The sequence below is a fragment of the Balaenoptera borealis genome (assembly GCF_965194805.1).
Source record: "Balaenoptera borealis genome assembly, chromosome: 16".
Classification (NCBI taxonomy): domain Eukaryota; kingdom Metazoa; phylum Chordata; class Mammalia; order Artiodactyla; family Balaenopteridae; genus Balaenoptera; species Balaenoptera borealis.
The window spans coordinates 28,357,850-28,428,213 of NC_138872.1; the positions used below are offsets into that span (position 1 = coordinate 28,357,850).

Sequence of the window (70,364 nt, forward strand, 5' to 3'; positions counted from 1 at the left end):
TAAATAAAAAGTAAAAATAAATAAATAAATAAAATCAGGGGTTCTATGACTATGAAAGAGACAGGAGAATGGACATTGTAGCAACTAGCAGTGCTATTTGTTGCTTATCTTTGTTCTCTTAATAATAGTATCTTTCCTATCAAGAGAGAAAGCTATGTATCTTACAGTCTAACCACTGAGCCCTGTGAGAAGACACGGGTCTGGGCCAAATTGCAAGTTGTAATAGAGCAGCCTTTCTTTCTTAAGGCACACCCAGAAGCCAGCTGATCACCCACCAGTTTCCAAATGAAAGGCAGAGTCCTGGAAACACCAAAAATTGTCATGGCACTTCCCCCAGGTTTTACCTCTATAAACATCATGAAGTGAATCAGGAAAGGCCATGCAATGGCAAAATCAGAATTTCAAGGCGTTGTATATGACAAAACTCTGGCAACTTCTAGCGCCTCTGCCACTCATTCTTAAAGGGATACCACTAGTCTCTGCATGTGTAAATCACATCCTGCCTACAAAAGCACTAATTTCTTCTTCTCACTTCCAGAGGAGTTGGAGTGTGCGTGTGTGTGTGTGTGTGTGTGTGTGTTGGATGGTGATGAAGTTGGGGCCAGGTGGATTGGAGTTTTCTGTTTCTATTTCAAACCAGATGACCATGAACCCGGGAGGGGCTGTATCTCTCTGTGGCCCAGTTTCCTCGTCTGAAGCCAAGGTTTTCCTGACGAGTTCACGTGCTTTGAGACTCATGTCGCTGACACAGAAAGATCATGTAATACAGAGCCTAGGCATTCTGGGTCCTGGTTCTGCCACTCACTGGCTGTGTGACCTCATGTAACTTAACCTTTCTGTGCCTCAGTTTCTTCATGTGCAAAATAGGACTGATAATAATAGAAAGTATTTCATAGTGCTTCTGTGAGATTTAAATCAGTAAAGGCTCAGGAGGAGCCCAGGTCATATGGAGGCCCTTGGCAATGGCCCTGTGCCCTGGCATCTGGCCCACCAGGAAGGGCAGCAGTGGGAAGCTCTTTATAGCCACTAAGTTAATGGTCACCATGGTGGACATGAGTGGGGGTAGACATGGTGGATGCTTCTTTTTTGGGGATTCCAGTGCTGACCAACCCCGAGGAAGCATGTTGGAATGCCTCTCAATTCCCTTTCCGATGACTCTGTGGGTCTCTCCTCAGAGCAGTCCTGATTTTATGCTTCCAAGTTCTTGGGACCACCTTTCTCCAGGATAAAGCTGACGTGTGATACCTCAGTATTTATGCCAACAGCTCATTAGAAAGAACCCTAGATTCAGAGCCAGTGTCTGTGCCCTGTCTCTGCAGCCCATTTTCTGGGGCACTCTGGCTCGGTCACTCCCCATCTGGACCTCTGCTTCCACATCTGCAGTGTGATGTCGAACTCTGAGGGTGACTGTCATAATGCACGTGAATGTATCTTACAAGCTTAAAGGTGCTGTGAGAACAAGAGAGGGAACACCATTGTATCCGTTTTCTGTTGCTGCTGTAACAAATTGCCTCAAACAGCAGCTTAAAACGATGCCAATTTATTATCTCACAATTCTTAAGTTAGAAGTCGGAAACGGGTCTCACAGGGCTAAAATCAAGGTGTCCACAGGGGGAGAATCTGCTTCCGTGCCATTCAGGTCACTGGCAGAATCAAGTTCCTTGCAGTTGCAGGTTCCTGCTTCCTCGATGGCTGTCAGCCAGGGCTGCGCTTGGCTCCTCAGGGCCTCTCTTGGTCTTTCCATGTGGGTTTTTCCTGAATCTCAGAGCCAGGACACCTGGCATCTCTCTGACTTCTGCCAAGTCTTTGTTTTTTCCTTCCTCCCTTCCTTCCTTTCTTCCTTCCTTCTTTCCTTCCTCCTCCTCCTTTTTCTCCCTCTTCTTTCTCTCTTTCCTTTTTTCTTTTTCTTCCTCTCTTTCTTTCTTTTCTCCTTTCTCTTCCTTGCTTCCTTCCTTCCCTCCCTCCCTCTCTCCCTCCTTCCCACTCTCCCTTTCTCTCCCTTTCTCCCTTCCTTCCTTCCTCTCTCCCTCTCTCTTTCTCTCTCTCTTTCTCTTTCTTTCTTTCTCCGTTCCTCTCTTTCTTTCTCTCTTCAGCTTTATTGAGATATAATTGACATATAACACTGTGTAAGTTTAAGGTGTATATTCTGATGATCTGATACATGTATAATATACGGTTACCACAATGAGGTTACTTAACACATTCATCACCTCAAATAGTTACTATTTTGTGTGTGGTGAGAATATTTAACATCTACTCTCTTAGTGACTTTCAAGCATATAATACAGTTTTTTTAAAAAAATAAATTTATTTATTTATTTTTGGCTGCATTGGGTCTTCGTCATTGGGTCTTCGTTGCTGCGCACCGGCTTTCTCTAGTTGCGGCGAGCGGGGGCTACTCTTCGTTGCGGTGCGCGGACTTCTCACTGCAGTGGCTTTTCTTTTGCAGAACTCGGGCTCTAGTCGCGCGGGCTTCAGTAGTTGTGGCACGCGAGCTCTAGAGTGCAGGCTCAGTAGTTGTGGTGCATGGGCTTAGTTGCTCCGCGGCATGAGGGATCTTCGCGGAGCAGGGATTGAACCCATGTCCCTTGCATTGGCAGGCGGATTCTTATCCACTGTGCCACCAGGGAAGTCCCAATACAGTTTTTTTGGTTTGTTTGTTTGTTTGTTTTTGCTGCACCGCGTAGCGTTGGAAACATGGAGTCTTAACCGCTGGACTGCCAGAGAAGTCCTCAAGTATACAATACAGTATTATTGTTAACTATAGTCATCATGCTGTACATTACTTCCCCAGGACTTATTCATCTTGTAACTGGAAGTTTGTACTCTTTGACTAACATTTCCTCATTTCCTCCACCCCCCAGCCCCTGGTGAAACAGGAGGGAAGGGGGCAGGGCACAACCTTTAAAAGAACGACATAGCCATATGACAAGACATAAATGGTTAGAACCAACTAGGTCCAGGATGGCAGACAAGACTTCCACTAGACCTTAAGCCTCAGTATACGCTGAGGTTTATACACATCAGCATGCTAAATTACATACCCACAGGTGCCATGACGGTTCCAAGGCTGACCATAAAGGTCAAAAAGTGGGTGGTGGCCCAATTCCTGGAAATCCCTACCCCTTCCCCCAAATATCTGGAATACTCCTCCCACTCATTAGCCTATGAAATTACCCACCCCTATAAAAACTGACAACCCCATACCCTGGGGCTGCTCTCGCCTTCTGAGATGGTCCACGCTCTGTCTATGGAGTGTGTTTCTCTCTAAATAAATCCACTTCTTACCTATCACTTTGTCTCTCACTGAATTCATTCTGTGATGAGACATCAAGAACTTGAGCTTCATTAAGTCCTGAGACCAGGTGTGTGATCACAGTTAAAAAGACCATGGGTTCAAGTCCCAATCTGGGTTTTGGCTGGGTTCGAGTCCTGGCATGTGGGTTCAAGTCCTAATCTGAGATGCATGGTTTCACTGGCAACCACCAACCTACTCTGTTTCTATCAGTTCAGTTTTTTTAAGATTTCACATATAAGTGAGAATATACAGTATTTGCCTTTCTCTGTCTGACTTACTGCACTTAACATAGTGTCCCTCAAGGTCCATCCATATTATCACAAATGGCAGGACTTCTTTATTTTTTATTTATTTTTAAATTTATTTATTTTATTTATTTATTTTTGGCTACATTGGGTCTTCGTTGCTGCGCTCGGGCTTTCTCTAGTTGCGGCGAGCGGGGGCTACTCTTCATGGCGGTGCGCGGGCTTCTCATTGAGGTGGCTTCTCTTGTTACGGAGCACGGGCTCTAGGCACTCGGGCTTCAGTAGTTGCAGCGTGTGGGCTCAGTAGTTGTGGCTCGTGGGCTCTAGAGTGCAGGCTCAGTAGTTGTGGCGCACGGGCCCAGCTGCTCTGCGGCATGTGGGATCCTCCCGGACCAGGGCTCGAACCCGTGTCCCCTGCACTGGCAGGCGGACTCCCAATCACTGCACCACCAGGGAAGCCCATGGATTTCTTTATTTTTTATAGCTGATTATTATTCCACTGTGTATAAAAATACATTTCTTTATCCAGTCATCTGTTGATGGACACTTAGGTTGTTTCCATGTCTTGGCTATTGTAAACAATGCTGCAATAAACATGAAGGTGCAGGTATCTCTTTGAGATAGTTATTTTATTTCCTTCAGTTATGTACCTAGAAGTGCGATTGCTGGATCATCTGGTAGTTCTATCTTTATTTTTTTGAGGAACCTCCATACTGTTCTCCATAGTGGCTGCATGAATTTACACTCCTGCCAACAGTGCACAAGGGTTGCCCTTTCTCCACATCCCCACCCACACTTAACTCTTGTCTTTTTGATAACAGTCATGTGGTAGACATCTCATTGTGGTTTTACTTTGCATTTCCCTGATGATTAGTGATGTTGAACACCTCTTCATGTACCTGTTGGTCATGTGTGTGTCTTTTTCGGAAAAACATATATTCAGGTCCTTTGTCCATTTTTAATAGGATTGTTTGGGTTTTTTGCTGTTGTAGTGTATGGTGCTGCATCTTTCTTCTCATTTCTTCAACTGAATCTCTTCTGATTCTCTGTTTTTTAAAGATTCATGTGATTAGATTGGGCCCACTCAAGAAATCCAAAATAACCTCGTTATTTTTAGGTCTGTAACCTTAATTCCAACAGTAAACTCCCTTTTGCCGTGTAATGTAACATATTTACAGGTTTCAGGAATTAGGGCATGCACAGCTTTGGAGAGGCCATTCTTCCCACCACTAAGTAATATTTGCTGAGCCCTACTCAGGGCAAGGCATGGTGCTGAGGCCTGTGGGTCCAGGATAAACAGTCCAGATGCAAGCCTTCCCTCATGGAGCTCGGAGCCCTGAAGAGCATGGACCACTGCTCGCACATGACCCCATTTGCAGGGCCTGGGACCCACTCAGAGGCCCATATGCCATCTGTCTAAAGCATTAGAAGGTATGAATCAAACCATAACGCCATGCCCCCTGCTCTCTGCGGTTTCTCTGGAAGGTGGTTTGCAGGGTGTCTCCACTGCAGAAAATGACAGGGTGGGGCGGAAGCTGGGTTCGGGTTCAGCGCTCTTGGACAGAGGCTGGCTGGACTTGCCTAAACCTAGGGCAGCTCTGACCAGGTCAATCTCCCCAGAGCACCGGGGCCTGTGAGACTCCTGCCCCCGGTGCCACTTTTCAGGCTCTGTTTTCCAGACAGTTCTAAACATTTCTCAGAGTATACTACCAGCAAAATGGTGGGAGGGAATGTCTCCTGGGGACCCCCACTCGGGAGTTTGGGTGGCCAGCTTCAAAGCAGAGCAGCCCCTCTTGCTCTGGTTTCTTGGGGCAGAGGCTGGGACCCTACATGCTCTCCGTACTCAGATCCCTTTAGCCCCCATCCATGGCCTGGGGTGGAAGGAGGGTCGTTCTGTCCTTTTTATTTAGAGTCCCTTTGCTCAATCAGTCATTGACTTCCAGGAAAATTTCTTAGGAGACCAAAAAGGACAAATCGTATATTTCAGTCTGTGTGATAAGCCGGCCTTTGCATGGCTCAACCAGTGCAGGGCCCTTTCTGCCCAGATGGCTGCAGTAGTTTCCAAGTCTGTTTGTATCTGCTGTGGTTCCCTGCAATATCACCACCTCCCCGCCAAAACCCACAGAGGCCAACACAACCCTCCACCCCTACACAACCTTGGCCCCTCAGGCCCTTGCCTTTGTGCCTGCCCCTGGCCTCCCTAACCTGGCCTCCTTTTAGGTGCTTGAATGCGGCCTGCTGCCTCCTGCCCCACCTCTTTTGCAAGTGCAGTTTCTGCTGCCCGGAAGGCCCCTTCCTTCTTGATTTACCTCCTTCCCTCCAACCACCTTGAGATACCAGCTTGGGAAGTGGGGTTGTCCTCAGGGATGCCCACCCGCTGCCAACCCTAGGCAGAGTCCAGAGTCCCGCTCTCATTCTTCAGGGAAACTTCCTTGGTTGGACTGTAGAGACATCACGTGACGTGGGTCAACTGGACTTAAGTTCAGGGAGGGGGTGGGTGGGGGTGGGGTGGAAGGGGCATCCAGGGTCCATAGCAGATATTCTCTCAAAGTGGAAGCTTTTTAATGACAGTTATTGAACACTCACTGTTTGCAGGTGTGGGGCTAATTAACCCTCACAACAACCCTGAGAGGGAGGGGCTTTTATTGTCTCCATTGTACAGAGGAGGAGATGGAGGACAGCTGACTTGTGCATGGTAACTAAAAGGTTGTCAAGGTCACAAAGACTTCCAAGGAGGAGGGCGAAAGCAAAACCATAGAGAGGGCTGTCAGATGGAGGTGCCTTTTCCAAACAGCAAGTCACCTGCCCTCCCACCTAGTGCTTGACAGAGTGTATTAGCATGGCTAGGACCGCACTCTACACGTTCTTCTGCATCTGCTTCCCGTGTGTGTAATTAATCTTGGAGCATCTTCCCACGTCAGTACAGAGAGATGGTCTTCTTGCTCATTACCTACTCCAATCTTTTCTGGGAGAGAACGACTGAAAACAACCCAAATGCCCTTGTAAGGGCAAATACAAATAAAAACATTTCTTTCTGGTGCCAAAAAGGGAAAGAGACATCCCCACTCCCTTTTCTTAAGAGCATTTACCTTAGAAAACATAAATTCTTTCTCTGCTCCTTTTTTGCATGTATGCGAGGCTTTTAAAAAAGCTGAATGAACCTCTTGCCAGTTTTACCACCCAGGAATGTTTTTCTCAAGGGAACCCTCTGCAATGTAAATATCAGGAAGCCACACCCCTATCACCCAGTCTCTGGAGTGTAGGAGCTTAACTCAGGGTTTGGCTCCAAGTTGCCAAGCCACCTCCTTTCATAAAGATATGAGTTCTTCTTTCCTGTGGTTAAGGACAATTAGCTAACACAGAGAGCCACCCCAATCACTAGCTGAGTTCAGGATGACAAACGGTGTTATCTACTTCTCTTGAGGTTATCATTTGAGAACCTGATGTAATAGGTTGTGTCTGCTGGATTATACAGAAGGGTAGAGTTTCTTTCCGCCTGTGCAATCTCTTTAGCAGACTGTCTGTGATGTGCACCACAATCAGGTTGAACATATATTCAATAGTAAAACTATTTTCTTTCTTTTCTACTTTTGTGGAGAGGTTTTTGGGGTTGGTGGGAGATTTAGTGTTTAATTTTGTCTCCAGCACCTTCAAATGTCTTTCTACGGAGGGCTGGTTGAACAAACCTGGCACCTCCACACAGTGGAATACTATGCAGTCACGACAAAGAAGAAGACGGCTCTCCGCATTTTCACTGTTGCTTGAAAGTGCAAAGTACACAGTAGTTTACTACTTTTTATGTAAAAAGGCTCTATATTTGAATTTGCTTACATTTGCATAATCTCTGGAAGAGTAAACAGGGAACAAATAAAAGTGCTCATGTATGTGTTAAGGGGAACTGGGCAGAGGGGGGAGTGGACAGGGATGGAATTTTTTTGCTGAACATCATTTTATATTTTCTGATTTTTGAAACATGTGACTATATTATCTATTCAAAATTAAAAAGGAAGGGTGGTGGCAAGCAAACAAAACAAACCTCTAAAGAAAAGAAGTCCCAGGACCAGACATTCTCTAAGCCCTTGATTCTGTTTATTTCTGAGCTCGGCCTTGACCTTAGAACCAACTGAAAGCTGATTATATTGAAACTTTTTTTTTAATGTTCATGCTGGACTTTTTCTTGGAAGGTTGACCTTAGTGTAAAAGCAGGGAATGTCTTTATTTAAAAAAAGAAAAACAAAAAGTAAAACCAAAAAACTATCAGGTAGCTAACATACTCTTCCCCACTCTCCTCCTCCCCCCAGTTCAGAGGACTGCCTCCCAGTTCAGTGTCGGCCAGTGAATGGGGTGGGGGGACTCACGTTCAGAGTCTTGCTGTGGCCCCTCCGCCCCAATCCTCTCTCTGCCTCTTAGGAGGTCACTTAATCTCCAAGGAGTGGGCCTTACTGGGTCAGCAGGGGGTGACAGGAAGGGGTGCATGGGGTGCAATGTTCCTCCATACTGGGAATTGGGAAGCCAAGGTGCCTGAGATTCTACTGTTAGCCATCTGTCTTCTAGAAGCTTCTCTGAAACGATAGGGGGAAAAAGGATATGGGGAAGGGGTCATCTCTCAACGCCTCTGGCCACTTCTAGGCTTTGTAGATTGTCACTCCTGTTATTACTGTTGGGCGTCAGATCAGGATGTGCTGGGTGCTTCTGCATTTTATCCCTGTGCCACACCTATGAAGTAGGTGCTATTTATTATAATCCCCATTTTATGGATGAAGAAACTGAGGGATAGAGCAATCAAGTGACTTCCCCAAGGTCACATAGCTTATAAAGGGCAGCTCAACCTCCCAGCTGTTCCGCTTCTAACATCCTCCAGCTGGGTGCTGCAGATCAGTTAAAAGCTCTGAAAAAAAAAAAAAAAAAAAAAAAGTTCTGCCTCCTAGCTCCCTACAACTGGCTCTGTGACCTTGGGCACACGCCTTGCCTCAAGGGGTCCCAGTTTCCGGGTGTTAGTAATGGGGGCGGGGCCTTATGATGAACCACGCCACTTCAGTTGGCCTAGGTGGAGCACTGCAGGCTGCAGAAGTCAGCGGATGAGAAGAGCCTCAACACGTTGACCAGTGGGAACATGATAAGCGCTCCGAGGAGCGAGCCCAGCTGCACCGCCGCCCCGCACCACAAGAGGGCGCTGCGGCTACGGTCACGCAGGATCACGCCCAGCATCACCTTGACATAGCTCAGACAGCCAATGAACAGCACCCACGAAGCCACCTGCGGGGATTGGTTGGGAGAGACTCAGCAGTGAAGGTAACTTTGGGGCGAGCCCCAGGGGCGAAGGGCGCTTCTAGGGTGACCTAACAGGGCTAAGGGGACCCCATGGAATAACCTCTAAGTTCAAGGAGAGCCTTTTGGGGGTGACTCTGCTGGACTAATGGGGCCCCCTGAGTTGACCTCCCCAAGGACAAAGGAGAGCCCAATAGCTTTTCTGTCTCATGGTCAAGTCAAGGGCAACTAAGAGAAGGCCACGCTGACATACACATAGTGGAAAGAGTGTGGCATTCAGGGGAGAAGCTGGACTGTCACCTTGGACCAGTCGGCTCACCTTCTTAAGCCTCTATTCCCAAATGAGAAGCATCCCTCCCCCTCCCCCCAACCTTGGGCTTCCTGAGTAACCACGAAGACTTTGGTCAATAGAAGGGGCTATACTCTCGACCTCCCAGGCCTTGGCTAGCTGTGGGGTGGGAGGTGGACAGCTCCACAGGCCAGATACTTACGATGAGGACTTCTCCACCCCAGTGGCCCTGCATGAGGGGGCAGGGGCTCATCACGGCCATGGCCATGTTGTAGGCCCCAAAGCCGGTCCCGAGCGCTGTAAGGACCCCCAGGAATGGCAGAGACCTAGGACAGAGCGGGGGAGGGGGGTGAATGGAGGAGGTGAGTAGCCTGACCTCTGTCCCTACCCCTCCACCCTGCCCAGCTCCAGGGGGCCACACGGAGGGGTCAGCGTCTCCAGGCTTAGAGGTTAGACCCACGTGGAAACTTCCAGGCTACCCAGTTCAAGTGGGTCAGCGACGTTCCTGGGGTCAAGGCTGGCCTAAGTCATCCTGAGTGTTAACGGCAGGGCCTAGCATCCCAGCAGGAAAAACAGAACAGACTCTAGTGCTACATGAGCCTGGTTCAAATCCCAGTTCCACCTGCAGGACTGGTCCTTAAGCCTCAGTTTCCTCACCTGCGTAATGAGTCTTGTGGGGCTGGGGAGCAGAGTGTGCAGGGCCTGGCCCTGGCTGTGGGCCCACCTGGTACCATCTGCTGCCACTTCCTCCTGCGATACTCCCCAGCCCAGCCAGGACGCCGCGCTGATGAGCGGGAGGCTTGGATCATGGCACTGGCACTGCAGGGTGCGCTGTGTGACCTCGGGTGACCCTTCTCCCTCCAGCCTCAGCTACCTTGTCTACAACGTGAGGTTTGCATGATCTGGGGGTCCTGGTGGCTGGCTTAGATGCACTACACTGGTGGCCTTCCACGTAGGCCCTCGGTCTGACCACTGAGGACACCATCCTTCATTTGAGGCCTTTTCCCTGGGGTCTCCCTGGCCACATTCTTCAGAACACTGACAGGTATGCACCCCTAGGTGAGAGTGGAGGGGCTGCCCTGCCTCTAAGGACTCGTTCTGCTCCAAGATTCTTGAATTCTGGGACTCTCAGACTCTGTATTTCTAACATTCTGGGCATCTCAGTGTCCACAGGTCTGTGGCCTCTGGTCCTGCTCCCTCAGAAATCTCCAGCTTCCCTCCACAGTTTTTAAACCTCAAGGGAGAAAAATCAGCTTTCTGGCAAAGTGACATCTTCTGTCCAGCTCTCCTGTCTTCATTACTCCTCCTTCCCGGGCTGGGGGTGTGAGGGGTGGGCAGGGCTGAGAGGCTGTGAGGCCAGGCAGGGCAGAGGAGCACGTGGGAGGCAGGGAGACCTAAAGTTTCATGACCCCAAGGTGGGTGTTTCTCCTGTGCGGATCCGAAGTCCCTACATCAGAACCACTTAGGTTGCTTATTAAAATTTGAAATTGGGACTTCCCTGATGGCACAGTGGTTAAGAATCTGCCTGCCAATGCAGGGGACACGGGTTCGAGCCCTGGTCCGGGAAGATCCCACATGCCACGGAGCAACTAAGCACGTGCGCCACAACTACTGAGCCTGCGCTCTAGAGCCCATGAGCCACAACTGCTGAGCCCGTGTGCCGCAACTACTGAAGCCCGCGCGCCTAGAGCCCGTGTTCCGCAACAAGAGAAGCCACTGCAATGAGAAGCCCGCGCACCGCAACGAAGAGCAGCCCCCGCTTCGCCGCAACTAGAGAAAGCCCGCGCACAGCAACGAAGACCCAACACAGCCATAAATAAATAAATATTTATATTAAAAAAAAATTGAAATCTAGCCTGGCTCAATCTGCATTTTATCAATTTGCCCAGCCATTCTTCTAGAACTGCAGCTGTAAGGGAGCTGACATGGGCCGGAGGCAGGAGGGCAGGGCTGAAATCCTGGGAATTAGACCACGGCAGACCCTTTCTCCAAGCCTCAGGGTTTCCATTTGTAAATGGGAAACTCAATTCCTGCTTGCTCCTCCACATGGGCCAATGGCGGTGACAGTGGACCTGACATGAGCCACTGCTCTAAAAGCTTTACGAAATTAGCTCGTCTTATGCTCCCAGCAACCTAGGAAGAAGATCTATTATTATCCCCATTTTTTAGATTCCTGAGGCACAGAGAGGTGGAGTGACTTGTCCAGTATCACAAAGCTAGTAAGTGGCAGAGCCAGGATTTGAACCCAGGCAGTTGAGCCCCAGAAACCATATTCTTAACCGCTACACATCCAGCCTGATAGGTGGGTGTGGGATTCTGGGTTCTGACATGAAGTGTGCCCCCAACCAGAGTTCTCCAGGGCAAGGTGAGGGTAGACCTGTTAGGCAGAAACATGGAGAGGAAGCAGGCGAGAGGGTTGGCCATGGAGCTGAGGGTGGCAGACAGGTGGTAGGCCACAGGCCCATAGGACAGGCAGGAGTAGGTCTGCACGGAGGGTAGCACGCCATTGGTGAGCGCGTTCACAAAGGCCACCAGGATGTAGATGAAGGTCAGGTGGGCCAGGTGCCGGGGGGCTGTCTTCTCCTCCAGAGGCTCCTGGCCCTTGCCGCTGTCCTCCGGGCCTGGGGGTCCCAGGTCCTTCCCTTCCTGCGGCCGGATGGAGTGGAGGGTGACCTGAGAGGTGAGGAGGTCTTCTATGGAAGCTTCCCAGCGCCTGGGTTGACGCTGGAGGAAAAAGAAAGCAATGAGGCAGCAGGCCATCATGAAGGAGAGCAGGAGGAAGAAGACCAAGGGCGAGAAGTTGGCGGGGAGGTAGTGGCTTTCCAGATGGACCACGGAGGGTGCCGTCCTAGCGAGCTCAGACACCAAAGTGCTGCTAGCTCCCTGGGAAAGACAAAACAAGGGTCAGTCGGATCCCTGGGTGATGTCAGGGTACAGGTAACACAATTAATGATGACAATACAGGCACACCTTGCTTTATTGTGCTTCACTTTGTTACACTTCACAGATATTGCATTTTTTGTGTGTGTATACAAACTGAAGTTTTGTGGCAACCCTACATCGAGCAAGTCTACTGGTGCCATTTTCCCAACAGCATTTGTTCACTTTGTATCTCTGGGTCACATTTTGGTAATTCTCGAAATATTTCAAACCCTCCACTAACAAAAAGATTATGACCTGCTGAAGGCTCAGATGATGGTTAGCATTTTTTAGCAATAAAGTATTTTTTAATTAAGGTATGTACATTGTTGTTTTAGACATAATGCTATTGTACATTTAATAGACTACATATAGTGTAAACATAACTTTTATATGCACTGGGAAACCAAAAAATATTTGTGTGACTCTCTTTATTGCAATATTGCTTTATTGCAGTGATCTGGAACCAAACCCTCAATTATCTCCAAGGTCTGCCGTATACAATAATATTAGGCATTATTATTAATAAGTAAGTGATGGATAATAAATGCTCACACTGACTGATTGCTCACTGGGCAGCAGCAGTGTGCATGTAGCAGCTTGTGTGCGCCTTCTGACGGCCCCGTGCAGTGGGGTCCATTACCCCTGGTTTTAGAGGGCACAGAGGTGTCAGGACGGTTTGTCTTACCTGAGGGTCCTGGGGAGTATGTGGTGAAGCCAGTGCACTTGGTTCTTTCTGACCCGGAAGCTACAGCTTCCCCCCCTTACTGCCCTCCAGCGCTGGTAACCACAACATACATGTTCAGAGGAGGGGCTGGCTGGAGATGGGAAAGCAGCCCCACCCAAAGGCGCCCTGTGGCGACTTCTTTCCAAGAGATATCATGCATCTAGATTTATGTGTGTGAAATCAAAAAATTTAAATGTTATCAACTAATTCAAACTCTTGAAAAAGAAAAATGCTTTCAGGCTATGGTGGCCCAGGCCACTGGTTTGCAACCATGGCTGTACTGCGGTGGTTTGGATAGTGTTAGATGTATATATTGTCCAATACCCAGTGAGGAAGTTTGATGTTGTAACAACACGAGGTATTGAAGCAATGTCTAAAGTCTATGGTTCTCAGCTCTGGCTGTACATTAGCGACACCTGGGGAATTTTGAATACATACAAGTTTACAATCCCTTATCTGCAATTCTGAAATCCAGAAAGCTCTAAAAGCCAGAATTTTTCTGTGACTCAGTTGACAGCAACACTTGAGCTGGATATGAGTCTGTTTACAGCCTTCATCTGCCTACTGGGCATGAATGCCCCGGGCTGTGGGCAGCGGGGGTCACTGTGCTGCACTGCTGAGTCACAGGCCCTGTCCCAGACTTGGGGTAAGTGTGTTCCAAAATCTGAAACTCCAGATTCCAAAACACATCTGACCCCAAGGATTTCAGAGATGGGGGTGAGGGGGGTGCCCGCTGGTAAGTCTCAGCAGCTCCCCCAGGTGATCTAAAGTGCGGCCAGGTCAAGAACACTGGTCTACCCAACATCTGGGAGACACCAGCCCTCCGTATGATCTTGCTTATGACCAAGAACAGAGCTGCAAGAGCTCTGGGTAATGCCAGGTACCTGTGGGCTGTCCATGTTCCTGGTGGTCTCAGGGATCAGGGTGGTGTCTGATGTCTCAGTGATGTTGACACAGGTGGTGAGACCCGAGCCCTGGGCAAGAGCCACCAGGGCAGGCAGGAGGCCGCTGAGTCCTTCACCCACAAAGAAGGTGGTGAGGTAGTGGGTGGGCAGCCTGCTCATGAAGGGCAGGAAGGTGACGGAGGAGGTGCAGTCCACCAGGGCCAGGAAGAAGGTGAGGACCAGGAAGGCGATGCTGTGGTGGCCACCCAGCACCCAGGAGGTGACGTTCCAGAGGAAGGCGAAGAGGGTGCAGGCGATGGTGCCCACCCCCAGCACAGTGAAGATGACAGGCACCTCAGAAAGGCAGCCGGGTTGGAAGTGATGGAGGAGGGTGACCAGCAGGGGGCCGATGTTGGCCAGCTGGATGATTACTGTGAGGTAGGAGGGCAGGTACCAGCCCTCGGGCAGCTCCGTTACCAGCAGGGGCAGCTCTACCCAGAGCCCGTTGATGGCCACCCAGGAGCCCATCCCGAAGGTACAGACCAGCAGGTGTATCAGGAAGGCCATGGTGACGTCTGCCCTGGGCCGGAGGCTGCTGCCTCCACAGATCAGCCTGCAGTGTTTGATGGAGAAAAATACTAGGTGAGCAACGTCAGGTTCACCATCTAGCGAAAGACTGTGCTTCTGGGCCCTCCCCATGAACAAGGTGGCTTTTTATTAGCAGAACACATGGACAAATTCCCTTATAAGTAAGCTTCCAGTGGGGAAGGCTTTCCTAATCATGACTTGTAAATCCAGAGACTACAAAAGAAAAATTTGATACATTCAACTGCATAAATATTAGAACACACAAAAGCAAGCAAGCAAACAAACAAACAAAACAGCCTCTGCAAAAAATGCCAAAAAATACCAACAACAAGATCAAAAGACAGATGACATCCTGGGTGAAAATACTGCAATGTAAATCACAGACAGAAGATTTATCTTCCTAATGTATAAAGAGTTTTATAGATTAAGAACAAAAAGACCCAATAGAGAAGTAGACAAAGGATATGAACAGTTCAGAGGAAAAAGTACAAATAAGTCTTAGACATATGAAAAGATTACCTTCATTCACCATGGGAAATGTCAATTAACAATGACTCCAAGGTGCCATTTCGCACTGTGAGATTGTCCCAAAGCCAATGTTTACCTGCCCTGGACAAAATGATGTATGTACGAGGTTATTATTTCTTGCGGCCTTGTTGGTAATAGCAAAATATGGGAGACAACCTCCCTGCTACCCACAGAAGAGGGGCTAGTGGAAGGGATGGCTGCCTCTTGGAATAGCACACACCTGTTACAAGGAGAGGGATGCAGGAGAGCTCACTGGCTGATAGGATAACGACAGGCCTCGAGGCCGAGCTGATAAGTGAACAACATCAAGGTAGGTAGACAGGAGAAAAGGAGGAAGAATATGTTCTCTTTGCTTGTATTTGTACCAAGCAGCCCTTGAAGGACACACAGAAACCGCTGGGATGTTTGCAGCACCTCAGTATAGATCTTTTTATATAACTTTGATTTGTGAACCATGTAAACATACTATCTGGGGACTTCCCTGGTGGTCCAGTGGTAAAGAATCCACCTTCCAACGCAGGGGATGTGGGTTCGATCCCTGGTCGAGGAACTAAGATCCCACATGCCGTGGGGCAACTAAACTCACGCGCTGCAACTACTGAGCCCGCACACCTCAACTAGAGAGAGAAAACCCGCACGCCACAACTAGAGAGAAGCCCACATGCTGCAACGAAGAAGCCGCATCCCATGACGAAGACCCGATGCAGCCAAAACAAAAAAATACAATAAATGTTAAAAAAAGTCAGGGGGCTTCCCTGGTGGCGCAGTGGTTGAGGATCTGCCTGCCAATGCAGGGGACACGGGTTCGAGCCCTGGTCTGGGAAGATCCCACATGCCGCGGAGCAACTAGGCCCGTGAGCCACAACTACTGAGCCTGCGCGTCTGGAGCCTGTGCTCCGCAACAAGAGAGGCCACGATAGTGAAAGGCCCGCGCACCGCGATGAAGAGTGGCCCCCGCTCGCCGCAACTAGAGGAAGCCCTCAGCACAGAAACGAAGACCCAACACAGCCAAAAAATAAAAAAATAAATAAATAATAATTAAAAAAAAAAAAAAAAAGTCAGGATCATTGTCAAAAAAACATTAAAAAAAACATACTATCTGTTACAAAAATGAGGTTATCTGATATAAAATTGCAGTCTGGAGTTTTTCTCCTCAAATTATAGAGCTCCCTCTCTGGACAGGCCCTGGGAGACCGCCTGACTGTAGCCCCCCTGGAACCATTCTGTGATCTGTTTACCACCTTCCCAGTTACCTGTGTCATACCACCTGTGCAGTTACCCTCAGTCTAAGGAAAAATATTGGAGAGGCTTTGTAAAGTGAAAAAAAAAAATCAGCACCGCACAACATAAGGGCAGTGAGTTCCAGTTTTTATTCAGGGGTCTTACTGAGGACTATAGCCTCTGAGGAACTGCTCCCGAGAGGTAGGGGAGGAGCCAGGATATGTAGGAATTTCTTGGCTGGGAAATACATGTAGTCATGCATACATCTTGGTAAAAGATTACTGCTAATCACACACACATAAACACACACAAACCCAGATAGCTCAAGTTAATGATTTTAGTGTTTTTCTATGTAAGGGAAGATGCAAGATTTCTGGGTCATTGAAATTCTTCCTTAGATATGCATCTTAACTGTCTAGGGGCTGTATATCCAAAACAGAATGCTTCATGCTGTTTTTCCATCCTGAATTCCCCCCAGGGAGCCCTGTCGGTGGTCAACTTCTGTGGGTTGCAACTAGATCCTTGTAGAGCTGGAATGTCAGACAACATTCTTTGTTTACAGCTTTGAGTGAGACTCCGGAGCCAGCTGCCTGGACTTGAACACAGCTCTGCCTCTTAACTAACTGGATGATTTGGGCAACTGAACTCATGCTTCTCTGCCTCAATTCCCCCCTCTGTAAATAGAGAGCAGTGATAGTATCAACCTCATGGTTTGTAATGAGATGCAATGTGTTAATGAGCATGTGTTGTCTCAGCGCCTGCCGCACAGAAAACGCTCACTAAGGGTTAGCTGTTATTGCTATGTATGGTGCAACGCCAGGTTTGGTGACAGTTATTTTTTTCTAATTTGCATGAAAATTAACATATGACTATTAAAATTAATAAAGGAAAAAAAGTTCCCCATGAGGTACCACCTGAAATACTGGTGGCACATGCACCATTTTGGAAAGAGATGTTGATTGGGCCAATTACCTCCTTTTACCGATGGGAAAAGGGGTAGGGTCTGCAGGGGTGTAGGGGCTCTCCTGAGGCTGGTGATGGGATTTGGAGCGGGTCCCCTGCAGCACTTGGCTCCGCCTACCTCTCCTCAAGACGCTAATCTCGGTTCTGCTCAATTCGCATGGTCAGCCTTTAACTCCTTGTCTCTCTTCTAGAACCCGCAGGGGCAGCCCTGTGGCTACGCCCCACCCAGGAAGCTCCTCTCCAGGTTCCCACATACAGAACTGACTCTCCAGTTCCAGACTTCCTCCTTCCTCCTTGGAGGGAGCCCAATCCTCGGGCTGCCACCTCTTCCTCTCTGGTGGGCAGAATGCAGAATGCAGCCCCACCTGCTTTCAGTCCCACTTCACCACCTCCTGTCTGGGAGCCTTAGGTGAGTCACTAAGCTCCGTTTCCTCACCTGCGAAGCTGGCCCACTAACAGCTCAGGACAGGCCTGGTTGTGGGCATGCCCAGAGGACCCATGGAGAGAGGGCAATATTCTGCCTTTGCCTGTGCAGTGCTCCTTGCCTGGGGCACCATCCCTCTCCCGTCCATATCCCAGATTTCTGCAGGACCCCACCCCCCAGGAAACCTCCTCTGGCTGCCCAGCCCTGGGACCCAGGACCCTCCATTTAGGGTTTTCCTGGTGTGGGTGTATGCTGGTACATTTCCCGGGGAGACTGAAGCCCCTGGAGGGCAGGGGCTGCTTTGGAATCTGGCATTTTGACCGCAGAAGAGCCTTTACAGATGACCTAGCTCCGGATTTGTAAACTGGTAACTCACTGGCCGCAGGCGAGCAGCAGATGTATTATTTTGATGTGTGGCGTGTTGTAAATAATTAGTTACTGAAATCCACAAGTCAGGAAGGACGTGGCATACAAAACTCAGGATTTCTGGCTTCTTGGGAATATTCTGGAAGACCGCACCAGGACAACGTGCCCACATGGCAACAATCACCCTTGGCCCTCTGTAACTTAGGGCACCTGCCTGGGCCCCTCCGGGCCCGGTAGACACTGCAACCCCTGATCAAGCCTAGCCCTTATTTCTGAGAGCAAGATGTGGCTTGCCCAGGCTCCCCAACTAGTTGGGGGCAAAGTGGGGGCTGGGATCCAACCTTGGGCCTCAGTCCTGGACTCCGGGCACTGACTCCAGCCACCTGGAGGCAGACGCCTGGGCTCAAACTGCAGCTTCAACCCTGCGCAAACAACTTAACCTCTGCTATCTGATTCCTCTTGTGCAAAATGGGAGGGTCCCAGTACCAACATCAGAATTGTTAGGACCATGAACTTGCAAAATGCTAGCATGATGCCTGACACATAGTAAGTGCTCAATAAACGTGAACGATCATGATTACGATTTCAGCAAACATGTCAGTTGCATTTAAAAACACACAATTTTCCTGAACACGCTTCTAGATACCACAACACACATAATTCCTGATGGCAAAATTTTGTCATCACTTCCCCCTTAACGATCAACCAGGGATTATCAGGCACCTACTTTGTGCCCAGTGCTGTGAGGGATGCAAGCAGAAAAGCCACAGGGGCTATGCCCAGAGAAAAGTGTAAGGAAGAGGTGTGTGGGCTGCAGGACCCAGATGCATCATGGGCCAAAGCAGGCAGAGTTGCAGGTAGAGGGGAGGGTGCAGTGGCTGGGACTGGTTGGAAAGGCAGGGTTTCCCACCTGCTGGGAAAACTGGTAAAGTAGTCTTGTTCAGGCTTCAGAGGCAGAAGGAGGCCTCTGACTGACTTGTGACCCTGTCTGGACTGCGCTGCGTGCCTGCTTACACACTTCACAATTGTTACTAACTAGTCAAGCAGCACTTACCATAAGAAAGGGAGTGGGTCTTGGAATTTCTTGAGCCCTGGGGACCTGGTCAGTCCCCTGCGGTCTGGAAAATTTTGTGACTCACATGGTAAAATCAACAGCATTGTTACAATTGAACCAGAGCTGCATTTTTGCGCGCAAACAGATGATACCAGTTTGCGGCCTGGAATTATAAACGGAAGCCCCCAGAACTACAATTTGAAGTCTCACCCGTGGGGTGGACGCACTGCCCAGGACCCTTCCCAACTGGGACTTCAGGTTGCTGTTACTCGGGACTTCCCAGCTGCTGTTTGAATCTGGATGAAAGTGTCGGCCCAATCTGGTGATGTATACTTGGTTATATCTCTCTAATACTTTTATTCATCCCCTTCTAATGACTGTATATTGAAATTATGTTAAATAATCTTCTATTAAAGAAATTAATTAAATCTGTTCAGTTGTGTGAGACGAGTGGTTATTTTGCCAGCGAATCCAATGAACCTTGAAACTGAAAGCAGGCTTCCGGCAATACACCACCTTACCTTGGCCAAGGCAGGTAACTCAATGGCTGCAAAACAGGGGCTGTCCCGCCCTGGAGGATCAGTGGAGTGGAAGAGGTAGAGGACCTTTTTCAAAAGCCAGCAATTCATTGCAGCTTCTCGGCTGCCCAAAGTGCTGTCCAAGTAGACCCAGAAATATGTGCTGCCTGCCCACTCCCACCTGAGACCAGGATCTGGTATAAAGCAGGCAGAATCCCACTGAAAAAAAGCTGACCCACGTCAGTTAAGGTAGAGTTCTGCCTAGGATTGGTGAAACAATACAGAAGGAAAGAAAAGGTAGAGCATTGTATGATATTCCAAGGCTGAGGCTACTAGCTGCTTCCCACTGGCCACTCTTCCTTCTTCCTTAGTTATTACTGAGACCAGATTTTTGGTTGGGCAAATGGCCACTGAGCTAAAGGACTACATTTCCCAGCTTCCCTTGCAGCTGGACATGACCATCCAATCAAGACCAGGCCAATGAAGTTGGAAGCGACTTGGCAAGTCTCCTTAAAGGGAGTGTGTCCTTCTGTTCTTCCTTATCCTGCTGTCTAGAATTCAGATGTGATAGCCAGAACGCCAGCAGCCATTTTGCACAATGGGAGATGACATGGGGGTTAGATGGCGACTAGACCCCCTCAGGACTTTGTGGCCCAGACCTGCCACACCAACCCTGTTCTGTCTACCATTGGACCATTTTGCTTGTTTAATGTTGTTAAGGTATAAATAAGTTTCTATCTTGCTTAAGCCACTCTTATTTTATAACTAGCAAAGCACTGGCTAAGTGTACGGAGATATATGTTCAAGGATGTATATTGACCAGTGATAGTGAAATGGAGCAGGACCCTACGGTCCTTGCCCCCCAGGTCCTCAGCCTACCTTTTGTCTGTGGAAAAACTTTAGCCAAAGAATAAGTTTAATCAGAGAAGTGAGAAAATGCAGAAACAAAGGAAAACAGTCCAACAAAACGAAATAATAATAGTTTAGCCATTAAGCATAGTCAAGGACCTTTATTTCCTTCTCAAAGGGCTATAGATAATATTCTGAGCCATATTCTATGAGCAGTCTTATAGATAGTGAAACCCCCACCAGGTGGAGAAGTTAACTGCACGATGATCAGGATGTAGCCCTGACATAAGCTGCCACAATTCCGAGAACTGGCCTCAAGAAATGGAAACAAACCAACCCTGGAACTAAAGATTAATTGTACTTAATCAGGATGACACTGGTCAGACCACTGATGATCAATTTCAAGATGACTGTCAGAGCTGACTATGCTGTTTCTGCATGTAGCCCCCTCCCTCTGTCTGTAAAAGCGCTTTTCCCCTGATTGTTGGGGTGGCGGGGGAGGGGGGGGGACGTCGGCCTTTGGACAGGCATCTGCCTGCCACCCCCACCACCCCGGTTGCTGGCATCCAAAATAAAGCAAACTTTCCTTTCCACCAACCTTGCCTCTTTATTGGCTTTTGAGCTGCGAGCAGCTGGACCCCACTTCTGGTTACAATAGTAGCCAAAAACTAATGAGTACATTTATCTCATTTACTATCAAAGCCCCGACTCAGAAACTCAGGTCCTGCCACAACTAGGATCTGATCAAAAACCAAAATCAAACAAAATTAGTTGTTGAGACACACCTTAAAGAGATACCAAAAGGAAAAGGTTAGGAGTAAATGTGGGGGCAAAGGTCTTCCAGAAAAATGCAGAGGGTGGGGGAGAGGGAGGGAGAGGTAGCTCTCAATATGGAATTTGATGGCAAAAGTCAAAAGTAGGAACTGAGACCCAGAGTCATTTCATATTGATAAAGACAAATTCATAATTCAGTCAAAACAGTAATGAATATCTATATTCTGAATAACATTCTCCAGAAGCCTCAGAAATGCTGGGAGAAAAGGACAGAAGCACAGTAAATGGTGGGGTTTTGACTCATTGTTCCAGGACTTGAGAGCAGAAGAAGGTAAAAAATAAACAAGAATATAGAAGAGGCAATAAATGATATGCCAATAAATATGATATGCAATAAATGATATGATAGGCATATGCCTACGTCTCTTAAGGAATAAGTAAATAATTAAAGGGAGGAAGCGAATTTGCAGAAGATGGTTACCTTTTATCACTTGAACAGCTATTCAACTATGAGGTCAGCAAGGTGGCCACTTACACATTTACAAATATGTAGTTTTCCTGAATAGAACCAGTTAGAAAATAAGACTTCTATTGGGTAGTCATTTAGGAAAAATAAATAAAGCTGGACCTCTTTCTTATCTCTTACTCAGCCCCCACCCCCACCAAAAAAAAATATCAATTTTAGCTGGATCAAATGTTTAAATATTTTTTAAATTAAAAAAAATCATAAAAATACCCCAAAGAACATATAGGCAGAGGGAACAGCTTGTGCAAAGGTCCTGGGGCAGGAATGAGCCTAGGCCAGTGTGGCTGGAACAGTGGGCTTAATGGGGAGAAGAGGGCAGACAGGGGAGGTAAGGAACCTGAATTTCATTTATGTGCAATGGGTCCCATGCACTGAGAGCCTAAATCCCCACGGCCCACAGAGCTTTCTCTGGGTCCTTAGGAAGGTGCCACCACAGCTGCAAGGGAACTGATTTGGCTCTGCAAGTCTCTGTTTCTTCATCTGGAAAAAAGTCACACTGGTGTATGGTCCAGCATGACCCATCCCCTTTATGGTTCCACTGCCTTGGCTTACTCCCAGCCAGCCACACCAAGTGCCATGTGCTCCTGGACCCTGGTGACACAGCCATCAATGGCAGTGGATGGGGGATGTCCTAGGCAGAGGGACTTGCCTGTGCAGAGGCCTCGTTTCTTCAGAGATCTAAGGAGTGGCTCAGAGTGTGTTGGGGATATTGTTTAAAAGTGCACATCTCTGTTATCTGTTTTTTCTACAGTGACCTTGCAATTCTTGTTCATTCATTTATCCAGTATTTATTGGATACTTGGTGTGTGCTGGACACAATCTCTGCTCTCAGGAAAGTGTGGGAAGAAACAATCACTAAGCAAAGTAGGAACACAGAGCAAGTCAGCTGGTGATAGGGCTGTGGAGGGAAGAAGCTGGCCGGGGGAGCAGGCAATCGGGAAGGGTAGCTGCAATCGTAAATGGGGTTGTCAGAGGGAACTTGAAGGAAGCCTGGGAGTGAGCCATGTCAGGGGAAAGAGTGGTGGTGGGGGAGGGCGCAGCAATTGCAAAGGCCCTGGGGCGGGGCCTCACCTGTCTTGTCCCAGCCAGACACAGGTATTGGTGTTGGAAGAACAGCCAGGAGGCCAGCGTGGCTACCGCAGTTCCCGTGGGGAGGAATGGGCAGGTCATGTAGGGCCCTGTAGGCAAGAGTCCGGGGGTTTTCTCTGAGCTAAAATCTCCATTGCTGGACAGAGGTGGGACCAGCTCTAATTTCGTTTTTAACAGAATCATACTGGCTGTTGTGAGGAGAATAATGGGGGGCCAGGGTAGAAGCAGGAGTGAAACCTATTAATCCATTAGGAAGCTGGTGCAGTTCTCCAGGCAGAAAAGATAAAAACAATAACAGTAACAACAACTACAACAATGGCTGCTATTTCTTGCTGCTTGTCTTGCAGGCCTGGCGCTAAGCACTTCATACACACTATCCATCAAATCCTCTCAACAATCCTGGGACAAGCATTATAATTGTCTCCATTTAAGAGATGAGGAAACTGAGGCTCAGAGAGGGAAAGTCACTTGCCCGAGGTCACACAGCTGGTCATCTGGGAGCTGAGGTTTGAGCCCAGGCATATCTGACTGTGGACCCAGCCCCATTAACCAGCCTGAGCAGGGCCCTGTGGGTGAGGGGGTTAGGAAGCTGCTGCAGGGGCCAAGCTGAGCAGGACCCCTCTCCACTCACCTCCAGCCTCCCCAGCACTTGGGCTGGGAAAGGGAGAAATGGGGTTCAGGCCCTGGAGAACCTGGGAGAGGCTCCAAGACATATCTGTTTCCCGGGCCCCTTCAGTGACTGTGGGAGACCAGAAACCTAAGGCTTTGAGTGAGACACTTGAGATGCTCCCACAACAGATAGGCAAACACACAGGGAAGCCAGAAGGACAGCCTCAGGCAAAGGTGTCTCTTTCCTTCACATTCTTGCATGGAAAGCTGAGTCCCAGGCCCAAGGGAGTGAAGGGAGTAGGGGGTGAGGGGCCAGCACACTCTCCGTGTGTGGGCTGGGCCATCTCCTCCCCAACCAGGCAGGAAGGGCCTTGTCCAGCCTTGCCCATCAGAGCCCGAGCCTCCAACCCTGCACTCTGTCCCGCTCTCTGCTTTCTCCCTTTACAGCATCACTGGGCATCAGCTTGGGGATGGCAGTTTATGTGTCTATCTGTCGAGTGCTGCTCTCTCCCACGAGTGCTGCTCTCTCCCACGTGAGCCCGGCCCTGTCCTCTCTCCCAGTGTCCAGATGGCCACCTGGTTTGCTAAGGGCTGGACCACCTGATCGAGCCTGCCTCAACCATGTGGGTTAAGTCGGCCAGGGCAGCCCGGGAAGTGCCAGGTGACGGCATGGGCACTGGCCACACACTGCTCCCAGACAAGGGTCTGAGTCAATGTTGTCCCAGGTTCCAGACTCCTAGTAAGACTAGAGGGGTGGGGATGTGGTCCAGGCAGGAGCAAGATGGCTTTGAGTGGACAGAACAGGGAGACAGCGAGGGGCAAAAACAAAAAACCTAGAAGAAGAGATGGGGAGATATAGACAGAGACTGAGACACAGAGGGACACAAAGAACCAAAAGCTAGAATCAGAAATGGGCAGGAAGACAGAGGCACAGAGGCAGGGCAAAAGGACGGGCTGAGATGAACAGGAGGTAGAAGCAGAGGGGAGAGTCTGTGTGTGCTGGAGGCCCGGCCCAGGTAAGCCACCGTCCTCGTGGCTCACATCCACGTGTATCAAGAGGGCTTCACCTCTCCTCGCCATAAGCTTGGCGTTACCCTGGGCCTCATCCCATCTCAACGTTCCCATCTCACAGGTGTGGGGAAACCAGGCCCAGAGAGGAAGCAGTGCTTGCCCGCACCTTGTCCAACCCCTGGTCAACCAGGCCTGTGCTCGCTTGGCTGTGCATCCTCAAGCCAGATGCTTACCTTCTCTGGGTCTTTGTGTCTCCAAAGGGTCTGAGGATGCCCAGGCTTTTAGGGCTTGGCTGCCAGGGAGGAAGCAAGGAGATAACGGGAGCCCAGCCAGCCAGTGGGGACTGAGTTCCCTTTCTCCCCCTCGCCTCTCCCAGGGCCTGGAAGGGCTTCAGGCCTCCCAAGGGGCTGACCTTGGCTGGGTTCCTCTCCCCTCAGTGCCCATCCCTCGGTCTCCGTGCCAGGCTGGTGAGATTCCGGCCCCCACCTGGTAGGAACAGCTGTCCCATTGGCGTGGAGATGCAGCCGGGTAGAGGTGAGGGGGGGTGCAGTCTTTTGGCCTGGGGAGGAGGGGTCTGGAGTCCATCCAGCCGGCTCAGGGTGCCCCAACTCCAGCCGGACCTGCGGGCCAGCGGAGGAGGAGGCCCTTCTTCCCCGCTATCCCTCCGCCTCCAAACCGGCAGCTGAAATTTCCTTTCCCCACGGCCAGGGGAAAGGCCATGGGCCACCTGCTGTCCCCAGACTAGACTGGCCCCTGGTACTTGCAGCTGTGCACTTACAGGCCTGAGCCGCCCAGCTCGGCGGGCTTACCTGCTGGTCCTGTTCCCAAGTGGCTCTGCATGGGAGGGGCCAGAGGCAGCCGGTTAGTATTAACCTGTCCCCGCCCCAAGGAGGGGCAAAGGCGGGGGCAGGGTGGGCGGGGCTCACCGAGAGCCTAACTGTGTGTCTGAATCAGCCCAAGCAGCCCAGTCCAGAGGATCCTGATGATTCAACTTAACAATAAAGGGCTCATTACCCAGCGCTTTAACCCACAGAAGACAAAAGGGCTGCCCAGGCATTGGCTCCGGCCCCACCTTCGGGCCACCGTAATTCCCTTCGTGCAGGAATGGCGCCCCCTGGAGCAGAAACTCTTGGTTCAAATAGTGGTGCTTAAATAAGTCACTTGGAAAGTGGGGATAATAATAACGCCCTCCTTGTAGAGCAGAAGTCAAAACAGCCAGTGTGTGCTGAGCGGACCCGTGCCAGGCCCTGAGCTTGACGTGCATTAATACGTTTAATCTACCACAGGCTTTTTTAAAAAATTTATTATTTATTATTTATTTATTTTTGGCTGCGTTGGGTCCTCGTTGCTGCACGTGGGCTTTCTATAGTTGCGGTGCGCGGGCTTGTCATTGTGGTGACTTCTCTTGTTGTGCAGCACAGGCTCCTGGCGCGCGGGCTTCAGTAGTTGTGGCACGTGGGCTTAGTTGCTCCGCGGCATGTGGGATCTTCCCGGACCAGGGCTCGAACCTGTGTCCCCTGCATTGGCAGGAGGATTCTTAACCACTGTGCCACCAGGGAAGCCCTACCACAGGCTTTTGGGGGAGATACAGCTACTATCCCCATTTTACGAATGAGGAACCGGAGGCCCAGAGAAGTCAAGAGTCTGGCAGAGGTAGTCTCTGATATCCACTGACAAATACTACTCTGCCAAATAGTAATAGTTCATATCCAATTAAATCTGTCAATAATCCTAGGCAGGTGCTACTTTTATTCCCTACTTTGTAGATGGGGAAACCGAGGCTCAAAGAGGTTAAGTGACTCCCTCAAGGTGCTATAGCCGGTAAGTGCGGGTCAGGATTCGAACCCAGACTCAAACTTGTGCACACACGGTGTGAAATGAATCTCACAGGGCCTGGCTCACTGTGTGTTGAGGTCTACAAATAATTCTGGCTTGCTTTTTGTCTTATTCTCTGAGACAGACATTTACTTGATAAGCAATCACTCCCCTGGCAAATGCTTGGGGTGAGAGGTAAGCAGACCCCAGGGGAGGAGACCGGGCCCCTCTCTCAGCTGGCAGGGGCTCAGGAAGTGATGAACCCAACACTTTGGGTCGTAGGGACACAAGAATTTGCTCGTCCTCTACCAGGATGCAGCCGTGAGGCTGCTGCCCGCCCAAATCTCTCCTTCCCAGTGATGCCCCCTCCCGACTCTCAGGAAGTTCTGTCTTAGGTGTGACCCACATCCATCTCACGGGTGCTCCTTATGTCATTTTTATTTTTAACTTAAAAATATATCTTTGGGGAATTCCCTGGCGGTCCAGTGGTTAGGGCTCCGAGCTTCCACTGCAGGGGGTGCGTGTTCGATCCCTGGTTGGGGAACTAAGATCCCGCATGCCAGTGGCGCGGCCAAAAAAAAAAAAAAAAAAAAATCTATATATATCTATATATATATGTCTTTATTGTCAACCTTCAAAGACTCCCCCGTTGCTCACCAAACGAAGAGAAATGCCCAAGCCTCGCATTTACATCCTTTCTCAGCTGGGACCAATAAATCCTGACAACTTTATCACTTCCTCTTTCTTATATGTAGCCTTTGCTACTTACAACCAGAACTGCTCACAATTCTCCAAGTGTTTACAGTACTTTTAAGCCACCAAAATTTCCGTACTGATCCTTTTATTAGAATATCCGTTCTGCCCCATCTTTTTCTGCCACAATCCTACATATGTTTCAAAGCCAATCTCAAATACCACCTCCTCCAAAGAAACCTTTCTTGACATCTGTGTCTAATATAACCAGTATACCCTGGGAATTTAATGTTTGTTGCATATGTGAATGAATGAACCCCAGCCAAAATGTTCCCCCCTTCCTTGTCATCTCCAGATATTTTTATAGTCTTTGTTGTTTAATTAATAGACATTAATTAATTAATTAAAAGTTGTTAGCAGTTTTAGGTTTATGGGAAAACATTCTTTATACAGTGGGGCACATCATCCACGTCATTCTGAAGCTTGCTTTTACGGCTTAATATCTTAGAGATCTTTCTATATTCCCAGCATTGAGACCTTCATTCATTGGCTTCATTCATTCAACAAACTTTTATTAAGTGTCAGTTGTATGTCAGGCACTGTGAGAGAAGCTTAGGATATAAAACTGAACAAAATAGACAAAGCTGTTGTCCTTGGAGAGCTGATATTCTTTCTGGTGGAGCAAGATGGACAGTAAATGGTAAAGAATAAGGAAATTATTCAGTACGTTAGAGGATATGCTCTGTAGAAAAAAGAGAGAGCAGGGTGAGGGGGAGGTGGAGTGGGGAAGGACCTAGCAGGGGTAGGTTGCAGAGTGCAGGGAGCCTGTAGAGCCACTTTGAGGGAGTCTCAGGCCGGGAACGGCAGGACCTAGCAGTGTTCCATCACCCAAAAGCACAGGGATGAACTTAGCCTGCCCCTATTGCAGGGTGCCTGTCATTTGCCATCAAGAACAACGCTGCAACAAATACCGTGGCAATCTGTCTTTTTGCCCAGGTGTGAAATACCTGTAGAATCAATCCCTGGCCATGAACTAAAACATACTTGAGAGCGATCACCCAGTTGCTCTCCAAGGACGCTGCACCAGGACCACGAGTCCTCCACAAAGCGCTGCCCTGGGTGCTCTCAAACAGGTAGACTCTTCTGGCCGGTCAGGAGGTCACTCACATTCCACCAGGAGAGTTTCCAGGGCAAACATCAGCTGATTCGTGGCGGGTCCCCCAAGGCAGGCACCGGAGGTTCACTTGCAGTTGCGGAGGTGTGCAGCGCTTTCTGAATGGGTTGATGGGCGATTGGATTAGGGGCTGAAGGCGCCACTGCCGTTACTCAGAGAAGCCACCAGGGGGTGCAGGAAGCCCCAAACTCCGGGGAGATGGACCTTGCAAAGGGCATCTGGACGCTTAGAACCTTCTCACTGGGGTTGTGTGGGGCCTAGGTGCCAAGGTGAGAAAAAGGTGGAAGGTGGTAGGAAGGAGGAAAGAGAGCAGGGGAAAAGAAGACGCGGGAGAAGAGGATTAGGGAAAGGGGCTTCCAAGGGTGCCTCCAGACCAGTTTCAGGACTTGTTTGCTCCCTGATCAGGGCTCGCAGCATGGTGCAGACCCCACCAAAGGGAATACAATCTCATATCCATGAATTGAACTCAAGAGTCCAGAACAGACTGGAGAAAAAATTCACAAGATGAATATGTACAGTATGATGATTCCATTTGTGTAAAAAAATTATATTCTCCACAAATAAAAGCTACATATTCTTTAGGGCTGCGTGTGTGTTTACCACATATACGTCTATAGGAAAAAATCTGGAAAGATGAATTTCAAATTGACAACAGTGGTTACCTTTGGGACTGTGTGTGTGGAGGGGGTCAGGGAGTAGGAAGTGGAATGGGAAGTGATTGAAGAGGACTTTAGACTTAAATGAAATATTTTACTTTTCTAGGAGTCTATAACCCTGTTAGTTGTGTAACCTAAAATTAAAAATTGCTGAAAAAAAGAAAAAAATGAAGAAAAAGAAATAAAAGAAACATCAAATGCCATCCTAGTGTCGCATCAATAGAAGTCTTCCATGCAGCTCAAGGGGGGTGACAGCCTCCTCTGCTCTGCTGAGAGCATACCTAGGACCTCCTTCTCTCTCCTTGGCTCTGTCCTGTGTGAAGAACAATGACAGCTCAAGGCACGCCAAGAGTTGAAGTTGGGGGGAATTGTGGTGCCACCTGAATGGGGTGTGCAGATGGGGGAGCACGTCCCTTACCCAAGTTGAAAAAACTGGGCTGGAATGGGAACAACTTTCAGGTGTGTATGTGGCAAATGGGTCCCTGCTGACAGACCTCTGCTGGGCGCCCTGGGGCAGGATTCCAGGAGCGAATGATGGTGGAAATTCCAGCCCAGATGGGGTAGAGATTTCCCATCTAGCTAAGTAGGGAAGGTGTGGGCTAATTTGGGGATTTGGAATGTATGCAAGATGAGGCATCATGATGCTTCCTAGGAATGTAGGAATGCCAAGGATGGACTCCCAGCATCCTATGGGAGGTTGTGGGGGATTTCATGAAATGCCCACTCAGCTCTGGAAAACAACAGCTGGGAGCCCAGAAGGAGCAGCCATTGAGATGGAGATCAGACCTCAACCGTAGGTGGGCCTCAGTATCTTCATCTGTAAAATGGGTGAGGGCTGGGATATGGTCTCTGATTTTTTTCCAGCCAAGGATGTTCCAGGGTTCATACTCTTCCTTATGGCCCTCAACCTGAGGATTTGCAGTTCCAATCATTAGCCACCAGAGGTCGCCTATGACAGGCTTGAAAAAGAAAAAAGCCAGCCTGGTCTGAAGAGGAACCTGAGGCTGGGAATTTCTGTCTTCCTTTATCTCTCTTTTACGTGAATATTGATTGAGATTAACTCTGTCCCTGCACCGGGGATACAGCAAGGAACACGGTCTCTGCAATGGAGCTGCTCTCTCCTCTCCCAACGCCTGTTTTTCTCGCACACCCCACATCTAATCTCTTAGCAGATCCTTTGGGACCCAGAATCGGGCCACTCGGTACCCTTCCACTGCCACCACCCTGTCCAGCCTCCTTCATGTCCTGCCTGGACTTCTGCGGTCATCTCTTCACTGGCCATCCTACTTCTCCCCCTTCTGCCCTTCACAACACGGCTCAGAGCCTATCCTGCCTCTGCTCAGAACCCTCCCAGCCCTGCTCGGTTCCTCCCCATGGACCGGCCCTATGGGGTTCTGCTCCCATCATACTGAGCACGGCTTCCTCCCTCCTCCCTCACTCTCCACTCCAGCCACACTGGCCTCCCTGCTGTCTCTCATGTGGCAAACTCGTGCCCTGCCTCAGGACCTTTGCCCTTGCTGTTCCCTCTACCTGGGGCTCTTTCTCCAGGCAACCCCATGGCCCCTCCTTCACTTTATTAAGGTCTCTGCTCAAACTCACCCTTCAGAGGTGACCCCTTATTAAAATAGCCTGGTTGCCGACTCTGTCTCCCTGCACATGCCGCTCCCGTTTTCTTCACTGTGCCCTTGATGCTGTGTTACGTGTTCTCTCAGATACCTTGTTTGGTGTCTGACTCCCACCAGCATCAGCTCGGCAAGGGTGGGGACCATGTCTGATTTGTTCCTGGCTGAGGCCCTGGTACCTAGTTTGTGCCTGGCACACAGATAAGCTCAGGAAATATTTGTTGACTGATGAGTGACAGGGGAGACCTTGAGAAGGGACAGCTGGGCGTGAGGGTAAGAGTGACTTTCAGGTCCATGTGTGAGTGACAGGTGGAGGGGAGCTGGGCTGCACTGATGGAGGGGGGATCCTCTCCTGCTGGGGGGCACCGCACCCTCATCTCAACCTCCTCACACTTCTCTCCCCCACCCTCCCGCAATGCCCCTGACTTGCTGGGGGCCAGAGGCAGGCTTCTGACCCCTTTGGTGCCACAGGCCTTGTCTTCACCTCTTCCCTCTGCAGGACTGTGTGTCCTGGGTCCTCAGGAAGCACCCAGACCCTGGAGACAGGGCATCTGGGTCAGGCCTGGGCCTGTTTCCCCATCTGTCTAGTGAGGTAGCCAGTGAGAGGCAGATGCCCAGGCCCAGGTCCAAAGGGGGGGATGGGCTGATGAGAAGGGGCTGTGCCCTCTGCCCCTCCCCACTCCAGGCACTGGCAGTGTGGCCGGGCCCCTCGAGGACAGCTAAGCTGTTGGCTTCCTCCCTGGCTCCAAACCTGAGAGCAAATATACCGGGGAGGGAACAATCAGTGGCAAGGCCTGCGGAGCTGCTCAGAGCACCAGAAGCCAGCCCTGAGGGGAGAATCAGGGGGTCCCAGGGGAAGGAGCCCCAAGCTTCTGGTTTTCCCAACCCAGAACGTTCTTCCCACCTCGCCCAGGCTTCCTTCACTCTCATGGCATGTTCACAATTTTGGCCATGCCCAGAGTCTGCCATAATGATTGTTGCTTAACGTTTTTTCTTTAAATCAACTGGCTAAGATTGAATTCGAATAATTTTAGACACACAGAAAAATACAGAATGACACTATGAACTACATACCCAATACCCAAATTTAACATTGGAATTTTCCATATTTGCTTCATCTATTTCTTTATGAAGTATCTTAATGTGAATTATAGATAGCATCAATTTTTGTCCCCAGATACTTTAGTTTGCATGTCCAAAAAGTAAGGCTATTTCCAGGACCACTGTTTCACTTAATAATATCAACATTTCTCTGATATCTAATATTTAGTCCACAACTGACTTCCTTAATTTTCTCCAAAATGTGTTTTACAGTTGACCATGGATTCATTGTAAAAGGAAACTTGACACACGAAATGAAAAGCATGTATCTTCTGTCATGAATAGAATGTACCTCTGGAAATGGAGACAGTGTTTCAGGCTGATGCAGCGCCCAGGCTGCAGCTGAGGCCTGCTCTCTACTTGTTATGCAGGAGACTAGTGGGCACTGGTGTTAAACACAGAGCAGCAGAGAAGACTTTCTCACTGATGTAAGGAGACTTGAAAAGGACTCAGAAAGGGAATCACCTTTTCCACGTTGGGGTCAGAGTTATTTAATGCAGGACTGGTCTGCAGGGGTGGGGAGGTGTGGGCGGGCCAGGAAAGTGGCCCATTCCCAAGACTCCAGAAGGTCCTGGGGAAGGACTTGGGATTCCTGGAAGACCATGCTGCAGTGGGAAGAACACTGGAGGGGAGTTGGGAAGGGGTGGATCTGTCCCTGCTCTGATTTGGGCCTCTGTGTTTCTGTCTGTAAAGCTGGGGAAATAGTGATGCCAGGACAGGTCTTCCACCCCACCCCTGCCCCGCTCCTGCCAGGGATCCTGAGGACCTGCGTGACCTTCGTGCCCTGGCTTCCCATCTCTTCCAGCGCCATACCTCTTTCTCTGTTCCCCTCCTGTGCTCTGGCTGGGTCTTCCTGCTCACTCTCTGGGCTGCAGCCCAGACGTGACTTCCTTCTAGAAGCCTGCCCTGCCCCCTCGTCTGGACCCCACAGCTGCCCGTGATCACTCACAACTGTAATCCCTGTGCCTTCTCTGTCTCCCCCACTGGCTGTGGGCATGGAAAGCAGAGAGCTTCTGTCTTGTTCACCACTGTATCCCCAGGCCCTACCCCAGTGCCTGGCACATAGTAGGAGCTCATAAATTTGTTGAATGAACAAATGATTATTATTGCATTTCTCATCCCAATCTCTTTGCCTCTTCAGGGGTTTCAGAATGGGCATTTGGTCCTTCATTCACTCACATATATATATATATATATATATATATTTTTTTTTACATTTTCTTTCTCCATTCATCTGTTGATAGACACATTGTTTCCATGTTTTGGCTATTGTAAATAATGCTACAATGAATATGGGGGTGCAGAAATCTCCTTGAGATAGTGATTTCATTTCCTTTGGGGCTATACTTGGGAGTGGAATTGCTGGCATGGTAGTTCTATTTTTAATTTTTTGAGAAACTTCCATACTGTTTTCCAGAGTGGTTGTGCCAGTTTACCTTCTCACCAATAGTGCACAATGGTTTCCCTTTCTCCACATCCTCACCAACACTTGTTATCTCTTGTCTTTTTTTTTTTTTAAATCTCTTGTCTTTTTGATGACAATCATTCTAACAGGTGTGAGGTGATATCTCAGTGGTTTTGACTTGCATTTCCCTGATGATTAGTGATGGTGAGTACCTTTTCATGTACCTGTTGGCCATTTGTATGTCTTCCTTAGAGAAATGTCTATTCAAGGATCAATCCCTTGAAGCCCATGCACCGCAATGAAGAATGGCCCCCCTGCTCGACGCAACTAGAGAAAGCCTGTGCACAGCAACGAAGACCCAACACAGCCAAAAATAAATTAAAAAAAGAAAAAGTACTTTACAGGATCAATTCCTTATGAGATATATGATTTGCAAATATTTTCTCCCATCCTTTAGGTTGCCTTTTTATTTTGTTAATTGTTTCTTCTTTTTTAAAAAATAAATTTATTTATTTATTTAGTTTTTGGCTACATTGGGTCTTGGTTGCTGCACGCAGGCTTTCTCTAGTTGCAGCCAGCGGGGGCTTCTCTTGTTGCAGAGCATGGGCTCTAGGCACGCAGGCTTCAGTAGTTGTGGCATATGGGCTCAGTAGTTGTGGCTTGCAGGCTCTAGAGTGCAGGCTCAGTAGTTGTGGCACACGGGCTGAGTTGCTCTGTGGTATGTGGGATCTTCCCGGACCAGGGCTCAAACCCATGTTCCCTGCATTGGCAGGTGGATTCTTAACCACTGTGCCACGAGGAAGTCCTGTTAATTGTTTCTTCTGCTGTACAGAAGCTTTTTCATTTGATGTAGTCCTAGTTGTTGACTTTTGCTTTTGTTGCTTGTGCTTTTGGTGTCATATCTAAAATATTGCCAAAACCAATGTCGAGGCATTTTATACTCATGTTTTCTTGTAGGAATTTCACAGTTTCAAATCTTAGGTTTAAGCTTTTAATCCATTTCCAGTTAATATTTTGAGTGTTGTAAGATAGGGGTCCAATTGCATTTTTTGCATGTGGATATCCACTTTTCCAAGCACTATTTATTGAAGAGACTATCTTTTCCTCATTGAGCATTCTTGGTTCCTTTGTCAAATATTAGTTGACCATATATGCATGGGTTTATTTCTGGGCCCTCGATTGTTTTTATACCAGTAACATACTGTTTTGATTACTATAGTTTTGTAATATTGATTGATATTTTTAAAAGATCTGCCTGCACTGGGTGGAAGATGGATGTGGGGAGAGAGGGCAGGAGTGACCCAGAGTCTGAAGCAGGGTCCAGGCATAGATGGGACAGGTGAGCCCATTTTGTGCCCATCCCCAGGGTGAGGAGTCTGAGGAATCTGTGCTGAGAATGGGCCTGGGGCTTGCAGTGTCTGGACCTGCGGGTTGGGCCCCAGCAAGAGAGAAGGGGAGGTGGGGCTCCTGCAGCACTGCAGGCTCATTTGCATCTGATTTGCATATAGAATAGAGAGGTCAAGTTGAAAGCTGAAAAGGCCTGCTCCAGGCCCTTAGGTGGAGGGTCTTGGGTGTTAAATTTCCACAAAGATTCTGTCTCTGGGGCCATGACCTTCCAGTTCTAGAGGGGCTCTACTCCCCCCAGCTGCACTCTGGCCTGGCCCTGCCATCTGGGGTTGGAACACTAGGAGGACAAAGGCCCCTCACTCTCAGAACACTCTTCCCCTGCAAAATCCCATCTGTCAGGCCCAGCCTCTGACCTTCCAGGCTCACAGGCTGTAGGATTGGGGAGGGGAGACCCCCGAGCCCTGAGGAGACCCAAGCCTCCCCTCCCAGCCTCCACCATCTGTCCTGGTCTGCACAGGCGTCCTTTTGCTTCTGCCGCCTCATCAGCGTGATCCAGGCTAGTCACCTCCCCTTTCTGGGCCTTGGTTTCCCCATGTGTCACACGCAGAGGTGGGATTGGGTGGAGTATCATTTGTCACAATTAGAAAAATACTGGGGAAAATATAATGGAATAGGAACAAAACGGTGTTATTAAATTCTAGTCTACCTTCAAGTAAAAGAAGCCGGGCACATTTACTTCCTTGAGGTAACCAGACTTGGTGCAAGGGAGGAGAAGAGGAGTAACTTTGACTCTAGAGCTATACTATTGAGTACAATAGCCACTAACCTTGTGTGGTTATTTTCATTTAAATTAATTAAAATTCAATAAAATTTAAAATTCAGTTCCTCAGTTGTGCTTAATCACATTTCAAGGTCTCAATATCCATGTGTGGCTAGTGGCTACTCTACAGGACAAATATAGAACATTTCACCCACACAGAACATTCTAGCAGACAGTGCTGCCCTAGAGGATTTATTTGGTACATCTAATTAAAAATAGTTATCCCTCTTTTCTCCTACTGTGGGAAACACTGGGTTTGATTTTTAACCTCACAGTGAAAACCACCATCTCTTTCTTTCTTTCTTTTTTTTTAGGGTATTGTACTTTTAAAAAAATTTTTTATTGAAATATAGTTGATTTGCAATATTGTGTTGGTTTCAGGTGTAGCACAAAGTGATTGAGTTATATATATATATATATATATATATATATATTCTTTTTTAGACTCTTTCCTATTATAGGTTATTACACGATACTGAGTATAGTTCCCTGTGCTATACAGTAGGACCTTGACTATCATCTCTTTCCACTCTGACTTGCCCTGGTGTCAGGTGATGGCCTAAGGACCATTTCACTATCACAGTCTAAGGGATGAACATGATGGGCATCTAGGGTTTTAGACTGAAGGGATTCTAAGGATTTGATGACCTCAGGATTTAAAAATTCTGGGATTTTCAGGTTCAAAACTTGTCCCCACTCCTGAAACCTGAAGGATTTGGGAGTGGAGAGCTGATGGAGGTCAGCTGGGGCCAAATCCCCCATGATCCTCAGGCTTGTCTGCTCCCTCCCCTACTTCCCTCAGCGGCCCACCTGCCCCCTACCCCCAGAAGACTGTTGGACGCCCTAGTTGTTTGTGCTGGCACCTGGTGCAGCTGGCTTCCTGGCTCCAGGACCCAAGCCCGTGTGATCTCTGCCAGGATTTGAGGAGATCTATCAGGAGCCCCCGTGATTGTGCTGTATAATCTCTGACATTGTCATTAGCATAGCACCTTTTTTATTGAGCCACACTCTGGCCAGGTTTTGCTGGCATCATCTTGGGTACTCAAGGTAACACCTTACAATGTAGGTGAAATTATTCTTCTGATTACAGATGAGGAAATGGAAAGTTCAGAGTTTAAGGAACTTTCCCAAGTCAGGCAGCTAGTGGGTGGTAGAGCTGGATTGGAACCATGACTGGCTGACTCCAGAATTCCCAGTCTTGACCTTAAACTGCTTCTCTTTATGTTTAAAATCGAAACTCCCCTCTGTGGCCCACAGACTCTCAGCAATTTAACATCAGTCTCTTCCTCTGCCTCCATTCTAGCCACTGGCTTTTTGGCTCACATGTACTAAGCTCATTCTTACCCCAGGCCCTTTGCACATGCTGCTCCCTCTCATCCTTCCTCTTGATTTCCACGCGGCTGCCTCTTTCTTACCCTTCGTGTCTCACCTCAGAGGAGAGGCCTCCCTGACCATGCTATATAAAGCAGCCTCTTTTCTTTCATGCCTGTTTCTTTACTTTGCTTCATTTTTATTTAGAACATTTCTCATTTCTTGGTTCACTTGCTCATCTATTGTTCTGTCTCCCTCACTAGAATGTAACTCCTTGTGTTTTCATCTCTCTTCCTAGTAATTGGCACAGACCAGGGGCTCAGATAATATTTGTTGAATGAGTGAATACATCTTGAAATAAGACAAGAGGAAGTCAAGGAGGGAGGTCTGCAGGGGCCTCCAAACAAGTAGCTGCCATCTCCTAATTGTCCAGACAGAAAGCTGAGCCTCAGAAAGATGGAGAGACGGAGGCATGCTCAGCCCCAGCAGCAGCTCAGTGATAACAGTCCCACCTGGACAGCTCAGCCCTGTTTTTATACTTGCCAAGCCCTTTCTCAGATGCTATATCCTGGGAGCTCTCATCACCTCCATTTACCTGATAAAAGCCCGAAGCCTGCAAGGTCAGGAGACTCTCCCAGCTGGGAGGGTCACTGTAGTGTCAGAGCACGGGTCCCAGGTTTCCTGTCTCTGCAGGTGCTGGCTTCACTCTCAGCCCTTGCTGGGGCAAGGGGTTGAAAAGAACAGACTCTCAGTCCAATCTCCCTCCCCGACACAATAGAAAGGGGCCCACAGACCTGTCCACAGTGAGCTTTACTCACTGTTGGGTTTTACTCTGATGGAACAGCCCAGGATTCAAGCCAGAAACTTTTTAGTGGAACCAGAATTTCACTCTGACCCATAACAGTAATTCCAATAGTAGTAGTGGTAGTAATCATGAGGTTTGTTGATCACTTACCATATGTGACAAGTCCCGTGCAGAATGTTTGGTTCCCATTACCTCATTTGACTCTCATAACATCCTTGTGAAGCGATATCACCATTCCCAGTTTGTAGTGGCGGAGATGTAGCTCAGAGAGGTGGAGCCACTTTTCCAGGATCACACAGCCAAGAGAATGTGGAACCAGCATTTGAACACATGTCCATCAGGGCCCCCCCGACCTGCACCAGTCACCCCTCTGGAAGGCCCTTGGGAGGAGAGAAGCAGGGAGGATGGGGGATGTACAGGAGCAGTGGACAGGCTCTTTCTCAGTTCTGTTCTCAAATATTAATTGAGTGCCTGCTGTGTACACTGGGCTGGACCCTGGGGTGTGGGAGAGGAGCAGGCCAGTCCCTGCCACCCCTAGTGCTCACTGTTGCCTTCGTGGGGAGAGTGGACCTGTAAGTGGACATGCAACACAATCTGATACATCAGGAAAAATCCAGGAGACTCGGTAAAGGGTCTCCCAGCTCAGCCGGGGAGGGGGTCAGGAAAGGCTCCAGGAAGTGACTTCCACAGGACAAGGCGGAGTGAGCCAGGAAGAGCATGGCAGGCGGTGGGCACACAGGGGAACATCAGGGTGGCGGGTGGGCACAGCTCCAAGCAGCCGGATGTTGTAGGGTGGGCTGCACAGGGCTGGGGGTGGGAGAGTAGAGGCTGCGAGGGCTGGGCTCTCCGGGTGCTCCTCCTGAGCTGAGCTCTCCCCTGCTGCGTCTCCTGGCTGCTTCTTCCTGGGAATCCAGGGGGACTGGTGCCCCATGATCTCATGGCTCTGTGGTTGCTCTGATCCTGCCTAGTTTAGAATCAAATCCTTTCTAAGGACAGAAACCCAGAATCTCGCTTGGGTTGCGTATTCAGGGCACCTTTCTGAGTCCACTCAAGTTGAATGTTACTACCTCCATTGGACAGATGGAGCAGTTGAGGCTCAGAGATAGGAAGGGCCAGCAGGGCGTGTCCTGGAATATCCCCATTGGAAGCTGGGCCTGATTCTTTGGCAGGTGGAACCTGGCCCCCTGGAGGCACTGCGGTAGTTTGAGAGGCATGTGTGGTGGGGACTGGAGACTGAGGACAGTTCCTGGGTCTGGGAAATCTGGTCCCAGGGGAAGCAGCCTGTACTTTAAGCGAGGCACTGGCAGAGGAGGAAGGGTCCCTTGTCACATCCTGGAGACGCACCTTCTATACATGGTGTTTTCACTGTTCCTGTGGGCTGTTTAGGAAGTGTTCTGAGGACACAGGACTTCAGGGTTGAGTATGTTTGGGAAACAATGGAGGAAGCAAAGAGAAAGAGGAGTTTCTGCTCCAGGCCTTCTCAGAGTCTTTACTATGGTTAAGTGCATTGCCAATCTCTAACTGCAGGAAAAGTGGGCAAAGAAGTGTGGACCCTGCCTTCTGGGAGCTCACAGTTGGTAGAGGAGACCCAGACACAAGAACACACTGAATGTCAGGAGGCTGGAGAGCTATGAAAAGAAATGTGAATGATGAGGGGGAGGATGAGGGTTTTCCCTGGGAGGATGACACTGAGCAGAGACTGGAAGGACGTGAGGGAGGAGGTGAGGAGGCAGCTGTGTCTAGGGGAAGAGAGGCCCAGGCAGTGGGAATAGCATGTGCAAAGGCCCTGAGGCAGGAGGGTGCTTGGTGTATTTGAGAAACAACAGGCAGTTCGGTGGCTGGAGCAAGAAGGGCTGAGGGGGAAGGTGATAGGACATGGGGTTGACAGGGATCAGCTTCCAAAGGCCCCCGTATTCAAAGCTTGTTGGGGAGCCCTTGGAGGGTTTGGGCAGGGAGTGCCCGGGGACACGCTGCCTCAAGAGCTTGTACTATCAAACAACCTCATAAGAACGGTAGCAGAAACAACAGCCATAGGGTGTAGAGGGTCAGTCAGGGTATCATGCCTCTGATAAACCTGGGAGGTAGGCATGGTTAATACCTGTTTTCCAGGTGAGGAAACTTAGGCTTAGAAAGAAGTGCTTGCATCTACATAGTAGGTGCTCAAAAATATTTCTGGAACAAATAAATGAATTGAGAGAATATTTAAAAAATCTTTCCATATCACTTAATATTCTTCAAAAACATCATTTTTAATGGCTGTATGGTATTCTGTTCCAGTCCCATTCACCATGCATTGCCCTGTGGCCAGGAAATTAGGTTATGTTTTTTTGGGGGGGGGGAGGGGCATTAATAGCAATGTTATAGTAAATATTATTGTTGTTAAATCTTTCTGAATCTCTTTCATTATTTGGTTAGGGTCAGTTTCTTTTTAGAAACAGTTGCTAGATCAGAATACAGGACTATTGACACAGCACAAAATTTCTCAAAATTTTTTGAGAAAAGTGACTCTGTTGCCCTCCAGAAAGAACATCTCAATTGACTCTCTCAGCTGCCGTGTTGGGAGGGACATATTTGGGCTGAGTTTTCTTTTAATTCACTACCTTATTCTGTTCTCTCATAGAATATCCTTAAAAGTGTTGTTTACTTTTTTAAAATAGATAATATGTTTATAAGGTACAAAATCCAAAAGGTTTAAAAAATACTTTCTAAAAAGCTTTTCTCTTTCCCCTGTTCCCCAGTCAGCCCAGTAGCCACCACTAGGACCAGTTTCTGGTGAGTCCTTCCAGAGAAATTCAGATACAAGGAAATGTGTATGGAGAGGACACCCTTTGAATTAAATGAAACAAAACAAAATACAGCCATGGGGTGCACAGAAAATAGGGAACTGACATCTGAGGCTGATTTCATCTTGGTTTCAAGCTGAGTGAAGAAAACACTGCCAAGCATACACCCTGAGCAAACCATAATTCAAAAAGACACATGCACCACAGTTCATTGCAGCACTATTTACAATAGCCAGATCATGGAAGCAACCTAAATGTCCATCAACAGATGAATGGGTAAAGAAGATGGGGTACATATATACAATGGAATATTACTGAGCCATAAAAAGGAATGAAATTGGGTCATTTATAGAGACGTGGATGGACCTAGAGACTCTCATACACAGTGAAGTAAGGCAGAAAGAGAAAAACAAATATTGTATATTAACACATATATGTGAAATCTAGAAAAATGGTACAGATTTGCCATTTGCCTGTTTGCAAGGCAGAAATAGAGACACAGATGTAGAGAACAAACGTATGGACACCAAGAGGGGAAAAGGGGGCATGGAATGAGATTGGGAGACTGGGATTGACATATATACACTAACATGTATAAAATAGATAACTAATGAGAGCCTGCTGTATAGCACAGGGAACTCTACTCAGTGCTCTGTGGTGACCTAAATGGGGAGGAAAACCAAAAAAGAGGGGATGTATGTACACATATAGCTGATTCACTTCGCCGTACAGCAGAAACTAACACAACATTGTAAAGCAACTATACCCCAATTAAAAAAAAAAAAAAAGAAAACACTGCCAAGGTCAGGCTGCCGGAGGAGGCAGCGGAGCAGCCACAGGCCTGTGTACAGGGCGGGATGTTACTGTTGCTCATGTGCTGGGTCAAGATAAGGCATAAGGATCCTCCAGCTCCCTCCGCTCTGGACACACTAAGGACAGCTTGGCCACCTTCTTATTCTTACGGGCTCTCCCTCCCCACCCCACACAGTGGGGAAGGGGAAGGACTGGGACGCTTTCAATGACTCTCAACTGGCACCAGGTGCTTAACAAATCCTCGAAATAGAGGCCGTTCCCAGTATGTTGTTGGCACATGAAGATGCTCAGCGTCCTGGAATCTGAGTGTGTCCAAATAATCTCTCTTTGTGTGGCCTGATTTGGAGTCCGGGGGAAGTTCCTTCCGCCCTCCGTTTGCCTCACTTTCTTAATCTGGGAATGAGGCTCAGGGTTTGGTGGTGTTTGTTTTAAGCTCCAGGACGTGCAGGGCAGAGGCAAGCTTCGAAGATGCAAGGGTCAGCAGGGCCTTTATCCAGGCATCTCAAATATCTCCCAGCTCCTGATTAAGACTATACATTTCAGAGAAAAATTAGACCATGGCACCATTGTTGTCATTCCTATTTTAATGACAGGGAAGCCGAGGTCTGAGAGGCACTCTCGTAATGTGTTCATATGGTCATAGGCTTTTGTAAAATTTTCCAAAGTGAGGTAATTTAACCTCATTCTGTTAATACCACCATCTCCTTCCAGGCCGACTTCCCCTTGTGTCAGCTGAGGTTGGAGTGAGTGTGAGCATTTTGGGGATCTGGCTAAGAGGACCTTGACATTTAATTTGGGTTCAGTGGTTTTATTTATGTTGTTTCCAGTCACTTTTGTGAGTAGATAATTATTACCAACTGCCCTAGTATAGGAATGGCTTCCAGGAATACCCCTACCTGGCACACTGAGCTGACTCACCTGGCACTGTGACATGAAAGTGCAGAGTCAGAGGTCGCAGCTCCATATACATGGATGGTCTTACGGTGCCCAATACCACCAGTATGAGGTAGTAGAGGAGAGGTTTGGAATGTATACATGGAACCGGAAGCTTGTTTATGGAAAGTTTTATGGAGGTATGTCAAACAGGTAATTCATAAAAATAATGTTATTTTTCTGGACTTTGTAATTTTTCTTTGTAGAATTTGTCATTTGTTGAGGTTTCTTTTATCTTTCTAACCAAATCACCACTTTATTACCTAATTTTATATCTGTAATTATGTAGTCCTTTTCTTAAATAACACTCCCTAAATTGTTTAAGCCCCAGGAAGTACAAAGTCTGGACCTGCTCCTACTCAGTTTTCTCTCTGTCTTTTAGGATCACAGACCCTCCTTGCCTCTCCTCACTGCTACTGTCAAACTGCAGTTACACGGTAATATAACAGAATGGCTGAGAGGACTCCTGCTGGATCCAGACAAACCTTAGTTTTCTCATCTATAAAATAGGAATATTAATAGAATCTCTCTCCTCAGACAGTAATGAAGGCAAATGAGAAAATGTGGGTACATTTGAGCACCATCTAGCAGAGGGCACAGTTAGTGCCAGGTTTGATATTTAGCTGGTCCTCACAGACTCCCTGTTTATGATAGTATCTGTTCTGATATGGTTAGTTGGTGCCCATGCCAGAACATGCAGTCATTGTTAGCTGTTTATTATTAGGCCTCCTCCCACACCTGTCCAAGGCATGTACACAGTCAGTGCTCAGTCACTGACAATTCAATCAGAGAATGAAAAACACCACCTGGGATAGAAAGAGGCTGAGTCCAAACTGAGCAATGCCCTACACCCAAACAGTGACTCACAGCTAAAAAATTTGCTCATCTGGAAGGGGTGTTAGAGTTAATTTTTCTAATCCTCTTTAAAAAAATGTATTCTTTTTTTTCCCTTGACTGGTTTAACTATTGGAAATTTGGAAAATTCATACAAGCAGAAAGAAGAAATTAACTGCTGTTATTATAAATGTTTATACATAAATATAGTACATGTGATATTACCATTATGTATTTAATGCATATTTATGTTGTACATAGTGCTTTGAAACATACTTTTTAAAAATTTAATACTTTCTTAGTGTTTTCCCCATACTTTAAGTGTATTTTAACTGCATCATTTTTAATGACTGCCTAATATTCCTCATCAGAAAGTGGGGATAATTAAAGGTACCTATCTCAGAGGGTTATGCCATGAGCACTGACAAGAGTTTTGTCATGCAAAGCTAACTGGTATGTAAAAAACTCAGTTCTTCTGCAGGATGGATTTATATAACCAATCTCCTTTCACTGAGCACTGAAGTTATTTCCATTATTTTGCTATGATAAATAACGCTGGACTATATTAATCTTTGCTCACATCTTTGGTTATTTTCTTAGTAAATTTCTGGACTGCTGGGCATGCACATCTTAACGCTAACTCACTCATAATTGTGCAGTTAGGGGAACAGAGAGGGAAATGGGCTTGCACTGGCTCACACAGCGCGTTAGCTGAAGTCGGGACTAGCAAGGAAAAGAATTAGGTGCCTGAGCTAAAGAGGCTGCCGGAAGAACCTGAGGCCACTGTGGAGGTGAGCGGCGGGGAGGGGCTGCGGAGCCGGGGTGCTTCCTCGCCCGGCCGAAGCTAAGCGGTCGCCTGGCAACGCGGGCCGCGCGGCGTTCGAACGGAAGAGAGAAACCAATCAGGATTTCCAGGGCAAACCATTCCGGTGTCGGGGGTGGGAGTGGGGCGGCGCGCTCACTTCCCCTTCCCCTGCGTCCCAGGACCTTCGCTCTGTTGGGGGCCTTGGGACAGTCAGGTCCCCCGGCTTATCTCAGTTAAGGAGGACAGCTGCGAAGAGGCCCCGCGGGTCCTCACGTGGGGCTGAGGCCTCCCGAGCCGCGTTGGGTGCGGCCATTCCCCGCCTGGGTCCGAGCTGTCAGCCTCCTCAAGACCCGCACTGGAGGAGCCGGACTCGCCTAGCGTGGGCTCCAGGTGAGGGCACGGGTGGTCCGGGGCGCGAGCCCGGGTCAAGGGGCGGGGGGCTCCATTCACCGAGCGCGTGCGGTGCGCGTCCTCCCCGAGTCGTACCTGCCGAGAGGTTGTGGTACCCCATTTCACAGATGAGAACGCTGAGGCCCAGGAAGGCAAGTGTCTTGCTCAGGCGAAGTCTGGCAGAGAATCCGATTCAGGTCCTTCTGCTCCATCTCTCAGCCTCTAGTCTGGGTAGATCTAGATTTACCTTGAGAAACCCAGACGGGTAACCGGTGGTCACTTTCTTAGCCTCTTATCAACCGGAACATGGCCAGTAGAGCCCTGGCTGCATCCCCTCCCGGCTGCCTCTTCCCCGCAGCGTCCTGGGGTCTCCTCCAGGGCATCTGTCTTCACTTCTCCGGAAAGCCAGCGGGTGGATTTAGGGCTCACTTGGGATCCTTCCGCTCACGGGGCTCTGAATTACAGTGCTGTCCCCCTCAGAAAAAAGAGCTGGGGGGATCGGGAGGGACTGACATTCCTGAGCTAGGTGCCAGGTCAGCAGCTGATGGTTTGGTCCTGGACTCTTGGACCTTTGGCTGTAGGACTCTTGGGAATCTACCCCAGGTTGGGGGAAAGGGTAGAGGCACACCCTCAACGGAAGACACTAGTCACCAGAGACTTTGGAGTTGGGGGTGGGCCCGGGACCCCTCCTGGTAGAGCATCTGACCTGCACCAGTCCTTGCTTCCTGGGGAGCCCCCACCACAGGTTGCTATTGTTGTTTTCCTTTTGTAGGTGGGGAAACTGAGGTTCTAAGAGGTTAAGCCCCTTGCTCAAAGTCACATGGTCAGACTTGGCAACTCTGGGGCTGGTTCCCAGTCTATCTGGCTTCCATCTTAGAATCCTAGACACTCAGAATTGTAGCATCTGGGAGTCTTGAATCTCTTCAAGAGGAGTTACTTACCCTCTCTCCTCCAAACCCGTCTCCTGGCTTTGGGTAGAGGAGCTCTGGGAGATCAGAAAGAAAACAAGTCTTTCCTTCATTCTTTCAACAAATATTTACTGCCTTCCTATGCCCTGCCCTCCGCTTTGTCTATTTTGTTTTTCTCAGTCGCGTTTACCCCATCTGATGTCATATAATTTCACTTATTAGTGAGTTTATTATCTTCACTGACTGGAATGTGATACAGGGAGGGGCTAGGGTGAGACAAATGAGGTAGTTGCCTCCAGTGCAAAATTGAGGGGTACCCAAAGCCCCAGTAATCAAATGACTAAAGCTAACATTGATCATTTGCTCTGTGTTCTGCTGGTGGGAGACCAACTGGTATGGCCTCCATGGAGCACAGTCCCCCATCTCTGTCACAATTACACATGCATCCCCCTGACCTAGCTGTCCCACTTCTAGGCAGAATGACGTAGGCACAGTGAGGCTGCAGTGTGGTTTGTAATAGAGACTAGACACACACGCTCAATGGCCATCGGTAGGGGCTGATGGGCTCTTTATGTACTGATGTAGCACAACATATATTAAGTTTATTAATAACATTATAATTAATAATATGTTAATAACACGTATTATTAAGAACAACATATATTATTCAGTGAAAGAGCAAGACGAAAACAGTGCACAGAGCATGTTGCCACATGCATAAAAAATAGAAAGAATATATGTCCATCATTGCTTGTATGTGCCTAAAATCTCCGTGGAAGGACATACAACCGTTTGATCACACGATTCCTGCAGGGAGGGGAACTGGGTGGCTGGGGATAGGAATGGAGGGAGTTGTTTTTTTTTTTTAAACTTCATTCCCTTTATAGCTTTTGAATTTTGAGCCATGCACATGTATCATCTGGTTGAAAAAAGTATGTATGTATGTATTTTAGATTATTTATCTAATCATGAGACCACTGCCCTGTCTGTGATCTGTCATTAACTTGCTTGTGACTTTGGGCAAGTTTCTTCACTTCCTTGGGCCGAGAAAAGAAGCCATGATGGTGAGCTCAGGCCCGGGCAGAGGGCAATCTGGGCCAGGAAGTGGGCTAGGTTGTGGGTCTGTCCCAATCCCACCTTCCCTACCCTATCCTGCGTGCCAGGCCCTTCCCTAAGGCTTTGCATGTGATATCTCTCTTACTCAGTCTCCACTGCTAGTCCCTTTGTCCTCATTTTGCAAGCTCAGGTGCAAACCTGAGGCCCAGCGGATTGAGTTGGTGGACGTGTGAGGTCGTAGGCCAAACAGTAGATCGCTGTCTTAGGTGGCTGCACCCACACCCCTCCCACAGCCTGTTTGCCTCTCCCTTCCTAAGGTCTGTGCAAGGTTGCCCTGGGCAAGGCTGACTCCAGGCAAGCCAGGGCACGAGCATCTGGGAAAATTCCAGAAATAGTGTGGGGTTTGGTGTGGCCCTGGAGGATGCCCAGCTGGCTGTCTCTGACCCTGACAGCTGGGCTGAAATCGAGCAGGGCTGTCCTACTGGCTGGCTGTCTGCTGCCAGGAGCCTTCCTGAATCCCTCTGGGGCAGGAGAGGGCCTCCCTGTCTCCGCCCAAGTCTGGGCCGAGCTTCTGCTGAATAGAATGAGAAGCAGGTGGAAGGGAGGGGTGAGGTGGGAGTGCACGATGTCATGAAAATGAAAAACATCAGAAACCACACCTCCTGCCCCCTTAGCAAAAAATAGAAATCCCTGACACCTCTTGAGCCCTTACTGTGTGCTAAGTACTTTACAAGTATGAACTCCTTTAATTCTCTCAATTCTATGATGTATGGTAGTTATTATTGCTGTTATTTTCTCCTTATGAAGGGAAACTGAGCACAAGAGATGTTTAATAACTTGCACCTAGAGCTGGAATTGGAATCCAGGGAGTCTGGCTCCAGACTCTGCACCCTCTTTTTTTTCTTTTTCTTTTCTTTTTTAATGTATATAAAATACAATTTACCATTTTAACCATTTTTTTTCTCTCTCTTCTCACAGCTTTTAAGGATTGCTTTTTTTTTTTTTTTAATTTTATTTATTTATTTATTTATGGCTATGTTGGGTCTTCGTTTCTGTGCGAGGGCTTTCCCCAGTTGCGGCAAGTGGGGGCCACTCTTCATCGCGGTGCGCGGGCCTCTCACAATCGCAGCCTCTCTTGTTGCGGAGCACAGGCTCCAAACGCGCAGGCTCAGCAACTGTGGCTCACGGGCCTAGTCGCTGTGCGGCATGTGGGATCCTCCCAGACCAGGGCTCGAACCCGTGTCCCCTGCATTGGCAGGCAGATTCTCAACCACTACGCCACCAGGGAAGCCCCATTTTAACCATTTTTAAGTGTACAGTCCAGTGGCATTAAGTTCATTCACATTGTTGTGCAACCATCACTAATGGAAACTCCATACCCATTGAACAGTAGTAATTCCTCATTCTCTTCTCCCTCCAGCCCCTGGCAATCACCTTTCTACTTTCTGCCTCTATGAATTTGACTACTCGAGGTACATCATATAAGTGGAATCATACAGTATTTGTTCTTTTGTGGCTGGCTTATTTCACTTAGCGTAATGACTTCAAGGTTCATCCATGTTGTAGCATGTGTCAGAATTTCCATCATTTTTAAGGTTAAATAACATTCCACTGTATGTATATACCATATACCACATTTTGTTTATTTATCTGTCAATGGACACTTGGGTTTTTTCCACCTTTTGGCTATTGTGAATAATGCTACTATGAACATTGGTGTACAAATGTCTGTTCAAGTCCCTGCTTTCAGTTCTTTTGGGCATATACCCAGAAGTAGAATTGCTGGATCCTATAGTAATTCTATTGAAAAATTTTGCCTAACCGCCACACCGTTTCCACAGTGGCTGCACCATTTTATATTCCCAACAGTGCACAAGGTTTCTAATTTCTCCTCATCCTCATCAACACTTGTTATTTTCTGTTTTTGTTTGTTTGTTTGTATGTTTGATAATGGCTATCTTATGGGTGTGATATGGTATCTCATTCTGGTTTTGATTTGCATTTCCCTAATGATAAGTGATGCTGAGCATCTTTTCTTGTGCTTATTGGCCATTTGTATACCTTCTTTTGGAGAAATAGCTACTCAAGTGAGTCTGCATTCTTAGATTTGTAACCTCTGAGAGAAGTGGTCAACATTCAGTCTGGGCTGATGAAGACCTCACCCAGGAGTTGGGCATTGGAGCATCTGTTTCGTGGAAGAGTTATCACAGCTCACATTTTGGTGGCGCTTGTCATGTACAGGCCTCACACTGGGAGGGAGGCACTGTTAGGGATCCTGTTTTACAGCTGGGGAAATCAAAGCATGGAGAAGTTAAGTATCTTACCCAAGTTTCATAGCTAATCACTGGTGGACCTGGGATTTGAACTCACTCTGGCTGGTCCTAGAGTCCATTCTACAGGGGTGTCCAGGGCGCTGGAGTGGAAAAGGGCATTGCCGGCAGTGGACCCAGCGTGTGCAGAGATTTGGATGTGGTAGCTTTGGAGGACGGACAGGGCTCAGCTAGAGCTGTCTGGATTCCAGCTTGAATAGGGGCTCCTGGAGGCTGGAGGAGGAGTGGGACAGGTGGGGGAAGGCCTGGGTCAGGGTTTGGGGGTGGGAGGAGGCTTGGTGCTGAGGGGCCTTGGTCTTTGAGGTGGCCTGGGTTTTAGTCCTGCCACTTGGTCAATGGCATCCCCTCTTGTGCTTTGTCACTGGAGGAAGGAAATATGGAAGAGTGTGATGGAGTTCTTAGCCCAATGGGTGAGATAGGAAACAAGTGATAGTGAATATCTAAAATGACAGGGTGAGATGAATGCTTGGAAGGGAACAGACTGGGTAAGAGAGTTGGCAGGAGCCTCAGGGTGGTCAGGGAAGCCTCTCTGAAGAGGCGAAGAGGGAAGAGGTTCCAGGCAGAGAAAGGATGGTGCAAAGGCCCTGAGGCAGGAAAGACCTTGGTGTGCTCAGGAACAGCAGGGAGGACTCTATGGCTAGAGCAGGAAAAGCTGGAGATGAGGTGGGAGAGGAGGGCAGGGACTGGATCTTGGAGGGCCTGAGGGCCAAGTGGAGAGTTTGGATTTTATTCTCAGGAGATGGGGAGCCTTGGGGGCTGGGGATGGGGTGGTTTAAGCAGAGCTGTGATGACATCTGATTTCTGTTGGGAAAACATTGCCATTATTGCCCTCATTTTATAGCTGAGGAAACAAGACCCAGAACCATAGCCAGGGAGTGATTCCTAAGGTGGCTTTTCCCTCTGGGGCCCAGAGAGAGAGGCTATAGATTCCTTAGGAGTTCCCCAGTGAGTGGCCAAAGCCCAACACTGAGGACTGTCTTCTCCACACCCCTGCCCCCCAGACCCGGGCCTGGGTTCAAGTTCTGGCTCTGCCATTTACCAGCTGTGTGACCTCAGGCAAGTGGCCCCACCTCTCCATGCCTCAGTTTTCTCAACTGTAAAATGGTCATAATAGTAGTATCTACCTTATAGTGTAGGTGTGAGGATTAAATGTGTTTACACATATAAAGAGCTTAGAACAAATGCCAGGTACAAAGAAAGCACTTGGAAAAGGTCTTACCCATTTTATAAAAATTGTCACTGTTGTCTTGCTTTTACTACTGTTAGAACCTAACTGAGCACAACCACTCCCCCTAATCCTTCCCCACTGTTGCCTTAGTAGAGGGCTAGGCAGGGACACAGCAGGCTGCTGTGGAGAATGATGGTCTTGTCACCTCCCTTATCCCCCTAAAATCAGGACCCAGGGGCTGGAAGTGGCTTCAGGGCTGACTCACTCCCAGGTGGAGGAGAGCTGTTCCTTGAGTCACTTCCTGTCCCCTCATGCCCTCCACCTCAACCCTGGTGCAGCCCCTACCAGGCACAGACATGGAAGTGGGCCCTCTTTGACCTCCCTGGGGCTCAGGTCGGAGCCCAGTGCGCAATTCCTTCTCTGGGCCTCAGAATCCCAGTGGAAACTGGCTTAATCAAATGTCCCACCTGAAGTGACATAATAGAGCTTGGGCTGGCAGAAGAGACAATCACCTCCCTCCCAGGAGTTCCTTCCTGCAGGGCTACAGTCTCTTCATCTGTAAAATGGGGATCAAATAGTTCCTCCCTCCCAGGGCGGTCCAGAGATTTAAATAAGTACAGTGTCTGGCACTCAAAAATTCTAGTTATTATTATTTCTATTATTGCTGTCCTTACTAATGTTTACAGCTTGCACAAAGCTTCTACAGGCACTCTCAAGCTCTAAGAACTCACACTGACCTGGCCTGGAAGGTGGGGCTTTCCTTTATTGACAGAATGGAAGGCCAGAGAGGTCCAGCAACCTGCTTGGGGACACACAGCTAGAAAGGGGTGGCATTAATTAAGGCTTGGTCTGGGGGGGAAAGTGCCCAGGTTGGACTCTCCAGGGTGACTTTGGCAACTGACTCAGCCTGTCCCAGCCTCAGTTTTCCATTAGTCAAATGTGGATAATAATAGAGCTCCCCTTGTAGGGGTTGTTGGGAAGATTAAAATGGGTTAATTAACACCAGGAGAAGTTAATACATTAACTGGTGGTCATTGTGGCTGTGAGAAAGGGGGACTCAGTTTTTCCATCCCCAAGATGGGTGCGGTTGCCTGAGCTGGCCACTAAGACTCTGTGCGCCAGACGTGCGGGCCAGTGCAGCTGTGGGATAGGTGGGCCTGGCTCTCGGAAGAGCTTCCTGGGGTAGGCCGGGGGCGGCTGGGGTCGGGTCCCCGCCGCTGCCTGGCTTTCGTTCTCCCTTTTCGAGTAATACCTGGGCCGGCGTGTTCACCTGCCCGGGGCCGGCCGCCGGAAGTTGCGCAAACGCGTGTTACCTGAGCCCAGGTGGGCCGGGCCGGAGCAGCGCAGAGCGGCGGCAAGGGCGCAGCCAGGTACGTGCGGGCCGGAGCCGGGGGGCACCGGGCCGGGGTCGGGGGCTGCCTGGGCACCTCTCCCTCCTCCTTGGGGAAGGCGGGGCCCGGGCAGGGCCTCACCTTCAGGCCTAGACGAGGCTGTGGAATCGTGCCATCAGCTCCCTCATTTAAGAGCCAGGACAACCCGGGCTCAGAGAGGGGCGGCGAGCAGACAGAATCACAGAGCATGTCGCCGGGCTCTTGGCGTCCTGCGCCGCTGGGAGTCTCCAAGATTGCCCCCAATTGGGAAGGGCAAAAGCCAGACCAGGGATCCGTGCTCTCCGTACTCCCCCTCCGCAGCCACCTGAGGCTGACGCCAGGGAAGCCGGTGGGGAGTGAGCAAGGTGAGGCTGCGTGCCCCGGGGATGCCAATGAGAAGGGTCCGGGGCCGGCGCTTCTGCGGTCATTTGTGGGTAGTGTTTGAAATCCGTGGGTGGGGCGTTGGGCGATGAGAGGAGGCCTCAGAGAGGACACGAGTCCCACGTGGGGACCGGGACCCTGGCTTCAACTTGCAGGAGCCACAGCACATCGTGCTTTGCCCACCTGTGAAATGAGTCTTGTTCACTGATTAGCCTCCTTTGTCCGCCGCTTAGGCTCGGGCAGACTCTTCTGGAGAATGCTTAGAGACCCCTGCGAGAGGGGCGGTCTCAGGAGTTAGGTCAAATTCATAATAAAAACAAGGAGCCCAGTTCATGCAGCGCCGCCTTTTTAACAGGTGCTGAGGAAAGTCCTCAACTTGTTTTTATCGCTCCATCCTCACGGTGACCTGGAGGATCAGGAAGGTGTATTTTTAACAGCATTTCACACATAAGGAAACCAAGTCTGGAAGAGGCGCAGCTGCTTGCGCAAGGCGCACAGCGGGCGAGGGGGCCAGCTCCGGGCGAGAGGGCCAGCGGCCCCAAAGCCGGGCTTGGCTTCTAGCATCTGTCCGGGTCCCGCCGGAAGAGCCCCTGGGGTCTGCATGTCCGGCCGGAGGGGGTGGGGGCCCGAGCCGGGTGGAGGGCGGAGGGGGGGTGTCGCAGAACGTTTGCCCTAGCCCTGCCCATCTGAACTCCTTCCTCCTTCTGTTTCCCGGGATGGTGCCCGGGAGGAAACAGCTGCCACCAACGGGTTGGACTGGTTTGGGAGGCGGCGGCCGGGGGGTAGGGCAGAGTCTAGCTACATTGACAGGGCTCAGCAAGGCTGCCTTTCCCGTGACCCTTCCCTCCTGAGGTCTCCTTGGGGATGGGCCCTGAGTGGGGCAGCCTTTCTCTCCCACCTACTCTATCCCTTCTAACTCGGGAGCAGCTCTGGCTCTGGGCCAACAGCCTCCAAGGTTCTATTGTCAACTTGCCTTTGCTGCAGAGGTCTCAGACTGGGGGCTGGGGGCCAGACTGGGGCGGGGGGCAGATATGTTTGCAGGCATGTTTTGTTTGCCCTGTCCATGCACTGTTTTTAAAATTATTATTATCAAATATGCTAAGAATCTAGAGTTTCCATGCACTCTGGATTCCCAGCTTCCTAGAACATTCTATACCTACCATCTTGGACCCATATGCCTGCAGTAGGGTGGGTAGGCCCCTCTCTAGCTTATCCCTGGTCTGCCTGCTTACATTTGGTCCCCATAGGTATTTCAGCTCAGTAAAAATTTATTGACTGCCTATTATGTGTAAAGGGCAATATCTTGAAACTGAGATACAGTGAACAAAACAGACACCCCACCCCCACCCCCACCCCCTTCATGGAGCTGTTTTAGGAGAATGTGAGCAACAATGAGTACAACTATTCGGTTTTTTTAGATAAGTGAATTAGGCTTCATATGAATTTGTGTCTTATTTATTGTCTCTGGGACCTAGGTTGGTCACTTCTTTGAGTCTCAGTTTCTCCATCTGTAAAAATGAGGTGACAATGACCCGTATCCCAGACTTGGAAGATTACAGGAAAGGATGGTGTCACATGTCTAGAAGACAGATTCCTCTCTCCCCTCCCCAATCCAGACTCTTCCCTCCTGGCATTCTGGATATCTAGGTGGGGCTGTCCAACATAGCTTTCTGCTATGGCCGGAAATGCTTTAATCTGTGCTGTCTAGTATAGTGACCACTGGCCACATATGACTATTGAGCCCTTAAAATGTGGCTAGTGTGATTCAGGAACTGAATTGTGTGTATTTACTATAAATTTAAAGTTAAGGCTGAGTAGCCATATGTGGCTAGTGACTGTTGAATTAGACAATACAGGTTTAGATGGCCTGAGCTACAGGTCCTCTTGAGGATCACCTAGACAGAGTCCCTTTCCCCCATTTTACACATGAAAGGGTTCAGGACTTGCTCTATGGGTTTTCTTCTGGCCCATCTCCAGGGGACTGCGGGGGGCACTTTGTGGCTCTAGCCCTTCCTTGGAAAAAGGGACAGGGGTGGCCTGATGGCGGGGGTACTGGGCCCTGATGCTTAGGTGATCATGTGGAGACTTGTGCATCCAGATGTGGGCCCTCCTGCCTATGCGTGTCCATCCTACTGCTGCTGGCAGATCCAGAGTCTGCTGGATGCTCCTAAGCAGGGCTGTGTGATCTTGGGCATTTCCAGCTTCTCTCAGAGCAGCATAGCTCAGGGCTGACGTTTCCACCTGACAGGCATCCATGGATCACTGTGGGCCTGGCATTGGAATTTCATACTGGAAGCTAATGGGTGTCTGGACTCCACTGGGGCAGGGGTGGGGACTTTCTACACTCCTCCTCCACAAGTTCTGCTGCTATGCCTGGGGCCTGGCATGTCTAGGCGGGTGGCACAGGGCAGCTTCCTGCCTGGGTGAGTGTGGGGTGGAGGTGGTACCAGGCTTCCTGTGGGTATTCCAGGTGGGGTGTGGGGTTGGAGCCCTTTCTCTTGGTCACTCAACCCCAAGACCCCTGCGCAAGCACCTCCCTGCTTGGAGGCAAGGGGCAGAGCCACCAACTTACTGAATTAGGTTAATCAAGCTCGCCTCCCTGGGGTTCAGTTTACCCATTTGCAAGATGGAACTGTGAAGAGGACCCACTAAAGTTGAGCCGGCTGGTGCCCAGCACTCAGCCTGGAACCCCCTTTGCTTCCTTTAAAATGTGCCATGTCCCGTCTTTTCTGCACAGGCTGCCCGTGTCTTTCTTCTTTGGCACCTTTTTTTTGTCTCTGCCTCAGCTGGGCTGGGCCCTCGGAGAAGGAGGGGGGGTGGGCGGAGCCACAGGGCCGTGAGCGGGTGCTTTCTGCCTGCTGATTGGCTCTCTGTGAATCAGAGGCGTGGCCTTTACCTTTTAATGGGGAAGGCGTCTTCAGCCTCTCTCAGTCTTTGCAGAGCCTTTGTCTGAGTGTGCTCTGACCCTTTCTTTCTTTCCTCCCCTGCAGCCGTTGCTGTGTCCAGCTGCCAGCTTTCTGCCTGGATCTCTGTCTCCTCATTTCTCCAGTCTCCTCAGACAGAAGCCCTCGGGGTATGTAACAGCCATGCCTGTGGACACGCTGACTCCGGGAACCCGAGACACCCCCGCCCTACCTTTCCGCCTACAGACCAAGGTCCCCGGCTACCTGCTACAGCGGCCAGCAGACTGTGGAGCCCGGAAACCTAGTGCTGTAGAGCGCCTGGAGGCCGACAAGTCCAAGTACGTCAAGAGCCTGCATGTGGCCAGTACCCGCCAGGAACCTGTGCAGCCCCTGCTGTGCAAACAGCCACTCTTCAGTGCTGGAACTCGTCGCACGGTGCTCACGCCTAGCCGCCGAGTCCTGCCTGGCCCCGGCCGCCGGCCCCAGCTGGACCTGGACATCCTGAGCAGCCTCATCAACTTGTGTGATAGTCCTGTGTCCCCTGCTGAGGCCAGCCGTACCCCCGGACGGTCAGAGGGGGCCCGCCAGGCTCCCCCAGCCACCCCCCCACGCCCACCACCCAGTATTGCTGCAGTCCGCCGAGTGGATGTCCTTCCCCTGCCAGCGTCACCTGCCCAGCCCTGCCCATCACCAGGCACTGCCGCCACCTCTAGCCCGGCCCGGCCCCCAGGTTTGCAACGCTCCAAGTCAGACCTGAGTGAGCGCTTCTCCCGGGCAGCAGCTGACCTGGAGCGATTTTTTAACTTCTGCGGCCTGGACCAGGAGGAGGCACGGGGATTGGGTGTGGCCCACCTAGCCCGGGCCAACTCAGACATCGTGTCCCTGGCTGGGCCCAGTGCTGGGCCGGCTAGCTCCGAGGGGGGCTGCTCCCGCCGCAGCTCTGCCACCATCGAGGAGCTGGCTCGGGAGCGCGTCCCCTATGGCGTGTCAGTGATAGAGCGCAACGCCCGGGTGATCAAATGGCTGTATGGGTTGCGACAAGCGCGGGAGACTCCAGCAGCTGAGGGCTAGGCCTCCATGGGACTCGACATTCGCCACGGGACAGATCTTAGAGAAGCCATAGGCCCCTTGACCTCTCCTGCATCCATTCCCTGGCTTGGGGCAGACCAGAGGCTGCTGCCTCGTGTGAACTTGCTATAGAGGCAAAGGCTCAGAGGCTGGACCAGCATCCATCTGACAAGGACTGACCTGGAGAGAGTTGGCTCTTGACTTTGGACTACCGCCTACGCCTCACATGTAGGGTTTTGACATGGATGTACCCCTGCTTGTGGGTTTGGATTTGGGGCACTTAGCCCTTCCCACTGAGAGTGAGGGACTAAGGGATCTCACCAGAGCTGTCTGCCCAGCAGCTCTGTTTCTTTCTTCCTTCCTTGGCCTCTGTCCTTTACTGACTTCCTCTTCCTTACCCAGTGGGCCTTGGTTCCCTGGGAACTCACCCTGGGGTGGGGGTAGGAAGGAGTGGCCTATCCACATTCTTCAAGGGGCTTGCCAGCCTGGGCCTAGGTGGGTAGACTACAGAAAGGACTGGTAGGAGTCTGCACTGCTCTGACTTCCCTCCTCTTGGTTAATAAACACAAATGCTTGTTTTTCAAGTGCTGGGTCATCAGACTCTTCTGTGTACACAAGGGGAAAGGGTGGGGGAAGTCTTGGGGTGGGGCCTTCAAAACTCAGTGATTGTCCACCCCAGTATCTGGGGGGGGCATGAGGCCAGTGGCTGGCTCTGCCTGAGGCTTGCCTCACAGGGCACCCTCATAACCCCTCTGGGAGGCTAGCTGATGGGCCTCCTTCTTAGTGGAGGACGCTGGCTCTGGCCACAGAGTGAATCGGGAAAGAACTGGGAAGAGGACTGGGGACTTGCCCCTGCACCAGGAAGGGGACCTGCCTGGGAAAGGCTGACAGGTACATGGACCCTCCCCAACCGTTAAGTGTTCTGCCCTTTCCCATCCCAGCCCAGTTCCCAAGAGGGCAGGAAGCTCAGAGAGGGCAAGCCCTGAACTTGAGGTCACCCAGGCCATCGACTGGAGATTGGAAGTGGAAATTCTTAGAGGAAGAGGGACTTGAGGTGGATAGCAAAAATGAGTGGCCTTGCCTCCAACTCTAGGTGACCCTCGGCAAGCCAGTGCTCCCTCTGTGGGCCTCAGTGGGAGAGTTGGAGGCATGGTCCTGTTTGGGTTGGGGGAAGGGGAAGGAGGTGGCTGGCACTGGGCTTTGAGGTCTCGGCTCCTTCCCGTCTCCCTCCAGGTTAGTTACCTGCTAGGAGACCCCTGTCCCCCACCCTTGGCTGGTGAAGCAGCCAGGGCCAGGCACACAAAGGGTGAAAGCCTGGGTGGCCTCTGTATCCCCTCTTCCCGCGGGGGGGTGGCAGGGCTGGGTGGTGCTTCCTCTCCCGCAGGCTGCCTGGGCTGCAGCACTCAGAAACAGGAAGCTCTAATGGGGGCCCTGGTGACAGGTTTGATGTAGGTTTTACTTTAAGCATAAAGAGGAGATTTCTGTTGGGCTGTTGACAGACATCCAGGTCAGCCCAGCTGTCTGTCTGTCTGACAGTCCACAACCAGTCCCCAGGGGACTTGGCTGGGCCTGGGCCATTTGGGGAAACAAGGGGAAATCGGGTTATAGAAGAGGATGGTGTTCAAATTCTTGAGAATGGAGTTCACCCCTCATGATACAGACGGGGAGACTGAGGCACAGGAGGGGAATGACCCGCCATAGGCTCCCAGCAAGTTTGGCAACGCAGGAGCTGCGCCTCCTGGTCCCCATGTTAAAGGAGTGATGGGGTCGGGGGGATAATCTGGGTAAGCTCTGCAGAGGTCATGTCCTTTGAGGTGTCAAAGAGCTTTCCCTCCAAGGCAACCCAGCCAGAATTCGGTGCTAAGGATTGCCCCTTGCCATGAGCTGCCAGACCCCCAGAAACACAAGAAGGCCGGAGTGTTGGCTGCATTTTACATGTGAAGAAATTGAGGTTCGGGTCACAGGACTGTTGGTGATGGGCTGGGAGACCCCTTGTTCCTGGAGGAAGTTTAAGTGCTGGGCTCAGACCTTTCATACTAAACCTGTCACTGAGTCCTCAAGGTGACTTTTTTATGGTCACCTGAGAAGGTCACCTCTTGTCTTAGAGCAGGGAGGGGTAGTGGCTTGTGGGCTGTCACAGAGCAGGCCTGCACTCCAGCCTGGGGTCACACCCTGGCCTGCTGGACACCCCAGTCACCGGCACTCTGGCTCCTTGATTCTCCCGACACACGCCTCACCTCTCTTCCCCATTCTGGCAGCCTTTCCTCCTAGTCACTATTGAGCACCTACTGGATGCCCAGCGGTTGACAAGACAGCCATGGGCCCTGCCAAGTCCAGGGGGAGGGAAGGGGCAGACAAGCAGAAACTAGTCATTTACACTCAGGGACTTCTGCCCTAAGACCAGAGCTGTTCCTAGGAGCTGGGCCGGGGCGAGCCGAGAGGAGCATTGGGAGGGTCTGTTGGAAGAGAGCAGGGAGGGATTCTTGGAAGTGGGGAAGGTGTCACATTGAGCCTTGACTTCTCTGACAGGGGCTGCCTGCTTCTGGGAGGGCTTCCCCTCCTCCAGGATTCTGTGGAGGGAGTGGCTAGGGGGTACCCACCGGTCTACCAGCCTCGGGGATCTGCAGAAACAGGCCCTCTATTGTTTTGCCTCCAGTTGGAGTGTGAGGGGCAGTGAGTGGCAGCCGCTGTGTTTCAGGCGCTCTGAGGGCCTGCAGCTGCTGCCCTGTCCCCTGGGGCCGCCTGGCTGCCATAGCAGCTTCCCCAGGCCAGATTGGCCCCAGCTGCCTAGCCCCTAATTAGGCAGAGAGGAGATCTGCTCCCTGATCTATTTCCCACTAGCTAATTATACACACGTGGGCTTGGGAGACTGGCAACCTGGCTGGTCACTTCTGTCATGAAGGTGTGATGGGCTCCCTGGGAAATGTACCCATCCCTACCTGCCGGACCTCAGTTTATCCTTTTGGCAGAGGATGGGATATAGCAAGGGGCATCGTTCATGTCCCTGATGAAATGGTTCTGGCTTTGTTAATGAGTTGCTGAAGGGGACCAGGGGGAGGAGACCCCCATCCTGCCTGACATCCTGTGTCCAGCGGGAGTATGCGGGTCCATCCAGGCCCAAGACAGAAGCCCCATCCAGTTTTTTTTTTAAATTTAATATTATTTTTCAGATAGTATATTCATATATTTCCCCCAAAATTCTATTAAGAAAAATTTCAAACTTAAAAGTTGAAAGAATTATATAGTGAACACTTATATATCACCTACTGGATGCACAATTGTTAATATTTTGCTGTATTTCCTCTATCAGACATCTACCCATCTATCCATCCATTAAAACAACTTGGGTTTTTTTGAAGCTTTTCAAAGTAGGCTGCAAACATCAATACACTTCCCCTTAAAGGCACTTCAGCATGCATATCATTAGCTAGAGTTCTGTATTTGTTTATGGTTATTCTTGGGAGTGGGAGGTAAAATTTATATACAGTGAAATGCATAGATCTTAAAGGTACCATTTGCTGAGTTTAGACAAGTACATACTGTACCCCAAACCCTAGTCAGGATATAGAGCCATGAAAAGTTCCCTCACGTTCCTTCCCTGTCAGTTCCTGTCCCCAACTCATGGATGGATCTATATAAATTAAATACTACTAATAAAAACATTCCCTTGCCCTGTACTTCCCACTCCCAGCCCTGCTCCCCAAAGCAACCACAGTCAACTTTTTAAACTATTTCTTCTGGTACTTTACTCCGTATTTCTAAGTAACATTTTTTTTCCTGCTATTTTCTTGATTATTTTAGGCAAATATTTACTTTCAGATCTGATGTCCCCACAGCGTGGCTTCTGCAGCCTGACTGCCTGGGTTTGAATTCCAGCCCTTCTCCTTACTGGCCAGATGACCTTGGGCAAGTGACTTAACCACCTTATGCCTCAGTTTCCTCATCTGTAAAATGAGAGTAATAAGAATATTGAAGTTATTGGACTGTTACGAGGATTCAACATGTGAAGTGCCTAGAATAAGGCACATCACCCAGTAAGTGGTCAAAACTCTTTCTTTTTGTAGTTATTATTATCAAGGAAGACAATTTTTCTCACCCTCCTTTCCTTTCAAAATCTACATTTATCACAATTTTTCATTAAATGATTAATTAATGTTATTTATATTGTGACCATATAAATATTGTTTCTTGCCAAGATGCGTATTACAGTTACATTTCCCTTTTTGTGCAACTCTGTTCTTCCTGGAGTTACTACCTGCTTTGCTTTTCATTTGCTTAGTTTCCTCTTTACTCATCCTTAATTCTCTGACATCCTCAATTTCCCCATAGTTACACATAGAAGATACTTTATTGGTTCCAATTTTCTTCCTGAAACCCTTCATGTGCTTTTTAACAATCCCACCCCCCCTTTCAAAAACAACAATGGAACCAATTTAAAAAATAGAATTTCAAACACAAGTACAATTTGTAAGACAAGCATTTGTGAGCATCCACTCTCTGTCCCTGCTCACATGGGTCTCTAAGAGGAATAAAAACTGAGGCTGCGACCCCACTGCCAGGCCTCTCCATTTACCCACAGGAACCCCTCAGCACTGTCTGCTCACAGCTGCCAACCTCTGGCTTGTCCTGTGCCCTTCGCTTTATTCATCTATTCATTCAGCAAAAGTCTACTGGGTCCTTCTTCACCCCTGGAACTGTACTGGGCAGTGCCAGCAACATAGAGCTTGGGCAGTGTCAACCCATCTGTTCCCAGATTGGCATTTACATTGACATTACATTACATTGACAGCCAGGAGAGTGGTCTGAATAGAGGTGTATGTGGGGTTGGGTGATGGCTCTGTGTGTGTGTTTGTGTGTGTGTGTGTGTGTGTGTGTTTGTGAGACCTGTAGGGGCTAGTGAGTGTTGGTATGGGTGCCAACAGATTTTATATGAAAAGTCATCTGTGTGCATTTATGCGCATATGCTTATGTGCATAGATGTTGTCTGCACAGTGTGTGTTCACCAGGTATATGTATCAGATAGCCCTTGCTGTGTAACAGGCCACCCTAGACCCAGTGGCCTAAAACAACAAATTATTAGTTTACGATTCTATGAATTGGCAATCTGGTCTGGGATCAGCTGGGCAGTTCTGGTCTTACTTAGGCTCACTGATGTAGCTGCAGTCAGCTGGGGCTTGGTGGTCTTGGAGGGCCTCACTCACATGTCTGGCAGTTGGCAGGGTGCTGGGGTGCTTCAGTTCACCTCCAGGAGGCTAGCACGGGATCATTCACATGGTGATCTTGAGGTTTCGTGTTCAGCTCCAATGCACGAGTGCTTTTTAAAGCCTCTTCTTGAGTTATGATTACTAATGTTCCATTGGCCAAAGTGACATGGTCAAGTCAGATTCAAGGGGTAGAGAAATAGACTCCATTTCTTAGTCATATTGCAAAGGGCATGAGTACAGGCATGGAGGAATTTTTGCAGCTGGTTTTCAATTTATCACAGCCTATGTGTGCTGGGTAAAGTACCGGGGGAAGTTCCCACCTTTGGAATCAAAAAATCTGGATTTTTTGTTGCCACCACTTGTTGTCTGATCTTCGTCAAGTTGCCTCGCCTCTCTGAGCTCTGTAAACTGGATAAAATTGAATGACGTGAGATGGTCTTTGTAAGTGCTTATTCTATTCATTTGTTCATTCATGCAACACATAATAATTAGGGCCTACTACATGCCAAACCCTTGGCACGCCCTGCGGAGGTTGCAGTGAACAAAATGAACCAAAACGCTTGCCCTTGGGAGGCTTAGTCTAGGTTGCGGACAGACACCAATTGATCATCCCAATAATTTTATAATCACTAAGATTAGGTCCTGAAGGAAGGAGAGGTTGCTGACCTGACCAGGGAGGTCTCGGAAACCTGAGATATCTGAGCTGAGATGTGAAGGATAGGTAGGAGTTAACCAGGAGAAGAGAGGGTAGGAGTGGAAAAGGATTCCAGATTGAAGGACCAGCATGTGCAAAGGCCCTGTGGTGGGAGGAGTAGATTATTGGAACAGAGAGAGTAGAGTAGTTGAGGCTGAACTTGGAGCATAAGGGCCTGACTGTCTGAGGCTATCAGAGCCTTTGAACAATGTGAGGGTCTATCTTGCCAGGCAGCCTGAAAAAAAACCCCAAAGGTCTAACAGTGTTCTGCAAGGCCCTCATGACCAGGATCCCTGTTACTCCTCCCCCTTCCCCTTTACCTACTCTGATACAGCCCGCTGCTTCCCTGATGTTCCAGAAACACACTAGACACATTTCTACCTCAGGGCCTTTGTACTTACTATTTCCACCGCCAGCATCTATCCTACCCCAGGTATCCACATGACTCACGCCCTCACTTCATTCAGGTCTCTGCCCACATGTCACCTCCTCAGAGAGGCCTTCTCTGACCCACCCACTCACTGCCCTCCGCAGCTAAACCATCAGCACCCAACAGCCACTAGTTCCCTACCCTGGTTTATTTTTCTTGCTGGAAAAATACTCCCTCCCCCCACCTCCCACCGACACTTACAGTAAACAAAGGCCACATTATATTTCTTGTGTGTGTGTCTCTCACTAGAATGTAGCTCCAGGAGGCATGGGCTCTACTTTATCTAGGCTGTGTCCCCCACCCCTGGGGAACAAGAGGTGTTTCATAACCACTTGTTGGGTGAAGGAATGAATGAAAACAAGTGAGTGAATGGCATGCTGGAAAGAACTGACTCCTAGAAATTAGGAGATCTGGCTTCAAGCCCCAGCTGGGTGAGCTAGAGAAATCATTCACCTTTCTGTTCCTTGGTCTCCCCAGCTGTGCTGTGAGGTGTTTGTGGTCTCTAGGTTGGTTCTGGGTTTGGAAAGGAAGACTCCAGGCTATGGAGGGTTAGGGCCTATCAGGGAGGAAGGGAACTGGGGCCCTCCCCATGGCCTTCCTGGGGATGAAAATAGCCTAGCCCAACCCCTAGGTTGGCCCCTTACCCTCACTGTGGCACGCAGCTGGAGCCAGGGGGCTCTGTCTGGAGCCTGCCAGCCTGGCGCTGGGCTGGAATCAGACCGCCTGACAGCTGGGCCAGGCAGCCCTGGGAGGTTCTTAAGGGCAAACTGGGCCTATTGGATGCCCCCAACCTCCCTCTGCACCTCCCCTTCCTTTCTCAGTGTCCACTGGCAGGGTAAATCCCTTAATCCTCTACATGTCTGCAACCTTTGCAGCTTGCAAAACTCTTTCTTGGTCTGTGTCTAATTTCACTCTTCATGGTAGCTGCTTTACTGGTGGGAGCATTAAGCCTCAGAGGGGACAGCTGCCTCATTGGAGGTTACATAGCCAGGACCTAGTGCAGTTATGGGGCAACCCAGGTCTGGCGTAGCCCTGCACTGCCCTGCCTGCCTCTGTGTGTGTGTGTCTTGTGTTGTGTGTGTGCGCGCGTGTGTGTGTGTGTGTGTGTGTGTGTGTGTAGGGTGGCATTATCACGGTTAAACCTCACTGCCAGTGCCCTCCCTTCACCACCAGCTCCCAGAGTCTCTGATAGGATGGGGGTTAACAGCTTGTGGAATCAAAATGCCTGGGTTGAGATCCCACCTTTGCTGCATCCTAACTGGGTGGACTGTTGTGTTACCACTGTCCCCCACCTCAACGGCTGCCAATAGGACAAATCCCTTAAATCTGGACACCAGTAGGACTAACATTATATGCATTGACCAGGTTTTAAAAAATTGAATTAGTTGCCAGTATTTAAGCATTTAAACAGTTGGAAGAGTCACATAGACAAACCAACTATGAGCATCTATGAGGCCCCAAGCCCCTACTGCGTGCCTGGCACAGAGCAAAGTGCTCCCAGGGGAGCTCATTCCTGGGCATGAGTGCCATTGTGACGTGGGTACCATTTACCACATCCTCCAACGAAGTCTCAGAAAGGTGAAGCCATGTGCTCAAGGTCACACGGCCAAGGAGGGCAGAGGTGGGGAGGGAGGTGAGTTTGAGGGGGCCGGGACCCCAGCACTCACTCTTCTGGGCTCCTTGAGACTGACCCAGTGGCGTTTATTCAGGCAGGTGTGTCACTCCCTCTCTGGGTCTCGGTGTTCCTCTTGGCAAAATGGGATGGGGCCCAGGTGAATGGAGAGGGCCTGCCCCGGCTTAAGGGGCAGTGGGGCCCTGTCCCAGCTCAGGCTCACTCCTGAGAACGGGGGCTCAGTGGGCCCAAAACTTCTGGGTTCTCATGAAAAGCGAGATCTCAAAAACCATTTATTTTATTTTATGTTTTTGGCCGCACCACACGGCTTGTGGGATCTTAGTTCCCCAACCAGGGATTGAATCTGGACCCCCAGCAGTGGAAGCGTGGAGTCCTAACCACTGGACTGCCAGGGAATTCCCTCAAAAAGAATTTAGGATGTTGTTCTCTTGCTATTTAAATGTGGGCAAGTAACTACTTAAATGTAAAAATACCCCATACAAAGGCTATAGGTATTTATTACGCCATTGTTTGTAATAACAAACAACTGGAAATATGCATCAATGAGAAGTGGTTAAATCAGCTCAGCCCAGCCACGCAGTGTCCCATTGCGGCACTGGGAAGATGCACTGCACGCACTGGTGTGGGCTGGCAAGGTACTTGGTTCCATGAACAGAGCAAGATGTGAGCCCAGGCACCATGTGCTACGTTTGCGGAAACCAGAATACGTGCCCAAACCCTCTTGTACTGGCCTTCCGTCTCCTGGAGAGCTACACAGGGAACCCGACACACTGGCTGCCTGGGGGGAACTGGCTGGCTGGAGCCAGGGGTGGGAGGGAGACTCACGTCTTCCTCTTTGTACCATTTGAATTTTGAACCATGTGAATGTATTATCTATGCAGAAAAAATAAAAATAAATTCAAAATAAAGTAACATAAAGTAGACGGCAGGAAACCTGAAACAGACAGACAGACAAACCTCAGGCTGCAGGCCCAGTCGGCTCCGCATCTCCCCTGGGGCAGCCACGGCTGCATTCTGGGCTCTGCGTGGCTTGGTTTTGTGGCTCCACCCTCTACCGTAATATTTTGGTTTCCCCACACACGGCACTCACAGGAAACCCCAGCCAATGGGCATCAGGTTCCGGGCTGGACCGTCTGGTGGTGGGCATGACACATCCCTGGGAATGGCATCATCCAAATGCTCGAGTGATGACACAGCCCCCAGTGGAATGATGGCACTTCCCGCAGTCCCACAGGCCTGGCTGGTCTGGGGTTTGTCTCGCAACCTCCAGGTGGGCGTGTGGACACTGAAACAGCCACCCCCATTAACTAGCTCTGAGCCTTCAGGGACTGAATTCATCCATCTACCCAATACTCTTTAAGCACCTAGTATGTGCCGAATACTCTTCTAGTCACTACAGAAACAGCAGAGAACCAAACAAATAAAACCTCGTGCCCTCCGGTGTGGGGAAAGGCAATACCTACCAGCGAGTGGAAGTGCTATGGAGGAAGAAGAAGCAGGGAAAGGAGGTGGGGCTCTAGGGTTTTTCCATTTTTACTGACGTAGAATTGATATACAATAAAACTGACCCATTTTAGGTATATAGTTTGGTGAGCTGGCAGTTGTATACATGTGTGTATCCACCACTCCAGACAAGTTATAGACATTTCCATCCATCGTGTAAAGTTCCCACATGCACCTTTGCAGTCAATCCCCAACTCCCACCCCACTTCCCATCTGGAAAGCTGCTGGTCAGTCTTCCTTCACTGTGGATTGGGTTTGTCTTTTCTGGTGTTCATACAAGTGAAATCTGGCTTCTTTCACTCAGCGTAACGCATTTGCGATTCATCCATGCCGCTGCGTGTTAGTTCCTTCTGATCGCTGAGCATCCCGTGGTATGGCTGTCCATGTTTTGTTTATTCATCCAACCTATTGACGGTCATCTGGGGTGTTTCCGCTTTTTGGCTATTACGAATAAACCTGCTATGGATATTCATATACACTCTGGGAGTGGAATTGCTGGGTCTAGTAGGAAGTGTACGTGTAACTTTATTAAAAGTGAGAATTGTGCTTTTAAATAGGGTGGTGGGGGCAGGCTTCACCAGGTGACATTTCAGCAGAGGCCAGAAGGCGGTGAGGGGAGCCTTGTGGGTGTCTGCAGGGAAGAGTATTCTAGGCAGAGGGAACTGGGGGGTGGTGTGTCTGAAGAACAGCGTGGAGGCCAATGTGTTGGGATCAGGGTGAGTGAGGCGGAGAGGCCTAGGAGGTGAGGTCAGTGCATAACAGGGCTGGATGGTGTCTGGCCCTGTAGGTCATGGTGAGGACATTGGCTTTTACTTTGAGAACCCACGGGAGGGTTCTGAGCAGAGGTGGGACAGGATTGGGCTTGTATTTTAACAACCCCCTTCCCAGATTTCCAAGTGGAGAATGGGCTGTAGGACAGGGAGCAGGGAGGCCAGCAAGAAGGCTAGTGCGATAGTCCTGGTGGGATAGCAGGAGCTGACTGGGGTTAAGGTGGCGGAGGGTGAGGGGTGTCAGATTGTGGGTCTACTCTGAAGGTGGAGCCACAGTGGAAGCATTGGATATGGGAGGTGAGGGAAATAAGGACATGAAGGATGGCTTGGCCCCGAGGTGGCCTTTAGGAGCTGAGAGTTACTGCCAGCCAACAGCCAGCAAGGAAATTTGTAACTCAGGCCAGCAACCCCAAGGAACTGGACTCTGCAGATCACCTGAATGAACTTGGAAGACCCTGCGCCTCTGCAACAGAACACAGCCCAGCTGACAGCTTGATTCAGCCTGGTGAGACCCTGAGCAGAGAACCCAGCTGTGCCATGCCCAGACTCTGATCCATAGAAACTGTAAGATGTTGTTTGCAGTCACTAAGTTTGTGATAATGTTTTACTCAGCAATAGATGACTAATACAGGCATCCTAGAATCCTACAATGTCAGAGCTCAAGAGGTCCTTGGCAACCACTGAGTCCAACCTCCTCTTCTACAGATGGGGAAACTGGGGCCCAGAGAGTAGCTAGGCCTCAAACCGTGGTCCCTGCAGGGAGGAAGTGTCAGGCAGAAGCTGCCCCAGCGCTGGAGGCCCTGCCAGGACCAGCCCCTCATCTCCTAGGAGGCTGCGGTACCAGCTCCTCTGCCAACCCCTCCTCCGTCTGGGCACTGGCCTCCTGGAGAGCTGGCTTCTGGCCACCCCCTGAATACCCTCAGCTCCCGGGCCAGCAAGCTCAGGCAGGTTCCCTGTCAGGCCAGGCCCGGTGCCCAGGAGGGAGGAGCACCCTCGCCCCCAGCAGAGCAGGGCCCAAGGGCATAAGAGCCAGGCCTGAATCTGAGAGCCCCACGGAGAGGGACAAAGCACAGGCTTAGGTCAGAGGGACCGCGGCTAGAATCCCAGCTCTGCCATTCACTGGCTGTAAGACTCTGGCCAAGGGAAACCCCTTTGCTGAGCTGCAGTGTCTGATCTGTGAAATGGGAGCAGGAATGCCTTCCTCCAGATGGCCAGTGAGCTCAGGTACATGAAACTGTTAGTGGGAGCTCCGTAAATGCACAAATGCACGTCCCCAACCTCTTCCTTCCTATGGGCCTCAGTTTTCCCATCTGCTAATTGATCTCATGCCTTAGACGTGTTTTGGGGGCCCTTTTAGCTCTAACAGTTGACCATTTTAGGGTTCAAATTCTGGCTCTGCTTCTTATCAGCTGTGTGATCTTGGATAAGTCACTTAAGCTCTCTCAGCCCCAGTTTTTTAACTTGTAAAATGGGCTATTAATAATACATATCATTACCCGAGAGACGCAGGTCAGATACCTAGGCTAGTGTCTCAGAAAATGTCAGCTAGTTTTATTATTGTCATCATTATCATCGTTCCAAGCATGTGAGTTAGGTGGTGCCAACTCACAGGGGCAATAGGGCAGAGCCTCCCAGGGTGGGGGAAGTTTGGTTTCCTTGGAGACAAATGTTTGTGGGCTGGGCCTACAAACATTTCTGGGAAAATAAAACTAGTTCTTTTCCCCCAGCCCTCTGGCTCTGCACCCATCTTGAACCAAGCCTTGAGTATCACAGTGCTTATAAACGGCAACCCCACAGGCAGGTTTTGGGAAACAAAAATATGCATTTATTTCTCTTCCCAGTTCTGAGAACCACCTCTTGCTTTTCTTTAGAGGAATACCAGTAGCTTGTGCAAACACCTGGAGGTGGGGATGTGTGTCATAGACACAAACTGGGGTGGGCATCACCACGAGGTCCCCGCTGGCCATGTGTGAATTATGCACGCTGTCCTCTGACCACAGCTAATTCTCAGTTGCTTCCAGACACCTGACTGCAGGCTGGGCAGGCCAGAGTCTCTCCCAGGAATTTGAAACTTGAATGGAGGGCAGATAGGCAGAGCCCCTCCCATAAATCCACTGCAGGCCCTTGGTTAGTCACTTTCTGGTGTTTGTCACCCAACTTCACCTTGGCCAACATGGTGACTGGGGGGACAGAGCATTGTGGCGGGTTGAGGGCTGACTGTGGGATGGGGCAGTAACCCTCTGGTCCATGCAGGAAGCTGTCAGTTGCTTCTGCCTGGAGAGAGCACTGGACTCGAAGTCTGGTTCTCCACAACTTTCTGGCTGTGTGACCTTAGGCAAATCACTCAGCCTCTCTGTGTGGTCCAGTGGGATGGGACCACAGGGGACCTCAATGAGCAGATGGGGAAACCGAGGACCAGGAAGAGGAGGGAGGGGTTTTACTTAAAGCCACACAGCAAGTTTAGGACAGACCCTGGAGAGCTCCTGGGTCCCCCAAATGTCAGACCTGGGGATGGGACAGTCCCTGGAGTAGGAAGTTTGTCTCTAATTAGTGGCAGGGCTTGTTTCCCCCAGGTGAACCTCAGACCCCAAGCACTTCACAGATCACAAATTCCTTTCCCAACCAGTTGTCACATTTGGCCCAGCAATATTATCAATGTCACATTCAGGGGCTGAGCAAACTGAGCCCAGCGAGCCCCAAGACAGACTTGTCCAACGTCACACCACAAGTTCATGGCAGTTTGAGCCAGATCTGAAAAGCCTGTGCTTTTTGCTCTAAATCAGTGTTTCCCAAGCTGGTATTTGGGGATGCACTGGGGGTAGTGGTTAATGAGCTCCCCATAAGACTTTTTAAGTTGCTTGCTTTCATTTTGACAGTAACCCTAAAAGAGTAACTTGAATATATCATGAATCATCTGCATGACCACAGGTGAGTCCTATCTGAGATTGTATTTGGATTTGGGGTCACACTGGCATCAAAGGATAACATTTATTGAGAACCAACCATGGGCTGGGTACTGTGTTTTGTACTTTTCATGTAGTATTCATTTAACCCTCACAACAACCCTGTAAGATAGGTACTATTATTATCCCCATTTCACGGAGGAAGTTGAGGCACAGAGGGGTTAAGTAATTTGCAACAAGGTCAACAGCAAGTATGGAGTGCAGCCAAGATTGGAACCCAGGCTGACTTTGGAGCCTGTGATCTTGACCACAATGCTTTACCACTGTAACCAGCTCAGAGTGGTGAGAAAAGGCAGGCGTGGCCTTGATATGTAAAATGAATTCCTGCTAAGTGAAGGCCATGTGATGCAGAGGTAGAGGGTGGGAAGGAAGTTTTGCCATGGGTAAATTAGAGACAAGTGGTGGGAGAATAAAGTCAGCAGCACACAGAGTTGGGTGGAAGTATGTGACGAACCCAAAAGAAATGGCAGCACAACTGAGTGTCCCACATTCACACTGCTAGTGACAATTCAGGTTTAGCAAAGCAACATTGTCCGTATCACTAAATTAATATTGTTACATTGATGCTGTGACAGTATAACTTAGTGGTTAGGGCTTAAGAGACACGATTCCTGAGTTCAAATCCATCTTCCTCCTTGCCTAGTCCTCAGACTATGGGCAAGTCACTCAACCTCTCTGAGCCTCAGTTTTCTCATCTCTAAAATGGAACTATAATAGCACTAGAAAGACTGCTGGTTCCCTATGCAATTCCCTTCTCTTCCTTTTCTTTGTTGACCAAACCCTGATTTTATTCCTGGTAGCAATGTACCCAGCCAAAACACTACATTCCTAGTCTGTCTTGCAGCTACCTGTAGCTAATGAGTGGAAGTTGCTAAGTGAGGTGTGTTGGAAATATCCTTAGAAGATGCTGATGCAGCTGAGAAGAAAACCAATTTGCTTTTTTTTCTCTTCCTACATGGAACTCAGGCATTAAGGCTGGAGCCCCAGCAGCCATCTTGGATCAAAAAGGACCTGGAGGATGAAACCATATATGGAAGGATGAAACAACATGAAGCCAGAAGGAACCTGAGACATTGGTGACACCATGGAGGCTGCACCAGCCCTGGCCCAGAATGATCTTTCCAGACTTCTTTTTTAAAATAAACTTTTTTTTTTTTTGGAAGAACAGTTTTAGGTTTACAGGATTATTGCAAAGATAATACAGAGACTTCCTATATACCCCACACCCAGTTTTCCTTATTATTAACATCTTATATTAGTATGGTACATTTGTCACCATTAATGAACCAATATTGTTACATTATTATTAACTAAAAAGTCCATTCTTCATTCAGATTTCCTCAGTTTTCCCCAGATGTCCCTTTTCTATTCCAGGATCCCATCTAGGACACCACATTACATTTGGTCATCATGTCCCCTTAGGCTCCTCTTGGCTGTCAAAGTTTCTCAGACCTTTCTTGTTTTTGATGACCTTGACAGTTTTGAGGAATACTGGTCAGGTATTTTGTAAAATGTCCCTCAATTGGGATTTGTCTGATGATTTTCTTATAGTTGGACTGGGTGATGTGTTTGGGGAGGGAGGTCACAGACACGAAGTGGCAGCCTCCTCATGTTCTGTCGAGGGTAGATACTGTCAACATGACTTAGTGTGGAGGTGAACTTTGATCACTGTCAGGTTCCCTCTGTAAAGTTACTCCTTTTCCCCTCTTCCTATGCTGTGCTTTTTGGATTAAGGTCACTTTGCACAGCCCACACTCAAGGAGTGGGGAGTTAGTTAGGTTCCCTCCTTAAGGGTGGAGTATCTACATAAATTATTTGGAATTCTTAGGAGAGTTATCTCTTCTATTTGTTTGTTTATTTACTTATTTATATCAGTATGGGCTCATGGATATTTATTTTATTCTTTGGGGTGTAATCCAGTAAAACTTTATTTTTTTTGCTCAAATTGTTCCACCTTCGGACCTTGGGATCCCGTTCTGTTGGTTCCCCAGACTTCTCGACTTGAGAGTAAAACAAACTGAGGTAGATTTTTAACAGCAATGGTCTCAAATTCCTCCCATTCCTCCATGCTCATGGCTTTGCAATGTGACTTTATAGCTTCTGGCATCAAGACCTGACCCTCTCTCCATCCCTGGAGTCTGGGCTGGGCCAAGTGACTTGCTTTGACCAATGGGAAGAGGCCAAAGCATGAAAGGGACTTGTGCATTGGGGCTGCTGCATCCAGGACCCTAAGACCACCATGTGAGCAAGCAGTGCTAGCCTGTGGAGGAAAAGAGGCCGTGTGGCCTAGTCACCTCCACTACCCTTGCCTACAGCCAGGCAGCAGCCGCGTGCGGGAGGCCTTCGACCATAGCTGACTGCAGATGGATGACAGACCCAGAGGCGAGCCATCCCCACTGAACCCAGGCCACACTGCCCACCCACAGGGTAATGAGCACATCAGTGGTCAGTTTAAGCCACTAGCTTGTGGGGTAGTTTGTTATGAAGCAAAAACTAACTGCTACACAAGCCACTTTCTTTTGCCAA

At 49.4% G+C, this 70,364-nt stretch overlaps 2 protein-coding genes across 7 annotated transcripts; one reads left to right on the forward strand and one right to left on the reverse strand.

Annotated features, from left to right (window-relative positions):
* Window positions 1-7,610: 7,610 nt before the first annotated feature.
* Window positions 7,611-24,980, reverse strand: SLC52A3 (solute carrier family 52 member 3). Of its 4 annotated transcripts, XM_082359530.1 has the most exons (6): window positions 24,960-24,980; window positions 14,738-14,827; window positions 13,631-14,243; window positions 11,478-11,983; window positions 9,303-9,426; window positions 7,611-8,799 (listed from the first exon to the last, which is right to left on the reverse strand). In XM_082359530.1, exons 3-6 carry the CDS (start codon window positions 14,195-14,197, stop codon window positions 8,587-8,589), a joined length of 1,410 nt encoding a protein of 469 aa, XP_082215656.1. In that variant the 5' UTR covers window positions 14,198-14,243; window positions 14,738-14,827; window positions 24,960-24,980; the 3' UTR covers window positions 7,611-8,586. The 4 variants fall into 4 exon arrangements, with proteins under 4 accessions (XP_082215656.1, XP_082215657.1, XP_082215658.1 ...); XM_082359531.1 differs by lacking the exon at window positions 14,738-14,827 and having other exon boundaries at window positions 24,960-24,974; XM_082359532.1 differs by lacking the exon at window positions 24,960-24,980 and having other exon boundaries at window positions 11,478-11,824; window positions 14,738-15,417.
* An 18,202-nt stretch (window positions 24,981-43,182) lies between these two features.
* Window positions 43,183-55,225, forward strand: FAM110A (family with sequence similarity 110 member A). Of its 3 annotated transcripts, none has more exons than XM_082359872.1 (2): window positions 43,183-43,457; window positions 53,661-55,225. In XM_082359872.1, the coding sequence occupies exon 2, from the start codon at window positions 53,757-53,759 to the stop codon at window positions 54,642-54,644; it is 888 nt and encodes a 295-aa protein (XP_082215998.1). In that variant the 5' UTR covers window positions 43,183-43,457; window positions 53,661-53,756; the 3' UTR covers window positions 54,645-55,225. The 3 variants fall into 3 exon arrangements, with proteins under 3 accessions (XP_082215998.1, XP_082215997.1, XP_082215996.1); XM_082359871.1 differs by lacking the exon at window positions 43,183-43,457 and adding an exon at window positions 49,192-50,289; XM_082359870.1 differs by lacking the exon at window positions 43,183-43,457 and adding an exon at window positions 50,299-50,654.
* The last annotated feature ends 15,139 nt before the right edge of the window (window positions 55,226-70,364 follow it).

Bases quoted from the DNA above. Each gene is read 5' to 3' on its own strand.
- FAM110A (XM_082359872.1), top strand. From the start codon at position 53,757: ATGCCTGTGGACACGCTGACTCCGGGAACCCGAGACACCCCCGCCCTA.
- SLC52A3 (XM_082359530.1), bottom strand. From the start codon at position 14,197: ATGGCCTTCCTGATACACCTGCTGGTCTGTACCTTCGGGATGGGCTCC. The intron at 11,984-13,630 runs GTACCTGGCATT...TGTCTTTCCCAG, and splicing joins GGAACATGGACAGCCCACAG to GGAGCTAGCAGCACTTTGGT. The intron at 9,427-11,477 runs GTCTACCCTCAC...GCTCTGTCCTAG, and splicing joins TCCATGTTTCTGCCTAACAG to GTCTCTGCCATTCCTGGGGG.